The 72,089-nt window shown below is 36.0% G+C and overlaps 2 protein-coding genes and 1 pseudogene across 6 annotated transcripts; all 3 read right to left on the bottom strand.

Annotated features, from left to right (window-relative positions):
- Positions 1 to 11,559: 11,559 nt before the first annotated feature.
- On the bottom strand, positions 11,560 to 12,891 carry LOC110108232 (bidirectional sugar transporter SWEET6b-like). Its single transcript, XM_028700828.1, has 4 exons — positions 12,849 to 12,891; positions 12,494 to 12,747; positions 12,225 to 12,386; positions 11,560 to 11,857 (listed from the first exon to the last, which is right to left on the bottom strand). The coding sequence occupies exons 1-4, from the start codon at positions 12,889 to 12,891 to the stop codon at positions 11,711 to 11,713; spliced, it is 606 nt and encodes a 201-aa protein (XP_028556661.1). The 3' UTR covers positions 11,560 to 11,710.
- A 4,487-nt stretch (positions 12,892 to 17,378) lies between these two features.
- LOC110108233 lies at positions 17,379 to 18,729 on the bottom strand (annotated as a pseudogene).
- Positions 18,730 to 20,341: 1,612 nt separating this feature from the next.
- Positions 20,342 to 57,511, bottom strand: LOC110108226 (tRNA (guanine-N(7)-)-methyltransferase). Of its 5 annotated transcripts, none has more exons than XM_028700825.1 (8): positions 57,139 to 57,511; positions 50,766 to 50,819; positions 50,588 to 50,663; positions 49,938 to 50,026; positions 49,716 to 49,765; positions 49,551 to 49,635; positions 49,332 to 49,430; positions 20,342 to 20,759 (listed from the first exon to the last, which is right to left on the bottom strand). In XM_028700825.1, exons 1-8 carry the CDS (start codon positions 57,412 to 57,414, stop codon positions 20,538 to 20,540), a joined length of 951 nt encoding a protein of 316 aa, XP_028556658.1. In that variant the 5' UTR covers positions 57,415 to 57,511; the 3' UTR covers positions 20,342 to 20,537. The 5 variants fall into 5 exon arrangements, with proteins under 5 accessions (XP_028556658.1, XP_020694434.1, XP_028556660.1 ...); XM_020838775.2 differs by having other exon boundaries at positions 49,938 to 50,017; XM_028700827.1 differs by having other exon boundaries at positions 50,594 to 50,663.
- Positions 57,512 to 72,089: the final 14,578 nt, after the last annotated feature.

Raw genomic sequence — 72,089 nt, 5'->3', positions numbered from 1 at the left:
AGCCCCCTATGCCTCCCTTTGTGCTTAAAGCACCAGAATAAAATAGATATACGGAATTTTCAGAATAGAACTTATTTTCATATAACAGATATCAGATTTTCGAACCCTGACAGAATCTCAACGGATTCTGGCCCCTTATGCCTCCTTCCCTGACACTAACAGAATCTCAATAGATTCTAGCCCCTTATGTCTCCCTTTGTGCTTGAAGCACCAGAACATAACAGATATACATAATTTTCAAAATATAACTTACTTTCAGATAATTTTCAGAATAGAACTTGCTTTCAGATAATTTTTAGAACAGAACTTGCTTTCAGATAATTTTCAGAACAGAACTTGCTTTCAGATAATTTTCATAACAGAACTTATTTTCACATAACAGATATCAGATTCCCATACCCTGACAAAATCTCAATGGATTCTGACGCCTTATGCCTCCCTTCCCTGACACTGATAGAATCACAACGGATTCTGGCCCCTTATGCCTCCCTTCCCTGACATAGACAGAATTTCGACGGATTCTGACCCCTTATGTCTCCCTTTGTGCTTATAGCACCAGAACAGAACAAATATTCAGAATTTCCGGAACAGAACTTATTTTCAGATTTCAGAGCTCATTTCAGATTTCTCGGACCCAGACAACGGAATCATATAGGATTCTGGCCCCTTATAACTCCCTTTGATAGCATGCACACATCAAAGCATTCAAATCAGAAAATCGGATTTCGTCAGAAAATTCGTCTGCGGCATAACGGCAGTATACGGAATTTACACATAATTCACAAATTCAAAAAATTACCAAATTACCATAAATCGTGTAAAACAACGTTACAAAGCTTTTCTTGTACTGAAGCAACATTTTTTAACAGCCAGATAATTTTATATTCGATAAAAACACACATAACTCAAAATATCTGGTAAAAATGTTCCAGAAAATACTCAAATCGTACAAAAATATCAGTTACATAACATACCAAAAGTTACGCAGTAAAAGTTTCGTCAATACAAAGATATGCAAGAATTTTGGCAACATAAATACAAAACTAAGCAGAAAAATACCAAAACTCGAAATCTTCAAAATCAAAAATAGGATTCAGATTCCTTACTGTGAGACGAACAATTCTTTCAACAGCGGCGTCGGATGAAAAGAGTACTGCGAGCTCCAAAACCCAGCTTTTTCCTTTCTTTCCTTCTGTTTCTCTCTCCTGTTTTCTCTTTCTCTCTCTTCAAAAAATGATTCAAAATATCTCAAATCCGATACTTATCAAGCAGGATCGTCCCAAGACGAACTTCTCTGGACACGTATCGTACATACGAAAATTAATTCCAATTTGTTTCATCCGTGGACGATGCTCTCTGTTCGGTTCGTCCCGACCCTTACAGGATCGTCCAGACGAAATTGACAGATTCTTCACAATTTTCTTCAGTTCGTCCGGGACTAAAGTCAGTTCGTCCGGACTAACAGCACTCAAAAAAATAGCTTCGGAGGGGTTTTACAATCTACCCACCTTAAGAAAAATGTCGTCCTCGACATTTCCCTTAAGGGTTCGAATGCAAAATCAAAATAAAACAAATCCGTTCAATCAAAACATGAACCAAATCAAAAAATCGTACAAATCATATCGAAATCAATTAAAAAACTCGTCGAATACAATACGTTAAATAAACTCATACCAGTCATATTTTTAGGCACTTGAGAAACATTTTTCATAGTTTTCAACTGTATGTGGTCAGTCTGAACAGGCCCGGGTCCAAGTCCTGGACATTGTACCATTTTGTGTCCATAGGTACCACATCGAAAGCATTGTCCTATTTTCCGATAACATTGTCCCAAATGTCTCTTTCCACAACATACACAAACATTAACAATCCTTGTTCTGCTACTTTCACCACTTTTCTTAACACTACGGCCAGAACGTTTTGCTAATTTATCGCTCACCATTTGAGCGACCATATCAGCAAACTTTTTTATATTTTCAGATGTCATAGAAAAGTTAGTAACAGATTCAGCTTTCATTCCCTTCTGATCCATTGGCCTAATCAATACAAATTCATTCAAATAAAATCCGTAGGGATAAATAAAAAAAATCAAACACATAAAGCAAAACAAATCAAATAATGCAATCATCACTGTAACTCTGGATATAAGCAAATCCTTTCACTACACTCGCTCTGATACCAATTGTAACGTCCCAGACATCAATAGTGAAAGGGTTCGTCTGACATTCTTTTTCTTCTTCTCCCTTTTTTTTCTCACATCAATACAGACATCCAGAAATGATAATTGCTTTTCAGAAAATAAATACATTAAGATACTATAATTCACATTTCAATATTTCATATACACAGTCCAAAAGAACATGTACATCCAAAAGAACATGTACAATAGCCACTCGGGCTACAAAACAATGCGAGAACCAAAAACTACGAAAAGATTATACTAGCATCTAAAAGAAGCTTCACGCGGGAGGCTCTGCACCTGAAATCATTAACCACATATAATGAGCTTCAAAAAGCCCAGCAGGTTACCAAAGCCTACAACTGAAATCAAAGCACATTACGGAAACAATATGCATGTCAAACAATCAAATCAATAATAGTCACTTACACATGATCATTGAATTGATGCATGTACGAAAATCAGTACATAAATAGTAATCAATGTAGTAACAGAAATCAGTGTATAAACAATAGAATCCAAAATCATCAGTGATATAATCAGTGAACAGTAGAAAATCTATAATGTTCAATAAATCAGTACGTGCATCAAATCTCTACAGAAGTCGTCTAATCTATACCATCAGTTTATAACATCAGTCGAGTCAAGGAAGTATAATCGTATCACAGCATACCAACATGCACTTGCAAACTCCAGTTATTTATCACTTGCTTAATTAATCATATGCAACCCAGAAATCAATATCTCGTGCTCAGTGAATCACATGTCACTTGCTCAGTATATCACGTACATAAAGTTAGTACAGTGAATCAGTAGCAGCAGCGTAGGAATTTATATCAATAATAATTCAGTGACGACAAGAACGATTATATGATAACAGTGAAATCGCGTAGTAACAATAAATCCAGTCAGTAATAATAAATCCTCAGTAAATGAGTCAGTACTAGTAAATCCACCAAATCAAAAATGATTAACATCACTCAATCATATCAATAGAATCAATTAGATCAATAAAGAAATCACTTTCGGTCAATAATATCAAACGGTATGAAATCACATAAAATAATCAATTCAATACATCGTAAGAACAGTTGAATCAAATCAATAATAACAATTAAAATTAATTAATACAGTAAAATCATATTCTAGATTACATGCTCGATAAATCACATGAATTACATGAATCACATGTATAAGGGTATCATATGTATCGGTCAGTATTCGGTGTATCACATGCCATAAGATCAATGCAATGAATCAGTAGTATTAGTGAATCAGTAATATCGATGTCGGTATCGGTATCAGTATCTGTAGTATCAATGAATCAATGGTATCAATAAGTCTATAGTATCGATGAATCAATAATATCGGTATCCATAAGATCAATGAATCGATGCAATATCAATATCCATATCGGTATCCGTATACAGTGACATGTACAGTATGAAATATCAATGAAATCGAGCAATGACAGGAAACTCATAAATCCATACAAAATTCAGATAATCACAGAAATCGTATATAATCAAATGAAATACGATATTCAACTGCCAGCATAACTTACCGCTCACGATCACCTGCAGCAGCTCCGGCGACACGATCGCCTGCGACGCCTGGCACACACAATCTGCGGCTAATGACCGCCTGACATTGTAACCATCTATCTCATTAGGCTCTATAAAAATGAATGTATCAGCTTCTGTTAAGACAATGAAGGAAAAAGCTTTCATTCCCTGTATCGTCTTCTTCCTCCTTTTCCTCTATTTGTTCTTCGCACGGAACTCTTTATGGTAGCAGAGCGGTGACACTGAGCCTTCTTCTTAACCCAACCAGCAATGACTGTACCCAATTTCTCCACCCAATCCAGGACGACATCCACATTTTCGTCCTCCATGGCAACCACTGTCATTCCTCCCTCACTTAAATTTCTGATGTCAAATCTCAAGCTCATTGTACACACCCAGCTTACAACAGACAACTACGCCATATGGAGGCTTCAAATCCATCAGGCTTTTGCTGCGAATGGCTTCGAAGGATACATAGCTGGGACAACCTCTTGCCCGCCAGAGTCTTCCGAGGAAGATCACAAGCTCTGGAAGCTAGTAGACCAAAACCTCATTTCAGCTCTCTTTTCAACCATCTCACCATCTGTACTTCCTTACATACTGCACCTTAAAATGTCATGTGAGATCTGGACAGCGCTCGAGCTGAGACTACAGCCCACCAACCGATCACGCATCATACAATTAAAGAATGAACTTCATAATGTCCAAATGATTGATCAGACGATCTCACAATACCTGAGCAAGGTGAAGTCACTCGTCGACAATATAGCTGCAGCTGGTGGATATGTCGACACTGAAGACATAATCCTGTACACACTCAAAGGTCTACCGACCTCCTTCAACCCATTCAAGGCTGCGATCAGAATTTCCCCCTTACCAGTGACGCTCGAATCACTATACTCACTGCTCTGCAGTGAAGAAATAATTTTACAAATAGAAATTCAGCAGGATACCACAGTCACAGCCGAACAGCATGCTCTATATAATGCACGAGGACGAGGCCACACCTCAAACTACAGAGGAAGTCGTGGAAGAGGAACTTCATTTAGTCACTCTACAACACCACCCAAGAAGACAATCAACTCACAGCGAACCGTCGACAGACCCATATACCAGATCTATGGCAAACTCAGGCATCTTGCCTTAGCATGCTGGCATCATTACAACTCCAATTACACTCAATAGGGACCTCCAAATAGATCTCTTCTTACCCAGTCGCAACCCACAGCCACTACAGACTGGGTACTTGACACCGGAGCATCTACTCACCTCACATCTGACCTCACAAACATACAGCACTCTCTTCTGTATCAGGGAACAGACTCTATCTCTACAACAAGTGGATCATCTCTCCCCATCCATCACACTGGCGCCGGTTTACTCCCCCTCCCAGATTCATCCCGTAAGCTAAAATTACAGAACCTGCTCCAGTCCCTTCTCGTGCTCACAATCTCTTATCTATCTCTAAATTAATCAAAGATAATAACTGCTCCATATCATTTGATTCTCACGATTTTCTTCTCAAGGATCTACAGGACAATAAAGTTTTGCTCCATGGACACAACCGTAACGGCATCTACCCCATTCACCTTCCCCGTCCCGTCTCAATTCAAGCTCTTCACATCGCCAACGACTTCACCTCCCTTTGGCATGCTCGCCTGGGCCATCCGCACCACCGCTCAATGATCCATCTATCCAAGCTACTTTCGATCAACAATCTTAGGCTTTTAACTTTTACTTGAAATTCCTGTAAAGTGGCTAAGACCCACAAGCTGCCTTTTTCTCCTGCAGCTACTTATGTAAATACACCATTTGCTTTAATACATACCGACGTCTGGGGACCTTCTCCCCTTCCATCTCATTCTGGTTATCACTACTATATTGTTTTTATAGATGACTGCACACGATTTTGTTGGCTCTACCTAATGCACTCCAAAAATGAATCCATTAACAAATTTCAACACTTTTGTACACTAATCAAAACTCAATTCACAACATCAATCAAAACTTTACGGACGGCGGCGACGAATTCACCGGTCACACCTTCCAAAACTTTCTCTCCGAACATGGCATATGCCATGAGCTCAGCTGCCCCTATACCCTCGAGCAAAATGGTGTTTCTGAGAGAAAACATCGCCATCTCATCGAAACCGCTCGCACTCTACTTCACGCAGCCAACATTCCTTTCGCATTCTGGGCCGAAGCAGTTCAAATAGCGAATTACTTAATAAATTGCCTTCCCACCTCATCCCTCAACCACCAAATACCTTTTCAGCTCCTCCACAGACATCCCCAATCCCTCACTCATCTCAAAATCTTTGGCTGCTCTTGCTTTCCCTGGCTCAAACCTCAAGCTCCACATAAGCTTGCTCCGAGATCCTCTCTATATATCTTCCTCGGCTACTCCACTGCCAACAAAGGATACCGGTGCTTCAATCCAAGCACTAAGAAAATTCACATCTCTCGGCATGTAACTTTCAATGAACAAGAATTCCCTTACACACTCTCACCCATTCATCAACCGTCCTCTCCACCCGCATTCATTCCACCGTCACTGCTTGTCCCGGTCTCTACCTACACCACTACTCAAACCACTTCCACTCAGCCTTCATTCACTATTGAACCAACCATATCCAATCAACCTCAGTCACTTCCCATCCACACTAGCCCTGATCACTCTGTTTCTGTTCCCAAAATTTCAAATCTTCCCGCTCCCGCGCAAAAACATCATATGACAACTCGTCTCCAAACCGACACTCTCAAACCGAAGAAAATCTTCGATCTACTTGCTGTTATAGATAATCATCCCACTCCCTCAAGCTACACAGAAGCTGCGAAGTCCTCTCAGTGGCATCAAGCTATGTCATCAAAGTTCATGGCCTTACAAAGCCAAGGTACCTAACATCTCACTCCACTGCCAACTCATACACCTGTACTTGGCTGCCGCTGGACATTCAAGACCAAACTCAACACTGACGGCACAGTAAATCATTATAAGGCTAGGCTTGTTGCACAGGGCTTCCATCAAGAAAAAGGCGTCAACTACCAACAGACCTTTAGCCCGGTGGCTAAGATGCCGACCACACGAGTCCTCCTAATCATCTCCCTCCACCGAGGCTGGCCAATTCATCAATTCGATATCAACAATGCATTTCTCCATGGTGATCTTGAGGAGGATGTATACATGAAACAACCACAAGGTTTCGTCGATCCCATGCAACCGAACCATGTTTGTAAACTGCGAAAAGCACTCTACGGCCTCAAACAGACTCCCTGTCAGTGGTTTCACAAACTGATATCCTTTCTACATGCATTTGGCTTTTACTTCAGCAAGGCAGACCTCTCCTTGCTCATCTACGACTGCCAAGGCATTCAGCTTTACCTGCTTATCTACGTCGATGACCTCTTACTCTCTGGCAACGATCAGCACACTCTACAGAAACTCCTGGCCCAGCTCAAACAGACCTTCTCCCTCAAACAACTCGATAACGCCAATCTCTTCTTAGGCATTCAAATACAAACCACCCCCACATGTCTCATCCTGCATCAAGATCATTATGCCAGGGACATAATTCACTCAGCCGGCCTAGACTCCTCCAAACCAGTGACTACTCCCATATCTCCTAAGGAGACAAAGTCCTCTGCTTATCTCCTACCTCATGACAATCCCACGTTCTATCGAAAGATAGCGGGCTCCTTACAATATCTTACAGTGACACGGCCGGACATTGCCTTTGCCACAAACGTTATATGCCAACATATGCACAGTCCAACTGCTTCCGACTTCAAACATCTCAAGCATCTCATACGGTACATCAAAGGAACCCAAGACTATGGTATGCAAATCACCAAGGGAGCTCTCAACCTCACCGCATACGCAGACGCTGAATGGGCATCAAACTCCGACGATCGCAAATCAATCTCCGGCTTTTGCGCATACTTGGGATCCAATCTCATATCCTGGAGCGTCAAGAAGCAGTCCACAATGGCTAAGTCTTCGACAAAAGCCGAATATCGCGCTCTCGCTGCAGTGACATCCGATGTCATCTGGTTACGAAGACTCCTAAATGACTTCAAGGCAACACAGTCTCTTCCAACTCCGATCATGTGTGATAATGTCTCTGCCACAGCCCTCGCTAATAATCCCATCTTCCACGCATGAACTAAACACATTGAAATTGATCACCATTTCATCAGTGATCATATCAATAGCAAGTCAATTTACGGTGAACCATATCAGCTTTGTCGATCAACCGGCGGACATTCTAACCAAACCTCTCACCGGCAACAGGTTCACCGAACTACGTCGCAAACTGACCATCTGCAACCCAGATCGTCACTTTGAAGGGGGATGTTAGCACACCTTACATTACTCTTCCAGCTTAACTTATCGCTCACGATCACCTACAGCAGCTCCGGGGACACGATCGCCTGCGACGCCTGGCACACACAGTCTGCGGCTAACGACCGCCTGACATTGTAACCGTCTATCTCCTTAGGCTCTATAAAAATGAATGTATCAGCCTCTGTTAAGACAATGAAGGCAAAAGCTTTCATTCCCTGTATCGTCTTCTTCCTCCTTTTCCTCTGTTTGTTCTTCGCACGGAACTCTTTACTAGGTACATTATACGGTGCACAAGAGCGAGCACCCAAAACATAATAGAACCGCAAAAAACTTCATAAAGCTCTATGAATCTCCTCCCAGAAATAGTCTCACAATCACCTGCACTAAGAAACATCTGCACAAAGAGGTAATACAAGGAGCAATAACAACAACTATAATAGTGACAATAAATGAGAGAATAACAACTATAGAGGGAACCATTACCACCCAACAGATGACCACCCCACATGAGTAGAAAGCATCTCACAAGAGAGCAATACAAACCCAAAAGAACATGCAAAAACTTCAGCTCAACAATATAACCATCAGATTGGGAGTTCACCTCCATAATCTAATATGATATATATGTTCAAGTTTGTGAAAGAAAAAGATGATCACTCGATTAATTTAGTTCATAAAGTTATTAAAATTATTTTGGAGATTTAGGACTAAATCAAGTATATATTTTGAAACTCAGCATTTTAAAAAAGAAAAGTGCGGTCGACAAATTGGCAATTGAAGAAGTCTCTCTCTCCATATCTCCTGAAACTAATTTCTACTTGTTTGCCCCGAGGAGAACTATAAAAGCAAGATAAATTATAGCTGGATGAAGCAAATTTTAAATGATATATAATTTTTAAACTGACCTTAAGAGATAATCATAGTTAAGAACTAACCTGTGTATTTTTGAAGAAAAATATGTGTATGGGAGCTGATGATTGTGGGAAAAAATTTGTATGGATAGCCTCTCATATTTTTAATTTAGAACTATTTAAAATCATGATATATGCTTTTTAAAATAAATTTTTTATAATTGTTCAGAAGATAAAATATTAAATTGAAATAATATTTGTTTTACAATTTTACAAACATCATGAAACTTTTTTACAAAAATTTAATCTCAAATCTGTATTTAAAAAACATGGCTAAAATTTTCAAAAATTACTTTGAGGACTATATGAATTTTTATTTCAGTAATATTATAAACAAAACAACATTTAGCATGGCTAATTTAGTTAAATGTTTACCCTTTTGGAGTACATTGATTATCTTGTAATTTAATAAACAATATTCCATAACCAAAAATAGGATAAAAGTTTTTATGATTTATCTATAAGCTTGAAACGTCTTAGTTGTAGCGGTCAAATACAGTTGAGGTTGAGTGAGTTTTCTTCTATCTTAACCTCAAGTTGAGTCAATAATGATCAATTCTGAATTAAATTTTTAGCTAATTGGAATAAAATTGAGCCAAATTTAGTATTTTATTTCTAATTTTGTATTATCAAAAAAATTAACTATAAATATTGGTTTATGTATCCCCAACAAAATTCAACTTTGTTGGGAACATCTTATACTTGCACATAGTTAAAAATTCAGCATTTTGATTTTGTTATTTCTCATAGCTTTATTAAACATGGAGTTACTTAATTATTTCTCGCATCTCATTTTGCATCTGCTTCTCTTTTATTTAAATATCACATAGGTACTACAAAATAAATACATCTAACTAAAGCTTTTATGTGAGTGAAATCATTTGCTAAACATTCAATTCATAAATGATCAGCAAAATTCAAGCAACTTTTTTCTCTCCCATATCCATTTATTACATTTATATTCAACTTATGAAATATTATTTTTACCTTTTCAATGAAACGTGTGATTGAATTTTGGTAACTCTTATATATTAGGTCAACAAAAGAATAAAGTTCATCAGCATTTTCTAATCTTACGAAAAATTTTAGTGATGACTATTATACTTCAACAACACATCATACCGTTTTCTATTTGCCCACTATCATGTTAGCAACTTTATGGTTGCTTGAAGCATATTTTAGGAAAAATATATAAAATTTCATTAATATAATTAAGAATTAGTATTGCATATAGTGATAAAATTAATAATATTATATTTTTATAAAAATATAATTAAAAAATTATAATAAAATTTTTATTTTTAAAATTTTATTCACGTGCATTTGATGCACGGGCAATAAAACTAATATAATTAAATGCACAAATTGGATCTAATTACTTAAATGTAATTAATGTAAATAAAATGAAAAAAGTTATGCATTTAAATGAATAATGAAGATAAGTTAATTAAATATATAAATAAAATTAATGGTTAAGATTCATCTTTGATAAATTAAATAGAAGATTAGGATTGTATTTAGGTGGAAAATCAATTCATTTTTATATAATAGTATAGAAGTATATTGAAAACTGATGGGAAAAAATTTTAAAGTTTTTGTAACGTATCGGTAGCGAGAAGAGAACGCCCCCTCAATTTAATGAAAAATTTTTGTCAGTGAAGTAACGAAGGGAAAACGTGCAGTTATGAGAAAAATAACTGCAGTAAATTAACAGAGGGATTGTTTAATTTTTCCAGTAAACTCTGCACCTCTTAATAATCCCTTCCCACTATGAGACTTTCGTCAAACAAATTTAATTAATGTTTTATTTTTCTCATAGCAATTGTTTTAAATGAAATATGCTTAAAAAAAATGTAGTTTTAATAATTTCAGAGATGAATCGATGTAAGAGCCGGGATTAATTATTTTAAAACAGTTTTAAAAATCAGAATTATATGATTTTGTAGGCGTATGAGATAGTTTGAAGTATTTATTGGGTTATTAATTCAGCATTGTTATTCTATTATTAGTTGCTAAGTAATTATTATATTTTTTCAAATTTATTGTGATTGGCCTCGAGATTGGTATGGAACAAGCTGAATTGTTTATGCATCTTTTAAGTCATGAATAATGAAGTTAATCATATAATGGAAGTTGGGCTTAATTAGGACCTAATTTTCCAAAAAAAAGAAGTTTTTTAAATGAATGAATAGAAATAATAATTTTTGAATTAATATTATGAACTTTGAGGTCGATAAAAATTCCAAGGATTATCAAATTCCCAAAATGATTACCTACCCTACGACAACAACAGAGCTTAAAAGAAATCAAGATTTAAAGCAATGAATGAGCGGCTAATAGATAGAGCTATCCATTAGCAATCGCTTGATCCATCTTGAACGTGGATATTACACAAGCAAGAGAGAAGCTAGCTAGTGCACTATCCACTCCACCCAACATTAAAGAGAAAAAAAATCAGCTACTCTTGGATTTCCTTTTCCTTTGGGAGCTTGAAGCCATTAGTCTTCACTTCAGGCCATTTCAACCTCCTGCCTTTTCTTCTTCTCCTCATTCTGTTGCTCAAAGGTCGGGGTACTTCGGCAATAACATCCGTACAGCACCAGCTGGAGGAATCCGAGTAGCGCTCCGAGCCCGTTCGGTAGCTGCACGGGGTCACCAAATCAGCCTTCAACAAATTTTAACAGCAGATGTTTAAGAAAGAAAAAACGGTCTAGTTATCAGAAAAGAAATGCGTTACCGTAATAAAAATGTCGAACTTCAAAAGTGCATAGGCGGTCCAACATACGCCATTGAGAAAGCTAACTAAAGAAAGCCAGAACGGCATGTACTTCACGCTTTTTGTCACAACCACCATTTTCTATAAAAGGGTTACAGTGTGGCAAAGATTAGCACGTAAATAATAATAAGCCATTGAATGCTTGATCATTATCATGTACTTAAAGGTATTAATCCAATTATTGTTGAATCATGTAATCTCTTAAATTTAGAAAGCTAATAATCACAATTTTTTACTTTCTTAATTCGCCTATAATTATATATTTTTTTCTGACTTGTTTTTTTTAAACATGGATGGATGAAAGTTATATACACAATCTCCCAGTTCGAATTAAAAAATTGAAAGAGGTATCGGAATAAAATTAAACAAAGCTTTACATAAAAACTTGACAAAGAAACAAAGGATAATGAGAAAGAGCTTGGTCTTGTAGAAGAAAATAAGAACTTACCATAACGGTAAGGGGGGAGGCGTACATGCAAGTGCCAAAGATGACACAGAGGATGCCGACCATCATCGTCCTCTTCTCATGAGTATGACCCACCGTGAGCACAACGGACACCACCACCGCCATGAAAGCCAGTTCCCCTGCTAGGAACTTCAAAACCTTCAACTGCAAGAATGTATCCAAAAATCCCAAAATCATCAATCAAAAACATAGATCTTCCAATCAGCCAATAAATATTTGAATTCAATCAACCAAGAATCGATTCAACGCACCCTCAAATCCTTAGGGGCATAAAGAAAGAAGATTGTAAGATAAGCACCCTCAAGCACAATACCAGTGCCATTTATGGTAACAACGAGTATTGAATTTGGGTGGACGATGGGTAAGCCATAGAAGACCCAGAGCATGCAATTGAGCAGAGTCGCAACATATGGGATTGGTGAGAACTGTTCTACTGCCTTCTTTCTCCATATTTTTATGAAAGTTGGTAATGGCGAAAGAAATAGTCCGAATGATATCACGTTCCCTGCCCCAATCCCATTTTCCCAATAAAATTCGTAAGAAATCAGAAAGGAAAAAATAAGTGAAATTAATCAAAGGCAAATTGTTATGCCGCGCCGAAGTTACCTATGATCCCCACAACGTTACGGACAGCATCGGTGCTCACCATCTTTGACGAAATCTTGAGAAAGCAAATGGACGCTGAAAAAGAGGATCAGATGAAGTTATGGAACTTGGAATTGGAAGAGTGGAAGGAGGTGAGGCTTTATATGAAGGTAGACATGCTCTAAATATATACTTGTAACCAAGAGGATGAATAATTTCGGGGAATTTGTTATCCAGATTGCCTAAAAGTGCTCCCCTCCTTTCTTCTCTATCTATTTTTGGATAAATTTTTAAAATAATTGCCATTAATAATTTAATTAGCTAATTTTATTTTCTATTTTTGGAATTTGTTTTTGTTATCTATTTTTGGAATCTATTTTTGTTATCCAGGTCCTTTTTTTTTGTTTTTTAATTGCTAATTTTAATAGCTAATTAAATTATGAACGGTAATTAAATTAAAAATTTATCCATAAAAAGATAGAGAAGCTTTTTTTTTGTGCTCATCCACAAACTTACATAAGCACACTTGCCCTCATATACTTGGAGTCATTGAGGTCACCTAGAGGCATTTCGTCAAAGCCTTTTTATCTCATTGTCATTTAGCTAATCAAGAGGTAACATATCTCCAGGATAGTGTGAAACGTTATAAAAGTATTGTGATACTGTTTTATATTTTTTTATTTTTTTCTATGTAGTCTTTTATGTAGCCCTCAAAACCCTATAATAATTGGTGACGAAAATCAGTTTGGGGAGCTTATACTGGATTTATTTGAAATGATATAGTGGATACTCTACCAGTTTTGGTAATCATAATTTTTTTAGTATTCTTCAGATTTTATCTCTACTTGTTTTTTCTCTCCATCTCCATTACTTTCTAGGTTCTTAGGTCACTCACTCTCAATTTCAACTCGATAGTCGAGCATCTTTGATTGAAAATTCTGAATTCAAAATAAAAGCAAATTATTTTGTTAATTGATTGATAATTTCTATCATAGGAATATAATACCAAAGTCATCTCATATGAAATTAACTTTTTAAGAGATTCATGACAAGTTAACTAAATCCACTTTCAAAGGCAAAGCGACATTTATTGTGTGGCTCAGTAAACATATCATATAGTTAGACATTCTCATCAATAAATATTTATCTTATTTTAAAAAAAAAAATTTACCAAAAATTATGTTATATTTATTAAACTTACATTTATTATTTATTAGTATTAATTATGAAATTCATTCAAATTTATTAATGAAAAAAAATATAAATATTTATAAAATATTATTTTCCTTAAAATAAGATAAATTTAAAATAATAATAATACGCTATGAATAAAAATGATTTAAAATTTTTTATTTTTAAATTGATTATGATAAATTAAATTGTAAAATTTTTTGACAGAATAACTCATAAAAAAATTTCATTCTAAATTATTTATTAAAAAATAAGAAAAAATATTTGCATTTAACATGTTAATAAAAAAATTAAAAAATAAATTCTAATGTAAAATTTATTTTTATTTTTTATTTATCTGACTTACTTTATGTCTCTTTCTACTTCATTTGGTAATTTCTCTCTCCTACATTCTCTCTCTTGAAATATTTTTTTAATGTTTTTAGAAGCTAAGCAAGTCTCCTATTCAATGGGCGAGTTTGCCTAATTCTAAATATTTTTTTTGTTTAATAGCTAATTAAATTATTAAAGGTAATTATTTTAAAATTTATTCTAAAGAATGTATGCAGGACCACCCACCGTAATAGCACTAGACTCAGCTGAGGGAGACTACGAGAGCGGCTCTTTCCTTTGTTTTCAATAATTAAACTAATTTACACATACCACATAAAATTTATGAAATTCGATATAGCTGATATTAAAAATCAAAATAATTCAATAATTGATAATGAAAAAACGTTTTAAATCCTTCCACAGCTAAATAAATAAATAGTCCTACCAAAGAATAATTTACGAAAGAAATTAAAGTTTTTGATACAATGGACGGTAAATTTTTGCACCTTCCAAGTCTGCATTCTGCTTGTATCTCCCTCAGTACTTATTCCTATTGGATTACATTGCAGCCAACCATCTTCGTTACATGAAAAACTGTCATCAATATCATCAATATATATGCTTCAACATATCAATTCGTCACTTGAGTGAAAGTTTTCCCATTTCAATAAGAAGCAAGTCTCCTCCCTGGATTAAACATTAGATAGCTCATTCCTCCTTTAACAACATAAATAAAACATAAAAGGATTACCTATTAATCTTAAATTCAAAGAGAACTGGTTTAATTGATATGCATGCCCCGTAATTTTCGAAATATAGATCATAAGTTTAATGCCTTGTGACATTAATTTAGATTAAATATTTATTAACTTCCTAGATGAAATTTAAAAAATATCGACTCTATGCACTGTGGCATCATGTCTACTTGTTTGTAATGGCCTTATGATTGTGCTTTTTTGAATTTTCGGCCAAATATAGGCACTTAAAATCCCTACAAAAGTTGTAGTTTTTTTTTTTTTTTTAAGAGTTTACATGGTTTCCATGAATCTTCCCATATAGTGTATTTAACATTCTTTTGCGGGCTATAATTTACATTGACAAATAATAAAAAAGTTTAATACTTTAGCTTTAAATGGCAATCCACCACAAACAAATAAATGAAAAGAATATGGAAAATGTACGTACACCCATGTCTACATATACAGATATTTGTTCGCAAATGTCTGCATATTATACTCAGTTCAAGCTGAAAGAAAGCACTCCATTTGAGAGACTCGTTCGGGAGCTGGAAATAGGCTTAGAAATGGAGCACAATGTACCAACTTTGGCCGCATCCTCTAGGAAGTCGCCCTCTCCGACGATGTTGATCTTAGAAGTTCCTTCTCTCAGCAGATGAATCTTTATTTACGTAGGCTAGAGTCAACCTTCCATGTGAGACACATCAATAATCAAGCGAACAACACATATTGCTCCCGTAAGATATCTCTCACAACTGGATCAACATCAGGACCACATCAAGATGCTACTCGCCACTTATCGCCTCAACAGGATGACCTTAGATCAGCTCCATGCTCTATACCTGTCCAATATCCCTACTATTTTCAAGCGCAACTCACCCTCTCGCACCTAAATGGGGCGACCTCAGGCCCTCTCTCTGCACGTCGACTCAATCCATGAGTTTAACTACTCGCATTTGCTCTCTCTATGATCGCCACTTCACTCAACACTGACGATCGTGCTACATCAAGGCCTAATAAGATAGCTATTGTATGACATACATATTCACTGTAACTCTTCAAACCCTATATATAAAGGGAGGAGCTAGATAGCAAGACACGAAGAAACAACATGAAACAACACCACGCTACATGACACAAAATATGAGAGAATCCATGAAAAGAGAGATTGTGTCATCTTTCCCATTTTCTTAGCTTAAGTTCTATAGTACATAACACTCGCTTCCATTATATTGGTACATCTGGCTTATATAATAAAGATTGTCTAATAGATCTCCTCTCTCTCTCTCTCTCTCTCTCTCTCTCTCTCTCTCTCTCTCTCTCTCTCTTACCCCAACACTACTCCCGTATTTTGACTTCATCATCTTCACCTCCAACCTTCAATCCACAGATGGCCTAAAGTATGACCTAGCATCATTCACTAGCAAAAAAAAGGATTTAACATCCTCTCGGGTGTAGTAAGTGTGGATCTAATGTCAAAGGCAAGAAAATCTTTACATACTAGGCGACCTCATAAATCACGATAAATGATGGATGAGTGAGCAAATGCGTCATAACCATAACAATTTCAAAAGTTATACCACCATCCATAACAATTTCAAAAGTTATACCACCATCCAGGAGCAAATTAGAAAAGTTGTTCACTTAAAATTGATGAAATGGAAGGATGTAGAAGATTTTAGGCAATTGATTTATGAGCTGGATTTAATCTCTATTTTTCTCTGTGGCATAAAGTTATTGGGCTTTTTAGTTAGATCTTTCGGTGTTGCTTTGGTCCCAATCTCCTTTGTTTTCTATATTTTTTGGGTTTTCTATATGCTGTCTGGTTCTACCGTTCAGTTTCTTTATGTGAATTTGGTGATTGGCCTCCAGATTAGTATGGGGCAAGAATGATCATTACCTCCCCCATTCCCTGGATGGTGGTTCCTTGCAACATTAATATTTTTGAAGGCAGGTCTCGCAACTTGGGATTTTGGGGGTTGCAATTTCGTTTCATTGAGCACTGGTTGCTTCTCATTATTATTCTTGATTAATTGAATAGAAATAATAACTTTTGAATTAATATTATGAACTTTGAGGCCGATAAAAATTCCAGCGTTTATCAAATTCCCAAAATGATTACCTACCCTACGACAACAACAGAGCTTGAAAGAAAAAAATCAAGATTTAAAACAGTGAATGAGCGGCTAAGAGAAAGAGCTATCCATTAACAATCACTTGAGCCATCTTGAAAGTGGATATTACACAAACAAGGGAAAAGCTAGCTAGTGCACTATCCACTCCACCCAGCATCAAAGAGAAAAGAAAATCAGCAACTCTTAGACCTCCTTTTCCTTTGGGAGCTCGAAGCCATTAGTCTTCACTTCAGGCCATTTCAACCTCTTGCCTTTTATTCATCTCATCATTCTGTTGCTCAAAAGCTGGGGTACTTCGGCAATAACATCCATACAACACCAACTGGAGGAATCCGAGAAGCGCTCCGAGCCCGTTTGGTAACTGCACGAGGGTCAACACATCAGCCTTCAACAAATTTTAATCACAGATGATTAAGAAAGAAAAAATAGTATGGTTGTCAGGAAAGAAATGCGTTACCGTAATGAAAATGTCGAACTTCAAAAGTGCATAGGCGGTCCAACATACACCATTGAGAAAGCTAACTAAGGAAAGCCAGAACGGCATGTACTTCACGCTTTTTGTCACGACCACCATTTTCTATAAAAGGGTTACAGTGTGGCTAAGATTAGCACATAAATAATAATATTCAATCGAATGCTTGATCGTTATCATGTACTTAAACGTATTAATCCAACTATTGTTGAATCATATAATCTCTTAAATTTAGAAAGCTAATAATCATGATTTTTTACATTCTTAATTCGCCTATAATTACATAAATTTAGAAAAAAATTAAAGAATGCTTTACATAAAAACTTAATAAAGAAATAGAGGATAGTGAGAAAGAGCTTGGTCTTGTGGAAGAAAATAAAAATGTACCATAACGGTAAGTGGGAGGCGTACATGCAAGTGCCAAAGATGACACATAGGATGCCAACCATCATCGACCTCTTCTCATGACTGTGACCCACCGTGAGCACAACAGACACCACCACCGCCATGAAAACTAGTTCCCCTGCTAGGATCTTCAAAACCTTTAGCTGCAAGAACATATCCAAAAATCCCAAAACCATCAATCAAAAACACGGATCATCCAATCAGCCAATAAATATTCAAATTCAATCAATTGAGAGTCGATTCAATGCACCCTCAAATCCTTAGGGGCGTAAAGGAAGAAGATTGTAACATAAGCTCCCTCAAGCACAATACCAATGCTATTAATGGTAACCACGAGAATTGAATTTGGGTGGATGATGGGTAAGCCATAGAAGACCCAGAGCATGCAATTGAGCAGAGTTGCAACATATGGGATTGGTGAGAACTGCTCTACTGCCTTCTTTCTCCATATTTTTATGAAAGTCGGTAAAGGCGAAAGAAACAGTCCAAATGATATCACATTTCCTGTCCCAATCCCATTTTCCAAATACAATTCATAAGAAATCGGAAAGGAAAAGTAAGTGAAATTAATCAAAGGAAAATTGTTATGCCGCGCCGATGTTACCTATGATCCCCACGACGTTACGGACAGCGTCGGTGCTCACCATCATTGACGAAATCTTGAGAAAGCAAATGGACTTAGAAAAAGAGATGAGATGTGGGGAAGATGAGGATATGAGGTTATGGAACTTGGAATTGAAAGAGTGGATGGAGGTGAGGCTTTATATGAAGGTGGACATGCTCTAAATATGAACTTGTAATCAGGAGGATGAATAATTTCCGGGAATTTGTTATCCAGATTGCCTTAAAATGTTCCCCTCCTTTCTTCTTTATCTATGTTTGGATAAATTTTTAAAATAATTACTATTAGTAATTTAATTAGCTAATTTTATTTTCTATTTTAGGACTCTATTTTTGTTATCTATTTTTGCAATCTTTTTTTGTTATCCCGATCATTTTTTTTTTGTTGGTTTAATAGCTAATTTTAACAGCTAATTAAATTATTAACGGTAATTAAATTAAAATTTTACCCAAAAAAAGATAGAGAAGCGATCTTTTTTTTTGTGCTCAGCCACAAACTTACATAAGCACACTTGCCCTCATATACTTGAAGTCATTGAGGTCACCTAGAGGCATGTCATCAAAGCCTTTTGATCTCAGCATCATTTAGCTAATCTCACCCACAAACTTACATAAGCACACTTGCCCTCATATGCTTGGCGTCACTGAGGTCACCTAGAGGCATGTCATCAAAGCCAGTTGATCTCATCGTCATTTAGCTAATCAAGAGGTAACATATATCCAGGATAGTGTGAAACATTATACAATTATTATGGTACTCAATTTTAACTCGATAGTTATGCTGAGCATCTTCGATTAAAAATTTTGAATTCTTAATAAAGGCAAATTATTTTGTTAATTGATTCATAATTTCTATCATAGGAATATAATAAAAAGTCATCTCATATGAAATTAACTTTTTAAGAGATTCATGACAAGTAAACTAAATCCACTTACAAAGGCAAAGAGACATTTATTGCGTGCCTCAATAAATATGTCATGTTCTCAGCCATTCTCATCAATAAATATTTATCTTATTTATAAAAAAATACCAAAAATAATGTTATATTTATTAAGCTTAAATTAATTATTTATTAGTATTAATTATGGAATTCATTTTAATTTATTAATGAAAAAATAAGATAAATATTTATACAAAATATTATTTTCCTTAAAATAAGATAAATTTAAAATAATAATAATACACTATGAAAAAAAAAACACATTAAAAAACTTTATTTTTAAATTGATTATGATAAATTAAATTATGAAATTTTTTACACATAATAACTCATTAAAATTTTTTCATTTTAAATTTCTTATTAAAAATAAGAAAAAATATTTGCATTTAACATTTTAATAAAAAAATTTAAAAATAAATTCTATTGAACCTCCTAACATACATGAAAAAAAAATTGTTTTGAATTTTTTTATTTATCTCTCCTACTTTATTTCTCTATCTACTTTAGTTTATTTCTCTTTCCTACATTCTCTCTCTTGAAATCTTTTTATTTTTATTTTTTTAGAAGCTAAGCAAGACCCATTCAATGGGCAACGTTCCCTAGTTCCAAATTTATTTATTTTTTGATTGAATAGCTAATTAAATTATTAACGATAATTATTTTAAAAATTTATCGTAATAGCAGGGGAACTCAGCAGAGGGAGACAACGAGGGCGGCTCTTTTCTTTGTTTTCAATAATTAAACTAAATTACACATACCACATAAAATTTATGAATTTCGATACAACTGATATTAAAAATCAAAATAATTCAATAATTGATATTGAAAAAACGTTTTAAATCTTTCCACAGCTAAATAAATAAATAGTCCTATCAAAGAATAATTTACGAAAGAAATTAAATTTTCTGATAAAATCGACGGTAAATTTTTGCACCTTCCAATTCTGCATGTATCTCCCTGTCAGTACGTATTCCTATTGGATTATATTGCAGCCAACCATCTTCATCACATGAAAAACTGTCATCAATAGCATCAATATGCTTCAACACATCAATTCGCAGGTCAAACTGATCTCTCATATCCATCGCCACTTGGAGCACGTCCGATTGCAGTAAAACCTGAATGCAAGTGAAAGTTTTCCCATTTCAATAAGAAGCAAGTCTCCTCCCTTAGATAGCTCATTCCTTTAACAACATAAATAATACATAAAAGGATTACCAATTAATCATAAATTCAAAGAGAACTGGTTTAATTGATATGCATGCCCTGCAATTTTCAAAATATAGATCATAAGTTTAATGCTTTGTGACATTAATTTAGATTAAATATTTATTAACTTCCCAGATGAAATTTAAAAAATATCGACTCTATGCACTGTGGCATCATGTCTACTTGTTTGTAATGGTCTTATGATTGTGCTTTTTTGAATTTTCGGCCAAAAATAGGCGCTTGAAATATTTTGTTAGTTTACCCATTAGCACACATCCTTTCTATGTGATTAAGCTAATTTAAGGGTTTTTTCTCAGTATAATAATCCCTACAAAAGTTGTATATTTTTCTTTTCATTTTTGGAGTTTACATGATTGTCATAAATCTTCTCATATGGTGTATTTAACATTCTTTTGCAGGCTATAATTTGCATTGACAAATAATGACCTCAAAAGTTGTATATTTCTCCCCGGCAATGTTGACCTCAGAAGTTCCTCTCTCAGCAGACGAATCTTTATTCACCCAGGCTAGAGTCGACCTTCCATGCGAGACACATCAATAATCAAGCTAACAGCACATATCGCTCCCGTAAGACATCTCTCACAACTGGGTCAACCTCAGGACCACATCAAGATGCTGCCTCGCCACCTCTCTCCTCAACAGGGTGACAACAGATTGGCTCGCTGCTCTATGCTTGTCCAATCTCCCTACTATTTTTAGACGCTACTCACCCTCTCGCACCTTAATGGGGCAACCTCAAGCGCTCTCTCTACACGCCGACTCAATCCATGAGTTCAACTACTCGCATTCGCTCTCTCTGTGATTGCCACTTCACTCAACACAGACAACCGGGCTATATCAAAGCTTAATAAGATAGCTACTGTATCACATACATATTCACTATATCTCTTCAAGCCCTATACATAGGGGGAGGAGCTAGATAGCAAGACATGAAGAAACAACATGAAACAACACCATGCTACATGATGCAAAATATGAGAGAATGCACAAAAAGAGAGATTGTGCCGTCTTTCCCATTTTCTTAGCTTAAGCTCTGTGGCACATAGCACTCGCTTCCATTATTTTTGTACATCTGGCTTATATAATAAAGATTGTCTAATCGATCTGCTCTCTCTTACTCCCACACTCTTTCTCCCGTATTTCAGCTTCATCATCTTCACCTCCAGGCTTCAACCACATATGGCCTAAAGTATGGCCTAGCATCATCCACCAGACAAAAAAGGATTTGACATCCTCTCAGGTGTAGTAAGTGTGGATATCATTTCGAAGGCAAGAAATTGTTGCATACTAGGAGACCTGAGACCTCGCTGAACACAGTGAATCCGAAGTACAACACTCAGCTCGAACTACAAGAAATGGAAGGGTGCCTTTTGAAGTCCATTCAAAAAGCACTCACCGGATGAAGCATATTTCAAATCTAGCCAACCCTGCTTGCCCATAGGCGAGTGACGAGAATTCCAATCTACCAGCCAAATGGATCAAAGAAACATAACCAGGGTCGACTAACACCTTTTGAAGATCGATCTCCGATGTGAGAGCACCTCCAAGTTCAAGGTACCTCACTTTGAAGCTTACCGAGGAAAGACTGATCTTAAGGATCACATGACGACCTTCGAGTCCATAACTTTCCTCCTTAACATCGATGATAGCCTCTATTATCATCTCTTCTCACTCTTAAAGACTCAGCACTAAGGTGGTTCACTTGCCCACCCATTGGGGTGATCACCTCCTTCGCTGAATTGAAGCAGATGTTTTTCACACAGTTCGCCAGTGCCTAGAGACCCCTAAAAAGTTCACAAGTTCTATTAAAGATAAGACAAGAACTTGGCGAGTCACTAAGAAGCATCATATTGAGGTTCTAGAAGAAAATGCTACGTGAAAGACCTAGAACCAACATTTGCTCAAGCAGGTCTGACCCAAAGGCTAAGGGAAGATCCTTTCTGATACACATTTGGCTTGCACTAGCAGAAGATGCTAGCAGAACTGTTGGAACTTGCCAACAATCATGTCAACATTGAAGAATACAACTGGGTGATTGAATCCTCCACAATTGCTCTATGCTATGAGATCATCGCAAGGATGAACCTCCCCCCAAGGAGGGGCTAAGAAAGAACTCAGTCCAGATAAAGAAGGGACCAAGGAACAAGCTTTCATCGCAATCAGTGGCGCCCCAATTTGTACAGGATGCTCGCTCAAACAAGACTGTTGAGGACAGAAGCACAACTTTAAGGATCCAAGAAGTATGCAGAGTGGTCACACACCGACAGGAGACATCCGACCTATACTATGCTGAGGGTATCCATGGACGAGCTTATAGAGGCTATCTAGAACAACAAATTCTTTAGGCATCCACCACCTATGAAGATTTATAGTGCTCGAGATACCTCGAGGTACTACACATTACCACATCGCGTTCAAATTTCCAACTCAAGGAAAAGAAGTTATGGTGAAGGGTGACTAGCCCAATCGCAGACTTGCTATTTACAAGCCATAAGTCTATGGTTGCACCTTTGAAGGTTTCGAGGCAACCAAATCCATCAAAGAAGTGCCTATAACATAAAGCAAGCTAGGTAGATCTCTCAGAATCAACACCTCTTTTAGCAGAGAACATCAAGACGAGGTTGTCCAACTCTCCGCGACAACTCGAAGTGTTCACATGGATATGTCGGGCATTAGTGAAGAAATCATATGTCATCGGCTAAATGTAAGAAGAGACTTTCGCCCAATCAAACAGAAGATTAGGAAAATTACTACCTCACTTACTAAGCCTATCCAAGAAGTTGAAAAAGCCACTCGTCGCCAAATTCATCAAATTTCCACGTTGGATTTCCAATGCACTGATGGTTTAGATATCAACAGGCAAATGGAGAATGTGTGTGGATTTTACTAATCTAAACTTAGCATGCCCCAAGGACAGCTACCCACTTCCAAGGATCAACATCCTACTTGACTCTGTAGTGGGTTATACAGTCATAAATTTCCTAAACGCTTTTTCGGGCTCTCATTAGATCAAGATGCACCCTAAAAATCGAGAAAAAATTGCATTCATCACAATAGGTCTGTACTACTACAAAGTCAGGCCTTTCAGATAGAAAAATGCAAGAACAACTTATCAAAGGATGATGGACAATGTATTCAAGGAGTAGAATGGAATAAACATTGAAGTCTACGTTGATGACCTCTTAGTCAATAATTGATTTCTTGTTTATCATATTAAAGATTTACAAAAAAAAAACATTCCTTACTCTCGAAAAGTACAATATGAGATTGAATCATTTGAAATGCTAATTCAAAAGAGGTGCAGGAAAATTTTTAGGGTTTCATCTTTACACCCGATGGAATGAAAATCAATCCAAACAAAGTGCAAGTTATACTTGACATGAAGATGCCCAAAATTGCGAAGGAGTCTAGCGACTCTTCGGACGAATCAGCGGGCTCAACTGTTTCATCTCTCGACTAGGAGAGATGTGCCGTGTTTTTAAAAATCCTCAGAAATGCAAAGATATTTTCCTACAAAGAAGAATGTGAAATAGCCTTCCCACAGCTGAAGATTCTACTCATTCACTGCCTCTTCTTGCAAGCCTATGACCAAGAGAAAATTTGTTGCTATATCTCGACGTCGACAAAGACGTCGTCGTCAGCTCCGTACTCATTAAGGGGCTGTTTGGTATACAGAATTAGGAGGGTAAAGTAAAGTAATTACATGCATTTCTTAAATTAGGTTGTTTGGTTTATTTTGAGCGGAACAAATGAAAGTCTTTCGAGGTATTAGCGGTGTATTAGAGAAGCCCGATCGCGCGAATTCGAAAGCCGCTCAAATTGAGCAGGTTAGAAATTCTCCGCGCGAGAACCAGCCTCCCGCGATGGTTTCGCAGAAGCAGAGCTTACAAGTTCTCTCTTCTTCTCCGTTCTTCCCACTCTCTCTGGCTCTCTAGTCCGAAGTCCTCCGATCGTGGTCTCCGATCTGACGAGGTACAGCAGCGGCGCGAGGTATAAGAATGGAACGAGGTTGAAAAGCATTCCAGCCCATTGGTCTGGGTGGTGGTCCTCGAGCAGTTCAACGACACTCTCATCCGGGTCCTGCTTGTCGCCGTTGTTGTCTCCTTCGTCCTTGCTTGGTTTAATGGAGAAGAGAACGAGGTGACTGGTATGAATAACTTCTCTTCGAAGTTCGAACCGACTCAGGAGGCCGCAAGAGACTCCGACTCCGATAGAGTTGTGGAAGGAGGAATCGAGCAACGAAACTAAGAGGCAGGAAAAGTTTTCTTCGTTATTCTTTTCGGAGTCAGTGGATTGTTTGCAGCAATAATTCGAAGGTTTTCATTACGCCTTTGTAACTTTCCCTCTATCGATTTTCTTTGGGAACAACTTCATCTTTCTTCTTTCCTTTTCCTCGGCCATTTTATTTAAACCTGTTCTATGATTTTCTTTAAAGGTTTTCAGAGTTGGTGTATCTGGTAGCTTCGTTATCAAAAATTTTGGATTACGATCAGATATTTTAGACATGATTTGTATGTTTCCCATTTTTGTTTATCTTGAATTAAATTTCCTGCAGGTGCATTTGGAGGATTTCATCCAATCAAGCTCTTGGGAGGCGGCACAGAGCAGGCCTGGGGCAGGCATTTCTTTTTCCCTTATAGATTCATTCTTGCAGTATTTTCACAATGACCACCATTGTTTGTCTTATACGCAGATCATAAAGCTTGAGAGCTAACATAAACAAGCAACCAATTTTATGACTAAATAGTTATTTGCCTAGAATTAATGAATTACTATTGATTATCTTTGTTCTATTTTAGTGATCCTGGAATCAGCAAAAAAGATGATATTGTATGGCAATATGCAAAAATCATTGTGGATAAAAGGTTATATAAAGACATATATAATTCCACTTTTTTTATCTTTCTTGAGATGCTTCCATGGATTAGTTGGAGACAGTTTCTTATGCGAGGATTATTTCTTAGACTATTCAATGAAGAATAATTAATTCAATTATTTAAAAAAGCTATTTCTTTTATCATCTTTGAATTAATTTGGTTCTAAGTTAGGGAAAGCTACAAATTTGGAATTGGAATTTTCCTGGTGACTCATTATTTATAAAGCAATGCAAATGCGCTTATAACTGTTTCAAGACAAAAAAATTACAGGCCTAACAGCAAATTGAGTCCCTATAAAAGTGATATGAAATTAATTATTATTAACTTTTTTTTGAATGGAGGAATAAGCTTAATGGATTTTAAAGTTAGATTGTTAATTTGGATTTTTGAAATCTCTGAAATGAAAGTGTTGGGACATGCTCAATAACACTAAACTTATACGGGTAAATATTTAACACAAACAAAAAGAATACTACTTCTCATTCATTTTAGTTGAGGACTAACTGAATGATCAACAATTGCTTATTTTCCAGAGGGAAACTTTTAAAGTTAGCCATAGCATTTGATAGCTATCATACTTTGTCAAACAACTGACATCAACCCTTCTCAAATCCCCATTGGCAGGAAGCCCTATGCACTTCCCTGCATGTTTACAGGTTAGTAGTTGAAAACTACTGCTCTGTTTTAAATGCTTATCGTAATAAAAGAGCTGCACTTAGTGCGTGAGGTATATGATGACTGCAACAGGTTTTAGTAGACAAGCCATTTCTAGGAAACCTATGTCTTCCTCATCACTATAGGGCAACCTAACTGTTACACGTAGATGCTCCCTATCTAAATGTTTCTCCATGGACCTGTAAGAAGTTAGTCATTCATAATTCCTTCTTTTTACTGTTTATTCTTCTACTTGAGTCATATATAACCCAGAAGTTGCCTTGAAGCATTGATATTATTACAAAAACTAATAATTAGTTATCTGAGAAGAGATTGATATGCCAAATAAATTAGAAATACTATGCTCTCATGTATTTATAAAAGCCTATCGATAACTAATCAGTCTGCCTTCTTTCTAGGAGAAGAAAATGGAATGTCTTATTTCTTAATTATGTCAAGTATTCAAAATCCTATCTTAAATCCTGTTTTCTTGATTGTTGAACATATATCTATCATTCTTAATAAATTTACCTGCTTATATATATATTTAGAATAAAAATCTCAAACATGTTTTGCTCACCAATTTTCATAGTCCTTTTATCGGTTGATTACTTATCACAATATAAATCAACGTTTAGTAGAATCTATACATTGAGGTTAATGTTTCCCTAAACAATGATAATAAATTTCTAATTTTAACTATCTTTTAAAAGCTTCTGTAAGAGTTAGTTTTTCTATGGATTTAAGGTCATGCAAATTCATTCATTTCTTGGCCCACACATTGTGCAGCTTTTGTTAAAACATCTCAGCAATACTTTTTTTTTTTGTTCAAGGAAATCGGTCAGCTTATCACCATGGACATTTGGTGCTTTGTTTAGGGCAACTGATGCTAGAATTCCATACTTTTCTTGCAGATACTGATACGAAGGAGCATTCATCTTCCCCTAATAATCTTCTTGTGCATGCATACAAAAAATGACCAGTCTGTTGTTGCAACCTATTTTTTATTACATTGCTCGTTTACATCTACATCACAGAAACATGCTCTCAAAAACAGGGGAGCATGCCGAAAGAACAACAATTTCTATAGTTTTGGTTTAACGTTCAATTTAGAATAAGTACGGGAGAACCAGTTAAACTGTCCATATTTTTTTGTTCAGACATTAATAATAAAACTCTTTGAAGCCTTTACATGTTCAACTATCTTTGTGCATGTTTGATATCTAGTGATTTGCAATTCGATTTAAAACCAGTAGTTAAATTGACTGTTTGGTCATTTCTAGGATTTGGTTATGAATTCGTCACAAACAGAGATGAACGGTAATTAAAAGCCCAAGAGAAAAAAAATTTTATGGAGCTTAAAACCTGAGTGGATAACTGGAATTTTTTTGTAAAAACATTACTTGAAACATAAAAGAATTAAATTTTTAAAGAATTTTAGATTAAAATTTCTCTAACACAAGTATATTTTCGTCTATTGCAACACATTGTTAAATTAATACACAGAATAATTTTATATCTTATAATCTAAAAAAATTATAATAAGATCGTGCAATAAATGAATACACTGATTTATATTTTATAACATCAAATAATACTAATTATTATAAATACACTATTTTTATAAATACATTAGTTGTAAAACTAGAATAAATTATTATAAGAAAATCACTTTTACTTTACTCTGGATCTACCAAACCAAACAAGGGAAACAATTCTCATGCGTTTATTTTGCATATAACCAAATAGGTGCAAAATATTCAGAATGCACTACATTTACTTTACATTACATTTACTTTACAGTGCATTTCTTTTTCAGGCAACCAAACAGCCCCTAAATAAGAAGAGAAGCAATAGCTCATCTACTATGTGAGTCATACACTTCGTGGCACGAAGCAAAGATATCACATTAGAAAAAAGCTTGTATGGGCCCTTGTCAACTCAGCCAGAAGATTGTGAGCCTACTTCCAAGATCACCCAATCCAAGTAGTGATTAATCATCCTCCCAAGGCAATTCTTGCTAAGCCTAATCACTCGGGCTGACTACTTAAATGGTCTATAGAACTTAGTGAATTCTCTATCACCGACAAGCAGAGGATGGCTATCCAGGTTCAAGCACTCTCTAAGTTTCTCATAGACTACATTGACTAAGCCATGAACTCCAAAACGATAAAGAAACCTTGTTGGACGTTGTTCATAGATGACACCTCAAGCAAGCAAAGGGTTGGTGCAAGTATTGTTCTCAGAAGCCTTGCAAGAGTCATCATCACTCAAGCCACATCTTTCAAATTCAAAGTCACCAACAACCAGGTGGAGTACGAGGCTCTACTCATAAGTTTGCGATTTGCCTCTAAATTATATCTCTCTCGACTAGAAGTATATTAGACCTCACAACTCATCGTAAATCATATTAACGACGAATACGAAGTCCAGGATGAGCTACTCTCTAAATGTATGCTCAAAGATAACATAGACATCAACAAGCTCAAGTACTTTAAAATCACACTCAAATTTTCATAAATCAGAATCAATTCGCCTACTTCTTTCCAAGCAAAGAAGCATTGATGGTCAACCATTCATATGGGTCTTAACACCCGCAATTATAGAAGGGGAAGTGATACAAGTAGAAACAACTCTTCCTTTACATCATGTATTTGAAAAATGGGTCAATCAACAATGAGATCGGCGGCCCTCGACAATTCAGGATCAAAGTAGCGAACTACCTGCTACTCGGCGACCACCTATTCAAAAGATCCATGTCTCACTCAACTTCAAGTGCATGCGTGAAGATCAATAGATAGCAGTGCTGATTGAAATCCACTCGGGCGAATGTGGAAGTCACTCCGATCGATGCACACTTGCCCATAATATTCTTAGAGAATGATACTTTTGTTCAAATTTAAAAAATGGTGCTGATGAATTTTCAAGAAAATGCATACAAAGTTAAAAACTTGCTCCAATGCAGTTGCAACCTTCTCACAAGTTACATTCGATTAAAAGCCCCTAGACATTTGTCATATGGATAATAGATCTGCTATGTCCGTTTTCACTAATGATAGAGTAAAGAAGATTCATTTTAATCATTATTGACTATTTCGTCAAGTGGGATGAAGCCAAAGAACTTTCCCGCATACCTTCCATCATGGTTTGAAATTTCATATTGACATATACGACATAAAGTTCCTTTTACAATTATCATGGAAAACGAACCATAATTCGCTGATTGAAGCCTCAAAGAATTTTGCAACATTCAAGGCATTCACCTTAAGTTTGCTTCTCTTTACCATCCTCAAACCAACAGACAGGTCAAAGACGCTAACAAGATCATACTCAATCTTATAAAAGAGTCAAAGGCGGTAAGGAAAAATAGGCAGAATTACTTTCCTCGATACTATGGCACTTGGACAACCCCATCAATACCCACAAGGCAAACCCCCTTCTCACTCTCGTATGACACTAAGGCCATACTTCCAATAGAACTCGACTTGCCGAGCCAAATGATACTAGCCACAACTCATAACTTGGGCACAGATTCCGACAAGTGGGAATCATCCAATCAAGAAGTTTTGCAAGCAGCCGCTGACTTATTAGAAGAACTCAGAGCTCGAGTTACACTTTGACAAGAAGAAATAAAGTGAAGAATTGCAAGATACTACAACTGGCACGTGAAGGAGAAGACCTTCCAACTTGGACACCTAGTACTTAAAAAAGTAGACACAGCCGCTCATCACTCTGCACTCGAAAAACTAGCGAGTACTTGGGAAGGCTCCTGCATCATAAAAGACAGGCTGGCCTAAAAGCCTATCAACTGTAGACCCCCAACGAAGTAGAAATACTTGGTACTTGGAGTGCAGACGATCTCAAGTCATTTTATCCATAAAGGAAGCACCTTTCTTTACCCAGTTTATATTTTTATCTATCCTTTTATGAAGAACTACTTTTCTTTACTCATCAGAAAAAAAAACTTATATAAAACGTCTACTCGTGACAATGCCATCGTTCCAAAATTCTCGGGGGACTCAGGATGCCGAGACCGATCCCCTTGATGATGTAATGAGAACTCTTTAGGAAACCTTCTTAAGGAGAAACCCATCAAACCACAGTACCCCGACTACACAATAATTAAACACGATCACTTGAGTAGCATGAGATCGTCGAGTCCCCCCTCCGAGGCTGAGGTGAAATAAAATATTAAACTATTCCCTGCGACGAGCCGAGGCCCTCAGGAACTCAAGACCTACGCACATGCCAAAGGCCCCAGCGCAAAGGAAAGTCATCTTTCTAGCGAGATCCATTTCTTATTCACTGTTGGACGACTCATGGTAAACTCCACTCCAAATCCTAAGGGAGACAACCTCTAAACAAGTTTGCCCCACTGAAAAATCTTTTCTAAGGAGAAACTTACCAAACCATAGTCTTTAAACTATGCAATAATCAACCACGATCACCAAAGCAGGCTGGGACTATCAAGTCCACCTCCGGGTCTGAGCTAAGAGAAATAATTGGACTACTCTTTGAGGTGAGTCGAGGCCCACAGGCACTCAGGACCTACGTGAGCACCAGAGCTCCCAATGCAAACGAAAGTCATCCTTCTACTGAGATTCATTCTTTATTCATTGTCGAGCGACTAGTGATTAGGTACATTTCGAATCCTAAAAAAGATAACTTCTAGCAAGACCACCTATTCTTAACAATAGAAAGACACAAGTCACATATTTATTCGTGAAACTCTTCACCCTAAGCTTGGGAACTCGGGTGCTGAAGGGGGGAATCAAATTTTTTAAACGCATATGAACATCCTTGCGTCTTTTGTAAGAGCAGAGTTTTTATGACACTTTCCCTCGAGAAGGATTCACAAAATAAATTGTCAACATCAAAAGAATAGAGTCTTTCATCAATACACCATCAAATTATAAAGGAATAGGGTCCTTCAACGGACTTGCCCTCAAATTGCAAGGACAAACACAATAACTTGAGCAGTGTGGGACCGCTGAGTCCCCCTCCGGGTTTGAGTTGAAAGAAAAGATTTGTCTACTCCCTGAAGCGAGCTAAGGTCCCTACGCACTCAAGACCTATGCGAGCACTAGAGCCCTCAACGCGAGGAAAGTCATCTGTCTAGCGAGATCCATTTTTTATTATGAACCAAGCAACTAAGTGAATAGAGTTTCATCAAACACGCTCTCAATTCACAAAATCCACTACAGAGCATTAAGTGTGATCAGAGCATAAGATAAATTATAAAGTACCAATCAAGACCAAGTAAGTATCCAAACATATACATTTCTTGGATAACAATTTCAATATAATAGAACAAAGGTACTAAAATAACTTATTATTTCATGTCTCAAAGATATCACAAACAATTCAACTTTTATTTCATGTCTCAAAGATATCACAAATAACTTGTATTTCATGTCTCTCATTACAAACGTTTACACTTATTCGCATAAAGGACTCCATCTATTTTCTAGTGAAATACATGGAGACTGAACAAGCAATTTTAATGAGTAAAGTCAAAATGGGCAAGAAAGTTTCACCCCTATTTCATCCCACTTGATGAGACCTCCTTCGGGGCCAATATTTCCACCAAAAAATAGGTTTGGACACTCACATACAATAGGGTGTCCCAACCCGGCCGAGCGAGTTGGTTAAAACGAATGATCTTCCCGACTTTCCCAACGAGACGACTCAACTCCTAAACTCGATCACTAAAGAATCAGCCAAGAACTGATTTTGGTTGCCTTAAAAGAACAAAAGAAGAGAGACGAAAAAATGAAAGCAGTGTGCAGTCATTACGCCACAGCACCCCCTCCATCCTTTCCCTTTCTCGTTCCAAAACTCAGAGCCCTAAGTCCCCTATGTAAAAAGTTCATTTAAACCGAAAGGCTAACATTATGAAGGAAGGTACGTTTCCTTTCTCTTCTTCTTTCCTCCCTATGTCAAAGAAAGAAATGTCATGAAACTGAAGAAAGCTCATAGCCACATACACCATTGGAAAGTAAGCTCGCCCTTGAAAGCCAGACTCGAGGAATATCTCCATCTCCATAGATGTCATTAATATGTAAGCATTATGCACTCCAGAGAACCCACTCGTTCCATTTATAGGTGGACAATCGCGAAACATCACGTCAGAAGCTATAAATTGGAATAAGTGATTCATTAAATAAAAAGGACATAAAAAAGATGCATTAGCATAAATGCATCACCAACCGCTCGAGGTAACTCATTTCATTCTATGAAATATTTATTATTACGTACAAATAGGATGGACATCGCCCTACCGGGATAAGGATCGCGTCATCTGTAGCAAAACAAATGCAATAAAATGCCTCAGCTACTGTTGGCCAACTCCCCCCTTTACGACAAGCTCTAAAATTAGTAGTGCATGAGTCCTTGATAGGTGGCAATGCTTATGTCCCCCAGCACTATAAGCGACTACAGAACGATGTCATCATCAAAAGGAAAATGCCTTAGCCGCTGTTGGCCAATTCCCCTATTTGCGACGAGCCCCACAATGAGTAGCGCAAGAGTCCCCAATAGGAAATAAGCCTTACATACTCTAGCACTATAGGCAACTACATGCATCATGACTCTAGCACTATATGCAACTATAGGCATCATGCCACTACAGGGTATCCCCCTCTTTTGTAACAAGCTCCGCAAGTGCAGTGAGCTGCTCCCCTCTTAGTCAGTGAGGTTTCACACCTCAAACAATGGCAGCAAACAACCCTAACAGGTGACTACCTTTCCCTTTTAATGCCATGAGCTCTACAACAAGGGTAGAGTAAGACCTCTCAACCTGCAGGTCTTGAAGATTACCCCTGTGAAGACCAAGAGTAAGGCGTATGGCATGACCCATCACATGCAACTTTGCATGAAAACAACCTACCCACTCAACCATTGCGTCTAGATGGTCGGACTCACACCACAAAGAAAGAAAGATTGAAGCCTCAACTCTTCTCAAAGACTCAACAGGATTAAGGTAGGTATAACAAAAAACTAACTGACATCACCGCTCAAGTACGTGAAAGTAAAAAAGAACAACCAAATGGCAAAAGAATTTTTTTTATATCTTTCTATTAGGCATTACATAAATAGTATTGCAAAATTAAAGTCGCACTTGTTGGTGAAATTTTGTCATCCTCAATGGATTGCATATTTTGTGATCGAGCACGACATAAGAAAGATACATTATCCTGGAGAACAAAAATATTATTTCTTTATGGATTCAATAATAAAATTTACAATTTTAATAGAGATTCCCTCATTCAATGTTTTGTTGAATAGAGTTTATTTTATCCTGGAGTACGAATGCCCCATAGAGGCAATCCCCTATGGTTAATTACATCTCAAGCATTTGTCACTTGAGAATACTTTTCATTAAACTAGTGATTTTCGTTCTTTTGTAAATCATCAAGACATTGGCTAAAGTATTGATTTTAAAATCCATGAAATTCTTGTTTAAAGAATTTTAGCATTTAGGAGTTTCAAAAGAAGAGGGATCAACTTTGATTAGAATTCTTAAAATGAGAGCCAAGGGGAGGAATAGTATGAGTACTTGATTCTGAGGGGAAAACTTAGAGGTACTCAAAACTATCATATATTGAATTTTACATTTTAGAATCTAATTTTTGTTTAAGTTGACAAATTTCATTTATAAAGTTGGAGCTTACAATCCAAACACACATGTTAGAGGAAATGATTTGAAGTTGATGGCATATGAAGTGATTGCAATCAACTTCTGTCTCGGATCCTAGAACAAAGGTGAAGACTACTGGTGGTAGTACCTCGAACCATGGTTTAAAATTGCGCAATATGAGGCTCGCCTTGAGGTCCACCTTTGTGCAATTCCAGTAAAAAATGCCTCGATACTTACGCATCGAGTTTTTTTTTATGAGGCTTGCACCTCAACTTGGTTGAGGCCCACCTTGAGGCCCGCCTCACCTCACTGGCATGAGGCTTATGCCTCACGCTATATATATTAAAACTTATATAAATCTTGAAGTAAATGCCCGACATTGGACTCTATAGGAGAGGAGGAAGCGGAGAGAGCAGTTCATCGGAATGATGATTAAAATTAAGAACCCCTTAGTGATGATAGTGCTGATGACTTATGAGTTCTTATGTGATATGTCATTGCTATTTATTTTTGGAATTTTGAATTATATGTTAATAAAAAGAATACTGGGATTTGGGAAAGATAGAATTTTGAGTTGAACTATATTTCATGTTGTCTTATTATTGGGATATTTTGATTTCACTTCATATCTTATGTTTTTTTATGTTTTATATTATTCACTCATTAGCATATAAAAAATTTATCATTTTATGTTTACGCAATCTTTTGATTTTGAGGCTTACGCCTCAAAACGCCTTGAGGCTTACGCCTCGCCTCACGAATAAAAAACGCCTCAATACCCAAATACGCAATTTAAACATTGCCTCGAACCTAAATCTAACGAAATGCAAGGGACTTACAAACTGCACCTCATATGAGGCATAGAAAATTATAATTTTTTTTAAGATATGCAAATAGTATTAGAGCATAACAGAAAAATATACAAGATACTATGTGATAGTCAAACTATCACAATCCTTCCTAATCAACTTTACAAAACTTGTAGGAAGTTCAATAGCAAGAAAAGCATCCCAAAAAAATCACCTAAAAGGGCATGATGAGAACAGAAATCAGCCACACTATTGTAATCTCTAAAAACAAAATGAAAAATTTGTTGACCCGTAACTGTATCCAAAAAGAAAAAAAAATACGTACATGTCCGGCGCTGAATTCAGCACGTCGTCGCCCACGATCGGATGTCCCTCTACATCGTGTTAACTGCTCTCGATTTCGCTCCTCTCTGCTCATTCTCCCACGATCCCTCTCTCTCTCCCAATCTCTCTCATTTTCGCTCGCTCTCGCTCTCTCCCCCGACAAAATCCCTTCAAGCCGGATCGGAAGTTACGACAATTTGATCGGAAGCTACAAAGGGAGCTTACTCGTTGAGAAGGTAGCCACCTATCTTCCTTTAGTGCGCTTCTTCTACTCCTTCGGGGTTGTTCGACTGTGCACCTACGACGACTTTCCCTTCCTGCCAGATCGGAAGTTACGACAGTTCGATCGAAAGCAGCAAAGGAGCTTGCTCGCTGTAAAGGAGATTGCACACATCGCCTCTCCGGCTCCTCCCTGCTATTCGACTCGCCTCGACGACTTTGCCCTGCTGTCGGATCGGAAGTACAACATTTTGATCGGAAGCACACGGGTGCTCACTAACTCTGAAGATAGCTTTCTCCCCTTCGGCGCTGCGTCTTCAGCTCCTCCGTGGCTAGTCCGACTTTGCTCCCTCCTGCAGAACCGAAAGTTACGACATTTTGTTCGGAACCAACAAGGGGAGCTTATGGGCAGTGAACGTAACTTTCTTCTTTTCGCCGCTCTTCAACTCAGACGCGGCCGGCCGACTTTGCTCCATGAAGACTTTCCATTCCGGTCAGATCGGAAGCCCGACGAGAGCTTGCCTCCAGTGAAGGTAACTTGGTCCCTCTCGCACGCTTCCCGGCCAAATCCTGTGGATCCGTCGAACCCGAGAGAGAAAGAGAGGGATGGTTATTTTATTATTATTATTTTTATAATATATATTTAATTATAATTATATTAATTGAATATAATTAATTAAAATTGTTATTTTTAATTAATTATAATTATTATAATTAATTATATTTAATTCTAATTAAATTATTATAATTAATTTAATTAATTATAATTAATTTTAATTAGAGTTAATTTTAATTAATTATAATAAGATTAATTATCATAATTAAATTTTAATTTTACGATTTATTAAAATTAATTAGTTATAATTAATTTGTGAATTAATTCTAACTAATAATTTTAATTAAATTTAATAAACTTTAATTAATTAGTTTAATTGATTATGATTAATTAAAATAATTAATTAAAATAATTTATAATTAATTATAATTAGTTAATATTAATTTATAATTAATTAAAAAAAGGAAGAGCGAGAGAGAGAGGACCCTCTTACCTCGGTCCACGAGCCACTACTGGACTTCAAGGTATAATTTCTAACTCCAATCCCGTTCTCGACGTTTGCAGCGGACCAGGGAACCACCTATACGCGCTCTTATAGCACGGTAGGAGGGAGCCCGGTGCGAAGCATACGACGAGGCGGGTAAGCCCTATACACGCTCTGTAGCGTGGTGGGGACGGTCCTCGGCTCGACCTCGACACCGACACCGCCGACACTGCTACGAGAGGTATGATGTTCCAAAATCCCATTTCTCGAACGTTTGCAGCGGACCGGAGAACCACCTATACGCGCTCTTGTAGCACGGTAGGAGGGAGCACGGTGCGGAAGCATACGACGAGGTGGGAGAGCCCTATACACGCTCTTTGTGCGGGTGGGGAGTCACTGCTGTTCTGGTACGTCACTGTTGTTCTGGTAGGGGTACTGCTGAAGGCCCCATACACGCTCTTGTAGCGTGGTGGGATGAAATTTGTACGGCCGCGGTGTCTACGGACACCTACCATACACGCTCTAATAGCGTGGTGGGAAGGCCCAGCTCCCCTATTTTCCCCCAAACGGGGATATGCCGGGGTGCTGCCGAAATTTTCACTGAAATGTACAAAGACTTGAACAATTTGAAGATCTTCTTAGGCAACCATGTAGAGGACCTGTACTCGGACAATAATACTCAGAAATTAACTAATAAAGAGCAGAGGACTCGTACGAAGAACAGTGGACTTGTGGACTAAAATTCTAAATGATTTATAAGGATCAAAACTAAATGAGGTAAAATCAAACTGAAATCAAATCAAGTCAATACGAACATACAATTGAACTCAAAAGTTTCAGAGGACCCTGGACAATCAATTTGAACTTGTTCTTGAACTTGAACTCGCACTCAGAATCCGAGTTGAGCGTTGATGGCTTGAACAATTTGAACTCAAGCAAATACAAGACTTGGACTGCATGGGACAGGACTTGAACTTGTACTTTGAGTCTCAAACTATATAACATTAAGTGGGGGTTATGAACTCCTACTCAAACTCAGTATTGAACCCAAATTATCAAATCAATTTGAACTCAACGCAGACTTGAGTGTGGACTAAAGTCAAGAACCTGACATTGCATGCGTTTGGATGACTCCTTTTTCTTTGTGGCTTTTCTATTCACTGGGGGTTCTTGCTGCGTTGTTTCTCGTGGCATTGGGTTGTATCGATTGAATGTTTAAGATCGTTGAAGGCAAGCTTGAAGTAGTTTTACCACGGTCTTCTTAAAATGCAACACACAAAGGAGACCGGCCCTCTTAATGTTGATGCTAATCAAAGATAACAAGCCTATTTGCTTCATAAGATGCAACGACGATCTTCCGTTTGAAATGAGATTCAAATAGAGAGAGGTTCATCAGGAGCCTGAACATACTTCAATACAAACAACAACGGGGCCACTCGTGGCGAACAAGACCTCGATGCATGAATTCCTATAACATCCCTACACATGCCTATTGATTGAGATGGCAATACGGGGATAATATGGAGGATTTTCCCCAAAACAAGTGCAACATTACAGACCAATGCCACCCGAGATTGGATTTGAATTGAGGTGAGAAATTGATGCAGAAGCATAGATCTTCTAAATTGAGGTGACGAGATCGAATAGACTAGCTCCAAGTCTCGACCAAATGCAATACTTGTTGTAGTTGGATACAGCAACAGATATGAGCGCCTGTAATGATCTCTGTAGGACAACTGAACGAGCACAACTGTGGGCACAAGTACAAATATATCAATAATCTAATATAATCTGTACTAATCAAATGATCTGTCAAGAGTACGTCGAGATACAAGGGCAAACCCGATGTACGTAAAAGAGGACATCTACCTATACGGAACCGAGGATTGAACGAAATTTGATGAGAACCAGAACAACTTCATGGTATTCCCAAGCCTCTTCTTAGTCCTTAGATACTTAAGAAGAAAATAGTTCTGGTGCCCCACCACCGGAATATAAACAAGTCACCTGCACTGACGACCTCAAAGGACAGTTTCTCTTCAAAGCAAGAGCAACGGACTCCAAAGTCCAGAAAGTCCCGTCCGGTGACATGCGAAAGAGGGGGGAGTCTAATATTCAAGACGCACGCCACGGCATCTTGCAACACTATATGAAAGCAGACAGAAGGCGTGTATAAGCTTTTCAAGAAAATTGCTGTGCATTCAAATAACAAATACATGCACAACTACAAATTATTTCAAAATACTTCCTACACGTTGCACCGTAGTTGTGTGTATACACATAGGTACATCAAGGGGTAAATACAATCTCAACCCGCATGGGCCCTGGCGAGCGAGTGTTATTGATACACTACGATTACGCCTATGGATGCTACGGCGGTTGACAAGTGAATTTCAAGTTCGAATCCGATCCTTCTATACGGATCAATAGAATCGACAAATTCAAACTAACGTAACAAAATTACACGGTTGTAGCGACCGGTTGTATTGTTATAAATACATTCTTTTTGTAGGCCTCAAGACCTAAAATCAGAAAATTCATAAAAAAAAGGTATGAAGCCTACGAACCGCATCCTCCTAAATAGAGAAATAGGAGTAGACAGGGTTCAAGATATCGAATAAATATGCGGTTACGAGAGTTGACCGGAATATTATTTTATGCATTCATATTCGGCCTTCAAGACCTAAAATCAAAAGAATTCACTAACAAAAGGCACCAAGCCTGTGAGAACCCGATCCTCCTAAGCAATCAAATAGGAGTAGACAGGTTCAACCCATTGGATGAATAACGGTCACGAAGTCGACCGGAATATTTATCTTATACATTCATATTAAGCTTTCAAGGCCTACAATCAAGAAAATTCACAAACAAAAGACATGAAGCCTACGAAACCCGATCCTCCTAAAGTATATAAATATGAGTAGACAGGGTACGAGCTATCGGATAAATATGCGGTCAACGAAGTTGACCGGAATATTTATTTGTACCTTCATATTCGGCTTCAAGGCTTTCAACAAAGAAAATTTATAAACAAAGGCATGAAGCCTATGAAACCCGATCCTCAGTCAATAGCCCGACAGAGTTGACAAGGTTCAATCAATAAAAGGAAGTGACCCCAAACACCCCGATGCAATGGCCATGTTGAACGGAGATCTCAACCGGAGGGGTTCACAAATAATTTCAAATTCCACTCAAGTGTCTATCAGAATCCAAAACTCTACAAACTCCAAATTTCAAGATATTTAAAATTGAAATCAAAATCATCAAACACTTAAAGCAAAATTCATCCACCCTACGCAATAATTTGTCGAGTGGACAAATTAAAAACTACTTCTGCTCACAAAGAGCCAAATGCCTAGTCGAAATATCACTAGGATCCATTCTCAAATAATCTCTTGCCAGTAAGGACGTGGTACGTGTCCTCTAACCGAGTTTCGCCGCCAAATGGCACTGCAGGTAAACGGTTATGACCCGAGGCCTCTGAACCGAGTGGTTTTGCCGCCAAATGGCACCACAGATAGCCGGTTATGGCCAGAGCCAATACGCTCCTTATTGGCATCAAATCCTTGAGATATGAATCAATAGATATGATCGATAGGGCACAAAAGCCCTCTGTTAGCTAAGTGGATTCAAATTTGTCCCCTTAGACAAACATTCAACCCGCGGTCTACAAGGTCCCCTTGGACGAAGCAACCCATGGCTGCCGACAAGGATTCTTCTGTCAGGTTGGGTCGACTACCTCCTCTGACTAAGTAGACCAGGGACCACGATGGCCCGGGATGACGAAACCATGGATCTTGATCGGGTCTATCATTCCATCCCCACCATCCGCTTTAAGTTCAAGATGGTGAAATTTCTATTTTAAATATTAAACCTTCTAAAACCATCAAACATCCAAATCTCAAATTTCCAAAATTCCTAATGCCGCCAATGACTGCACTATAGTGCCATGATAAACCGTATGATCTAGCATATCTGATCGACGACTAGCCTTAATCGAAAGTTCTCTCTCGTGATCGGGAGGGGTAATTAACTATAGGGGCTTGCGCCTATAGGAAACCAGAACTCAGATCATAAAGTTCTCGCAAAATGAGGGCGAAATCTCTAGGTAGTGTCTTATCTACAAACCCATCTGCCTTCCAAAATTTACCTCGGAACTTAGTTCAGTAAAACTCCCTCGCCGAAGAATAAAAAGAAGGAATCCCGCGGCGGGGAGGCCGGGGCCGAATTTTCGGAGCCAACAAAATTACCGCCTTAAAAACAACTATATCTACAAACCCATCTGCCTTCCAAAATTTACCTCGGAACTTAGTTCAGTAAAACTCCCTCGCCGAAGAATAAAAAGAAGGAATCCCGCGGCGGGGAGGCCGGGGCCGAATTTTCGGAGCCAACAAAATTACAGCCTTAAAAACATCTAAAAAGAAAAATCCAAACTTTTAATTCCTTTCTTCAATCCTCGTCTTCAAAACATAATCCTTCAACAAATTGATTATATTAACATTATCACCTTCAATAACAATACATTTCTTGTCAACTATCCAATCTTAAATAATGTTTTTGAAATAAAAAACAGCAATCAATTCCAATAGAGATATATCCCAATGCAGTAGTTTCTTTTCATAAGCAAGTAAAAATCCTCCTATAGAAATTTATGCTTGGACAAAAGAAATGTGAAAGTAAATTATGTTATCACGAATATTAAGCCCTTAGTTCATATTTTATGAATGATTGATGCGAAGAAAAATTCAGCTATGTATTTCATTTATAATACAATAAATGAGGCAAAAGAGTTGGTGGCACAAACGCCTTGGGAGAGAAGAGTGCAGCAACAACAAAATTTAAAAAATTATAGATAATAAATGGAAGCTTTAGCTGCATCAGTATTTGTATGTCGCTGCCTATTATGTGAACCTCAATATCAATATGCTAAAAATAAGTCAACTAATCCATAGATTAAATTTGATTTTACCATTATATAAATATATTGATTGTTGTCCCAACTAAGAATGTGAAGGCTGATCTCCAACTTGTATCTTTGAAGAAAAAGATTTTTCGAGCTAAAACAAGCCAAAGGTATTATAATGAAACATTATCATGGAAACTTTTAATATTTAATAGTTTAGTTATTTTAAATTTATACTAATCATGTTTTTTTAAAAATTAGTTAAGTGATGAAATTAGTTTGGAGAAGACACTTGAATGATAAAGATTAGCAATCACAATATTGAGTCTTATATGCTTGGCATCAAGATTTGTTGGCAAAATTAAAGTACATATAAATATGTCTATACCAAGAGAAGAATACCTTCAGGATAAATCCATTGGTTTATATTATGTACGATAAGAGATGAAATAGAGACATTTATAAAAGACAATTTTGGTGGATGATGTAGATCCATTAGTTAGTAATGATGATTCACCGGCTGATGAGTGGTTTGTGGTTGAAGAAAATGAAATTATACCACTATCACAAGTATAAGAAGGGATCTCAATTTTGACTTCTTTGAAGTAAAAAAAAAAGACCAACACTAGTCAATAACAAGATAACTAAAAATGTTTGTATAAAATCTTATGTAAAAGCAATTAGAATCATGAATATAATAAATTATTTTAAATTTTTATTAATGTTCATATTGAATAATAAAGATTTGAAATCACAATATTGATTCTTACATGCTTTTCATCAAGATGTGAGCAAAATTGAAATATAAACATGTCTATAACAAGAAAAGAAATCACTAGAATAAATTAAGGATAAACCCATAGGTTTATATTATATATGTTAAGAGATGAAAAATAGACATTTGAAGAAGATAATTTTGGAGGATGATGAAGATCCATTAGTTTCAAATGATGTGTCATCGGATGATGAATAATTTGTGGATGAAGAAAATAAAATTATACCACTATCACAAGTACAAGAGGAAGATCTCAATTTTGACTTCTTTCATAGAGTAAACCAGCAAAAGTCAACTACAAATGGACACAAGATACATCAATTATTGAAAATAAAGGATACATATATGAGTTAGACACAATATTATAATTTTATATCTTAAAAATAGTGTATAGAAATTGAATAAACAAAATATTAAGAATAATTGAGAATTAATAAGTCATTTAACTAAAATTTATGCTTAAAATAATTAATATTAGGATGTTGATAGTCGGGTAACGATATCATGAAACAGGCATCGAGAGGAGTGACGATAATACTATCGAAAGCAGGGCATCGATGTTGCGCAATGGGCATTGGTGATGGTGTCGAGATGGTGTCAGGCATAGTATTGATGTCGAGATGGTGTCGATTGTCGATATTGAGACGACATTGGACAAATGTTGACCTCTGTAAAAAAAAAAAAAAAAGAAGCATGAATACCCATTGTGATCCGTTGAATCCCCCGCAAATCCCAGCTAAAATCCCGTATACCTCGTATTCGTCGAGGTTCAACTCAAAATCCTGGATATCCTGCTGAACGTTCTGCTCTGCTTCGCGATCTCTTCCTAGATATCTTGCGAACCCACCTCGATCATGACTCTTCAACGTCGTTAAAAAGAGAGGGCATATGAAGCCCTCATATCTTCTTCTGCTTTCTCTCCCGCAACCCTTCGCCATCGCAAGCCTTCTCCACACCCGATTCCTCCAAATCGTGCCCTGTCTTCCTCTAGCCGATACCACCAAGCCACCCCTCTGCCATTCGCAAGCCAAGCCGTCCACCTCCAGTGCCGACCTCTTCCAATCTCTATGCTTACCCGATGCTATAAGCACTCAATCGCGTCAGGTTCACCACTCGCCTATTATAGTCCGAGACCTTCACCCTGTGTTGAATCCCTCTGTTGACCTCTCAACAGAGAAGAGGTGATATATCTATTCCCTCTCCCTCTCTATATATGTGTATATTATATAACATATAGTATATATCTATTACAAAATATATGCATAATATATTATATCTATCTATTATATGTATCTGTCATGTGTGTGTGTTTGTGAGAGATGAGACAAAAAAGAGAGTTTTTTTTTAAAAAGAAGAGAAAAAAGATATTTCAAAAAAAACCAATGATAAAAAAAATGTTGATTTTTGTGCCCTCCACCGCATCGTCGCCGGTCCGGTTGCAAAGGTGTAATTTCCTAACTTAAAAATCACACTCTCGATGCTTACGACGAGCCAGTAAACCTCCCTATGCGCTCACGTAGCACGGGGGAGAGAAACTGGTGTGACACTTGCAACGAGTGGGTAATCCCCATAGCGCTCATGTAGCATGAGGGGGACGTAAATTAAGTACCCATACGTGGGGAAACGACTGTGCGTTTTTTAACAGGTGCTTGGAAACCCTTAAAAGCTCATGTAGCATAGCGGGGATAAAAGAAAATGCAACCGCGGAGTCTATGAGCATCTACCTGAAGTGTCCATGTGGCATGGGGGGGGAGGCTAGACTCTCAAAGTTTTCCCTAAATGGGGGAGACGCCGGGAGGCTGTTGAAATTTTGACTGAAGACACAGTGGACTTGAACAAAATTTGGACTTACAGGGGACCTAATTTGGACAACTTGGACATTGAATCTAAACATTGAATGAAATAAACTCAAAGTTGAATAAATGAACAAAAGTCTTAAATCAAATTCGAATTTGGACTTAAATGACAACAAAAAAAAGATTGTAAATTGAGCCATAAGAAAAACATATAACATCCAAAGTGAAGTTGTAATTTGTAAGCTAGCACAGTCCAGATTAAATACAAAAGAACTTGAACTTTCAAGGACCGCAGGAGATATGAATTTGGACAATTATACAAAGAACTCAAATTTGATATCAATTTCAAGTTGAACTTGATCCGAACGTTGCAAAGAACTTGAACAAGTGCAAAGGGACTTAAATCATTAAATCTAAATATAAAGAACTTTGACTCGAGTTAAAGGAGTTTGCGAGCATGGGTCAGAATGAAAGATTTAATTAAAAGCCAAAACTCATGATCATAGGGAATTGAACTCTATTGCAATTAAATGTTTTGATCATGCAAAGAACAATGAGCAATGAAGGATTTACATTAAAATCTCATTGAACATGAGTTGCTCATGAGCAAATGAGAGATTCATGAAGGATCATTATATAAACATCGATAAGAAAATCAACACTCAAGATACAATCAACTCTCAAAGACAATGAAAGACCTTCAGTATATGTATAAATAAAATGATGTCCATATTGCCCACATTAGTGGGTCCACGAGTTCGCAAAGAGGAGTTGGATGATACTAATGGAATAAATTCCTAGTGAGCATGAAGAAATGCAATAGCATACCTATCACCAGCAAGGATTCAACTCCAAAAAAAAAAACATTACTAAAGGGATCTCAAATGCACGCAGAGGAGGAATGATGATATTGAAATAACTCGTAGCATTCAGTCAAAGCAGTCTGCAAGTAAGAGAAAGGGATATTTACATCAATTATACAAATGAACATACTACTCCCATAAGCAAAGAAATGGCAATTGATATTAGTCTTAGCACGAGTTATGCAATAAGACATGGTAGCCCCTACTATATCCACTTGCAAACACATATATCAAATGACAATAGGGTCTGTAATACAAATGATGACCCATCCATGAAGAAACATTAAAGGATATGCATTGATTGCAAAGATGTCACTACAGTCAACGCCCAAATTATGAACAAACACACTCAAGTGGCATGTAGCGAAGGTTGTGATATCCCTACGGTCGAGGTCATTTCACTAGTAGACAAATACAACCATTCCTTGTGAGCTACGACGACCAGTGGAATTATTGGTGGATAACAACAGCGGATATGTGGTAAGTACGGCAAATTCTCCATGGACATAAGTACATATGTTCCTCACAAGCAAGGATATAAGACTACAGCGAATGCAAATGTATACTGTCAACGACGATAGAGTTGTTACTGACACAACGGCATGTTCACGGACCACTGTAGAGGACCCTTAATGCATACAATACATTATCTGCAAGAAAGGGTAAAAGATATGCAATACATACAATCTCTCTACGAATATAGTTATATGTACAACATGCCACCTATAGGTAGATGCAGAAAGGCTTCAGTAAATGCAGTATCATGTAGTCATTTCCTATTTGCGAATGAATACATATACCTGCAGCAGTAGTGAATGTATTGTAAGGACCAAAACCATAACAAAATACATCAAGAATGAAGCATATGCAAATTCCTACGAGCAGCTGTAGAAGACCCATTAAATATTCCAAAAATGCCTCTCGCACATGCACCGTAATATATATGCACATAGGTACACTAAAAGGGGCAAATCCAATCACACAACCAGCATGGGCCCCAGCGAGCGTGGTGTAGGAATATACGTAACGTCTAGGGATGCTACGTGGGTAAATAAATTTGAACCCGATCCTCCTAAGCGGGTAAATAGAAGTCGACAAGGTTCAGTAAATAATTATAAAATGCCCTCAAACACCCGCATGGGCCCCGACGAGCGTGTTATGGATACGCACGTGACATATAGGGATGTTGCGCGGGTCAATAAATAAACCCATGTTTGAGCCCGATCCTTCTATGTGGATAGATAAAAGTCGACATGGCTCGAACCATTAAATAAATATGCAGTTGTGAGGTCGTCCTGGATATTTATTTTATATATTCATATTAGGCCTTCAAGTCCTTTAATAAAAAAAAGTTCACCAATAAAGGTCCAAAGTTTACAAAATTCAATCCTCTGTTGGAAAGTGGACAAAGTCGACAGGGTTTGACCAATAAAATGGAAGTAACCCCAGCCACCCCGATGATGGCCGTGTTGAATGCAAATCTCAACCATATGGGTTAATTTCAAATATTTCAAAATGTCATCCCAAGTACGTGAAACTCTAAAACTCCAAAAAAAAATAAAAAATCCCAAGATTAAAATATTTAAAATTGAAATAATCCAATCATCAATGCTTAAAGCAAAATCCATCCACCCTCCGCAACAGTTTGCCGAGGTGGACAAATTTGAAAATAACTTCAGCTCACATAGAGCAAATGCATAGTCGAGAATATTACTAGGATCCATTCTCAAATAATCTCCTGCCAGTAAGGACGTGGTACGTGTCCTCTTATCGGCGATTTTGCTACCAAATGGCACCGCTGGATAAACGGTTATGACCCGGGGCCATCTGAATCGAGTAGTTTTGCCGCCAAATGGCACCATGAAATACCGGTTATGGTCAGAGCCAATACGTTCCTTCATGGCATCAAATTCTTAATATATGAATCAATATGATATGATTGATAGAGCACAAAGCCCTTTGTTAACTAAGATGGATTCAAATTTGTCCAATTACACAAACATTCATCACAGGCCTCCCTTTGAACGAAGCAACCCATGGCTGCCGACAAGAATCCTTCTGTCATGTTGGGTCGACTACCTCCCCCACCATCCGTTTTAAGTGCAATATGGTGAAATTTTTGTTTTAAATATTAATCCTTCCAATTATATACCAATGCTAAATATACGCGTGATACTACATATCTATGGATACAACGTACCTGATCGACGACTAGCCTTAATCAAAAGTTATCTCTCATTATCGAGAGGGGTAATAAACTATGGGGGCTTGCACCTATAGGAAACCAGAACTCAGATCATAAAGTCCTCGCAGAATGAGGACAACATCTATAGGAAGTGTCTTATCTACAAACTCATCTGCCTTCCCAAAATTCACCCTAGAACTTAATTCCGTTGAAACTCCTCCCGAAGAAAGCATAGTAGATGGAGGCCGGGGCCGAATTTTCGAAGCCCACAACAAATATGAGATGTCAAGATGGCGTGGGGGCATGATTGTGGGTGTAGAAATTTTTGACGTCAAATGTCGATGTCAAGACATCGTTAGATTTCGATATTGAGATAGTTTTGAAAAGTAGATGTTGTGATAGCATCGCACAACAATGTTGAGATGACATCGAGCGTTATTGTTAAATCCTAGCCGCGACACGACAAAGAGTAATGAAAATAAGAATAATCAGAGAATGGGGTATTGAGTGCAGGTAATTGATTTGGCGCTATAAATAAATAAAATTGATTATTTTTTTAATGAATAAAAATTTAAAATACAAAAAATTATACCTAGAAAAAAATTAATAAAATATTTAAGACATGATTGTCAGACATGCATGTCCAATTTATTTTTAACATTTTTTTTATCGAACAAATCTTCGACGTGTTCAATGTGTGTTGAAGGCATGTTGAATGCATGTTGGACACTGTGTATGAAGAAGTGTCTGTGCATTATAGTATGTTCATAACAATAGAAGACATCACTTAAATACCTTACGGATAAACCCATTGGTTTATCTTATGCACTTTTTACTCGGTATTAATTATAGCCTTGTATGACATTTAATCGTTTGTCTTTAATTTTTTATGATATTCAACATCTTACTTTGTTGCTAGTATGTTATTTATCGTATTATATGTTTTATTGACTTAATGGTTAATTTTGGCTTTTATACCTCGAGTCCTATATCTTATCTCACATAAAGAAATACGTCAATACCCAATTGCGCAATTCAAATCTTAGTTGAATCATGCCTAATTTTCTTCAGCCTAATTCTCAATTATTCTTTACAATCATGGATATATTCTGCCTTCGCGGTGCAAATTTTTTGTTCATTACCATTTTATATGTATTTTGAGAAACAATGAAAGGGAACTATTCATGTTATATAAGGATAACTTTCCCAATAGAAAAATTATAACTAGCATTTGTTCATAGACAATTTTCAAAAGACAAGAGAAAAACACCCTAGTTTAAGGGTCTGTTTGAAGCAATGTTTAAAATTGCGTATTCGGGTGTTGAGGCGTTTTTCATTCGTGAGGCAAGGCGTAAGCCTCAAGGGGTTTTGAGGCGTAAGCCTCAAAATCAAAAGATTGCGTAAATATAAAATGATAAATTTTTTATATATTAATGACTGAATAATATAAAACATAAAAAAATATAAGATATGAAGTGAAATCAAAATATCTCAATAATAAGACAACATAAAATATAGTTCAACTCAAAATTCTATCTTTCCCAAATCCCAGTATTCTTTTCATTAACATATAATTCCAATTTCCAAAAATAAATAGCAATGACATATCACATAAGAACTCATAAGTCATCAGCACTGTCATCACTAAGGGGTTCTTCATTTGAATCATCATTATGGTGAACTGCTCTCTCCCCTTCCTCCTCTCCTATAGAGTCCAATGTCAGGCATTTACTTTAAGATTTATGTAAGTTTTAATATATATAGCATGAGGCGTAAGCCTCATGCCAGTGAGGTGAGGCGGTCCTCAAGGCGGGCCTCAACCAAGTTGAGGCGCAAGCCTCATAAAAAAAACTCGAGGCGTAAGCATCGAGGCGTTTTTTACTGGAATTGCGCAAAGGCGGGCCTCAAGGAGAGTCTCATATTGCGCAATTTTAAACCATGGTTTGAAGTTAGCTTCATTTGACGTAAAAGTAACTATAAAAAGTTGTAAAAAATATGGATTTTTTTTTTTAATTATTGCGCATATTGTAAGCTTTTTTCCTTACAAAAAATATCAGTTAATAGCTTTTTTAACATAACTAATTGTTAAAAGCTACTTTCTCCCTAAAAAGTACTTACAAAGCAAGTAAGCAACAAAGAAATTGCGGCCAAATAGAACAGTGGCAAATTTTTAGTTAGAAGAACCATGAAAAAACTATTCCAAATAAACCCTAAAACTCTTTTTCCATGGTGAACCTAAGTATTGGATGACAAATTAAATTGATTGCAAAATGACGCTTAAAAGTGTGGCTGGTAGCAGGCCCTCAAACCCAACTGACTGACTGCGAGTTAGAAATCTCATAATGATGATACAATGGACAACTAGCAACGACATACCTGTCCTCCTGTGATCAGATTATTCAAAATTGAATCAACCAAAGGCTTCTGCAGTACTCTTCTCTTATGATGCCTCTTCTTAAAATGAGGATCAGGACACTGGAAAAACAAATAAATTGATTAGGTTACAACAATACCTTCAAACCAACAAAAGGTAAGAACAGGAAATCTTCAAAAAATATAAAATGCGAATCAGGGAAGTTATATTGATATGCTCACCAATATTGTAACAAATACTAGAGGACCAGGATATGAAGACACTAATCTTTCAAAAGATATTGTAGCATTGCAAGATAAGAAATGGCTATCCAGGGAAAACTGAATAAGTGACCAACAATCATCATCAACACTGTGTACAAAAGAAAATGGATATAGTGATCTCACATATTCCTGAGAGAAATTTCTTTCGACCAGAACTGACAGCGTTGGATCAGCTGCACAGACAGTGTATATATATATATCAGAAACCAGGAAAGGCAAGCATCAGCACAAAGGTTTACATGGAATAATGAGATTGCAGAAAACAAAACTCAGAAAAAAATCGAGCAAAACTCAACAGATTCAACTAAAACGTCTTCCAACAAAATGCAGAGTTATCAATCAAACCTTGTGTCGAATTTCCAGTCCTAAGTAATTTCTTGACTCAGGAAATCTTTTAGCAAGCCAAATCAGGAGTCTGCCACTACCTAGAAAAGCTGCCACTCTTAGGATATGGGTTAATTATTGAACCAATCAATAAAAGAGAAATTGAGCACTCTCAAAAACTAAAAAAGATCACCCAAAGTTGTCATTATTATTATTAAAGCAAGATTAATAAAAACCAGAACCAGATAGATTTATAGGGGACAAAATAAGCACAAGAACATGACGAGCAAGAGCTTTGACCTTCTCAGGGTAACGAAACGAATAAAAAACAGTTTAAAAGAACAAATATCCATCAAAATCTTTGGAAAATAACAGAAGGTTCTGTAAAGAAATACCCTCTCAACACTTGATTATTTCTAAAGCGTACGAAATTCTAAGCATCCAACAAATCATAAGAGAGAAAATTGCATTCTCTTCTGCTACAACTAAAAGATGAAAAACTGAATAGCAAGTAAAATATGCACAAGTAGTCATTTCCAAGCATTACACAATCACAGAGAAGTAGAGATGGTGCCAACTTTCCCATACCAAAAACAACTTCAGCAACATTTATAATATTCATTCATAAAAATAAGCAATCGTGGAACTGAAAGACGTCCACATGTCAATACCACTACCGATATCCACCATAAGAGGCAGTTTGGAGTTGTTGAAAACATCATCCCAGTCAGGCACCTCCACAGGTACCTGTACGTACCAGAAACAAAAAGGATATGAAGAAAGGCTTTGAAAGCAAAAAATCTAATTCACTGATTGAATGAATTTGCGCCTCATATCACAGCCACTCACACTGAAAGAAGAGCCAAGAGGATTCACATGCTGCCGAATCCGCACATGACCAATCTGCAACTCAACCAGCCATTGTTTGATCAAAACTCAGCCATTGGCTTTCCTTTTCATTCCATTTCAGGGTTGCATACAAGTCAAAATTCACAGTAAATAACAAATCACAATTTTTTACACATTGCAAGGGCTCATTTGGTTGGTTGTAGCTAAAAAATATGTTTTAGAAATTGATGATTTTATTTTCACATATTTTGAGTTTGAAATCAAAATCATTTAATTTGATAGAAATTTAGGGGGATTTGCAGAGTTTGAAATCAATACAAATTTCTAATTGGGTTCAACAAAATGCTGATCAACAAAATTAAACCAGTTTTCCAAACATGTTCTCTAACTTTAAGCAATCAAATGAACCATAACTCTAAAAGCAACTAAAAATGTTTGACTACTGATAATGTTATTTTGAATTTCAAGCTCAATACTTGATTGAAGGCAATTTCAATAAGCTTGATAGAGTGAGAGAATGAAATGCTTAAATTAGGTCAATTTGAGGAGCTTTAACATTATGGTGCGAGAGAGAGTCGCAGTTTTTAGTGAGAGAGAATCCCGGTTTTTAGTGAGTGAAACTTTCGTTTTTTCAAATTTCCATTTCCTGATTTCCCGTATTGTTCTGATATGGTGGCGGAGCGTCGCCGGTCACCGTCTGCTGACCGGAATACCACCAATCCCCTAGCTGCTAGGCATCCTAATGGTTTTCATTGTCGATCCAAAGGCAGTTTTTTCACAAATCAGGATGTTTCCTATAAGACATTATTTAATCAAAAACCTTTGGTCATCAACGAAGGATACATTCCCCCTGTCCGTAATTCGAATCCGGTGGTCGGAAAAGGCAAAGATGTACTGCAAGATGAAGTCCTGTGAGAGAAGAAGAAAGTATCTACTCCAAAGGTATTGTCATCACCTCTGAAGGATAACGATTCTGGAAAGGAGCCACTAGCCAATGATGTGGAAGCTTCAACATCTTCAGGACTTAGGTTAAAGGTGAATCGTTTTTTGAATCCTTCTATTTTTGCTGAAAATCCAGAAGCTTTTGAAATCAGATTTTGTTTGTGGTATGAGTCAGTAACCAGATACCATAACAACTTCTGAGAAAAGTAAGAGTATTTTATCAAATTCTGGTAATGCTGCTATCAATAAGGAAGCCTTAATTAATGTTTGGAAAAAGCCTCACCATATTAAAATTAATCTTCCTGAATCGGTTTCTGAATCAGAGGATAATGATGTTATTAAACTTAATATGGACAAGGAGTGTGAAAATGTTCAATTACTACAAAAGTCTCTTGTAGTGGAAGTCTTTGAGAAATTTGTTCCTTTTTTCTCTTTGTAGCATTGAATTGAGACGACAATGGAACAAGTTTGGGAACTTTCATCTTTCTTCATTAGGATTAGATTGGATATTGTGTTCTTTCCAATCTTCTAATGCTATGGAAGAAGTGCTAAGTGAAGAACCATGGTATGTGGGAGGAAATATAATAGGTATGGATAAATGGACACCTCATTTTTCTCCTTTGTCACTTAAAGGGTGGTTATCCTCACGTATTTGGATTCGATTGCCACATTTGCCTTTGCATTGTTGGGATGAAATTAACATTACTAAAATTATTTCAAAGATTAGAGTTCCTATGTTTTTAGATGGAAACATGTTCAAATGGGGAAGGAGAGAATTTGCTAGAGCTTGTGTTCGCATTAATCTAAATTCTAAAGTATCTCATGGAGTTTGGATTGAAGGATCATATGGAAAATTCTTTCAAAAAGTAGAGTATGAAAAAATTTACTCGTTTTGTTTCAAATGTGGTAAAATAGGCCATAAAGATGACATGTGTCCTGATATTCAAGCTAAGGTTCATTTGAGGACAAGTATAAATGATATTGATAAAGTCTTAGAGGGGAAAATTTCTAATGCAGAATGAAGGCTTTGTATGGTCCTTGGATGCATGTGAAATTCAAAAGAAATAGGAGGAACTCAAGACATTTGAATAAGAGCCAGAATGCTGAAATAAAGAACCAAAATCCGGTTTCTGAATTTCAGCCTACGGTTGGGATTCCTGAGAATAATTCTTCTCAAGTGCATATGCCATCTGCGGAATTACCTTCATCTAATAAGTTTAAGTTGTTATCTCATGTTTTTGCTGAGGAATTGACGAGATTGGATGCGGAAGTCATAAGTAAACCGGAGCCAGTTAAGCAAATCAAATTTCATGATAAAGCTACAGATATTGAAGCTAAGGTTGTGGAAGGAAGAATTCATGTTTCAGATTTATCCAAAGAATTAATTGTTGCTGATGCTTGTCCAGTTCATTTAGAAGATGGTGAGTTTGTTCCAAAAGCTGATAACTTTTATGTTATTGAAAAAGGACTTGATGCAAATTCTACTCATCAAATAGAGCTCTATGGAAACAAGGTATCCATTGAAAATCCGTTAAAATCTTCTGCGGTTTCTTTCTCTCCCGAAGAAGGTATTATTGTTAGTAATTGTAATAAGGATTTATCAAAGCCAGATGAAAATATAGTAGAAGTTGAGAAAGAAAATAATGCTGTAAATGATTTCGGTGGGACAATTGTTGAAGGTTTTGTTAAAAGTATTCCAGCTTCTGAAAATGGAAAATTTGTTGCGGTTCCTAGTTTGGCATGTAAGGAAAATGCAAAAGATAATGAAGGCTTCATTGAAGGTGAAAAGAAGATACATTTGTCTTCTAAACATGTACAAAATAAGAAGAAGTTGAATAAGGATTTGAATTTGCTTGGGCCTATCAAAGGCAGCCTTAGAGGAAGGAAATTGGGAGTTCTTGGTGAAAGTGATGGTGGCACTTCACCATTTATCTCAAAATAAAGTTTATGATTGATGAAAGACGGTAGGTATAAAAAGGATTGGGCTAAGGAATCTGATGGTTTTTCTTTATGGGGTTATGGAGCTATTGATTGTCTTTTGAAAATCAAGGCTTGTCTTGTGTGAAGATGATGGAGTTTGTGAAATTCAGACTGTTTGGAGCTGTAGATATCCGGTCTTCTTCTCTGGCTGTAGGAAATTGCTTACATTTCATGCATTTCCTTTGTTTAGTTGTTTTATCTATTTTTATGTTAGGTTTAAATTAAGCATTAGTTAGTATTTGAAGTATAGAGATAGAATGATGAATTTTAAGAATCTTTCTATTCCTTATTTTTTACTTAATCGGGAAATCTGGAATACTAATCAACTTTTTTGGTTGTTTTATTTTTGGTATCCCCTCCACCCCACAACAACAACAACAACAACATCAAGCCTTTATCTAGACCTGTCAAAAACGGGTCACGGGTCGGGTTCGGGTCCAACCCGAAATTGACCCGACACTGTTCAACGGCTACATGAATCCTTTTTCTCCATTGTGTTCTATTAAAAGTCAAATTCTCATTTAAACCTAATAAAGAAAGGTCATTCCTAATATTTTCTAACCAAGTCTTTTTGGTATCCCCTCCACCCCAATTGGTTTAAAATGAGTAAAAGATCTTATTTTATTATGATATTTTTTATTATTCAAATATTTCTCTTTTGCTTAATTTTCTTTTTAATAAGGCTTCCTTTCACAATGTTTTGAAAGGATTGCCATTAGTTTCTTTCAAGTTCTAGTTCGTAATGTTTTTTTTTTTTTTTTTTTTTTGTAATGCAATTTGCATCTTCTCAAAAAAAAAAACATCATGGTGTTTACCCACCAGGGTCCATTCAAGTGTTTCTATTAGATAAAAAACCTGTTTTAGGAATTAGGAATTCATTTTCACTCACTGGTGGGTGGAATCAAAAGCTTTATATTTAAGGCAATCGTTGTATACTACATGTCTTTTAAAAAAGTTAACAGGTAGTTGCCAGGTTATAGCTTGTTAACTCGTACCTTGTGGACCACACAAAGAAAACTCACCAGGACCTAACTTAATAAAACTGTCAGAGAAGAGTCGCCTCCTACCAAGAAAGCCAAGAGTTCTCATGGACCACTCAACCCATCACTTGCCCCTTGGCATGAACCAAACATCTAAGCCACTAGTCGCTATCTATGGTGGAAATTTATCAACCATACACATCATCTCAACTACAAGAAATGATCTTTTCAAGATGGATCTAGCTCTCCTTTCTAGAGTCTACTACCCCCAAGATTTGAATATACTCACCTCAACTCCAAAGCCTTTCGGGGCTTAAAGAATGGTCGCCAAAGACTTCAGAACACTTGACAATCATAGCTCACTAATCAAGAATGAAGGGTCAATAATGAAAAAGTGTTTATATAAGAAACTCAAGGGAACAACTAAGAGTTTATTATGGAGAGTTGTCGTCTTCGTGTACAAGACAAGCGCCAACTATGTCAATGCTAATATCTCTAAGTCACTTGGCGGATGTCCAGGTAACTCATTCGAGGAGAGGCACAAAATGGGCTTACTAGTGGAGGATGCTCGAACATCAGACAAGATCCATTCTAAACATTAAAAATTCTTTTACCATCCTCTTGGGGAGGAATCAACTTGACTCTTATAGAAGCTGGCACGATTTTCATGGAGGCCATCTCCTCTATGGGCCCTTCCTTTGTTGGACCCACTAAAGGGACTCACCTCATCAACCTTATAATCAAGGTTTCATCCTTAGAACTAGAGGAGAGCGTCACTTTCTCTAGGCTTGTTGTATTTCCATCCCTAACTACACTTACAGGGGGATCTAAAATTTTAGACGACAGGGGTATGGTCATCTTCTCCACACTCGGCTCCACCTTCAACTCTGCACAAGGGGAGGGGCAACTGACCCAGTGGGCCCCTATATGGTTTGAGGGATAACATCAGCGCCTTTCTCTTTAATCACTGAGGGGTTGGTAGGGTTGGTAGCCTTTTTATTAGTTCTCTCACCCTTTGAGAGGCGAATAGTGGTTTTCCTCATTATTTTTGTGTTGGACATTGCTAGCTCGGCATGATCCATTTTATTACAATTGCAGGTACTAAAGTTCAACTAAAGCATCTAAAAAGGTAAAGAGCTCCAGCACAAGATTGCTTCTTATAGGAGTCGATTATAATTGGCATCACATCACTGTCATCATTAAAAAACTACATGAAAATCAAGGCTACAATAAAAAAAGGATGGTAATTTTTTTATTTACTTTCTAGTAACTATTTGGTAGCCCTATTAAATGTTCGCAATGAACTCACTAGTCATTTTCGTCACTCACTCTACATAGGGCCAAGTAAATAGGAGAACTAAATATGTACTCACATATGCCTTTTCAAGCATTTAACAGGTTGTCTGTAGGTTATAGATGGTGAACTCGTACCTCGTGGAGCCCACAAAGAGAACTTGCCTAAAGGTCACCAAGCCCAACTCAACAAAATAGTTAGAGAAGAGTTACCTCCCATAAGGAAAGCCAAGGGTTTACATGTACAACTCAACTAATCACTCATCCTCTGGCACAAACCAACCATCTAAGCCTGGACAACTCAACTTATCACTCATGCTCTGGCACAAACCAACCATCTCGTCAAAATCTATGGTGGAATGCTACCAATCATATATATCATCTGAGTTATAGGAAATGATCTTTTCAAGGGGTTGCCCTATCATAATCAGCCGATTGTAGAGCCTACTACCTCCGCAACTTGAACATACTCTCCACCCACTCGAAAGCCATCTAGGACTCCAATAAATATAGCCAAAGATTTCAAAGCACTCGCCAATCATAACTCACTCAGCTCAACCCTGACTAGTGGAATCACCTTCCCCTATTTTCCCCTACCTACTCGACATTAGGGAACTCGCATCGAGATAGGAAAAAAAAGTGAGAGACGTAATCATCCATCAAATAAGCTAGAGCATGACATATGTGCAAGGTAGTCTGTACCTAAGGTCATTAATTGTTGTATTTTATATTTATTTATTGATGTAATCTTTCCTGTAGACATTAGACCACTATAAATATCGTATGAAGATGAATATTTTGAATCTTTTTGCACTTTCTATAGAGACTTGAGCAAGTAAATCATTTTCCACAAAATTCTTTCCTCTCTCTCTCCCCATTTTCACATAGGTTCTCAGGTCATATCCTAAAAGCTCACATGCTAGTAAAGTTTGGTGTCACCATGGACAAACTTGAATCCAACATTAATAGAGTTTTAAGGGGGAAAAAAACCACATGAGAAGATTAGGACGTTCTTACACATTTTTTTTTTCCAAGTTTAAATTGCATGTTTCTGATTACATCCAACCAAACAATAAAATGTAACAAATTTTCTATCAGCAAGCAACCAAAGGGGTCCGAAGTAAAGAAAAGAAGTGACTTGAACTCTTATTGATGAGAAAAGACAAGGAAACACAGGCCTTGACCTGTCCGGCACCATAGAGGTCCTTGAGGTTGAGATCGGCGTATTCCCTTTCCACTATGTCAGAACTTGTGATTCCGCCATTTCTACTGCTGTTGGAATCGAAAGCGCTGGAGCAAGGCTTGTAACACCGATGGACCTTTCTGGGTATGACGAAGCGTCTCTTCATCCTCCGGCTAAAGTTCCTCAGAACCTGGCTTGAAAATTTCGCATCCATGGTCGCTGCAGAAAGCGGTGTCCTTCCTGCAGCGCTGCTCCATCCACGGGCAAGCATGCTCTGCTCCCTCGGCGTGGGATGTCCTGTTCTAACTTTTCTGCAATCCACCTCTTCCAGAGGGAAAATTATTAGGTCCGTCGACGTAGAATCCAATAAAATGATGTGTGGAATATATAGGTGTTGAAAGCTAAGACACACACACAGCTCACCTTGTCTTGTTGGTTGAGAGCTTAGGCTTTCAACTAAGAGGTCTTGGATTCGAGTCTTTGTGTATGCGTTGTGTGTGTGAGTTTGCCTTAAATGGCCTAAATGTTCCAAAAAAAAAAAACGTAGACAGTGTAGATAAAATTCAGATAAAGAGTTGTTAAAGTGCAGTAAAAAAACATAATTAAAATGCAGCCCACATGTCAATTTTTAATTTGATATTCGGACTATATCTAGGTCCGATTTTCGGACCTAATAATTTGCCCTTTCAGTGATGTGGGATGTGCTGTTCTAACTTTCCTAGACTTTACCTCAGCATTCAACTTGACTTGTTGACTAGTCAAAAAGCCAACAAGTAGCTCAAATAGTCTCTAAATGATCAAATATTCGTATGCATGGCATTTCCCTCAAAAGCCACTCACTCCAACAGCTCAAACCTCTTCTAAAACATGCCTAAACACCTCCTAAACCTAGCCTAATTCTTGGTTTAGCTTAAGGCAAACCAAATGCCCTCATATGCTCACAACAGGCAAAAATCCCTTTACGCATCAATGTCCTTGGCTTGGTCCTTTATTCTGCTTCTCTAACTAACCAAGGACACTTGTCACACATCCAGCATCCCTCCAAACTAATCCTAGCTGTCCACAACTATCCTAGGGTTTGAATTAAGCCAAAACCTAAAATAAAAAACTCATATTCACAGAATACTCATACCCTTAGCCTCCGAACTCCAGCTCTCAATTTGTTTGAGATTCTAAAGACCTCTATTACACATCCTAAGTTCAATCTATAGTTTTTATGTCGTCGATGATGAGATATAAAATAAGGAAAGTGTTGACCTATGCATAGAGCCAAAAATTTCACTCAAATATTATAATTTTTTTACCTGTTCGACGCCAAAGATGCTCTTCGTGCGATTCCTGCTCAAATCCCACTCGAGGAGGCCTTGATCTCGTTATTAAAAATGAGTGGAAAGACCAACTCTTATTCTTCTTCCTCCACACGCAAGCCTCCTCACAATCCGACCTCTCTTCCACGTTCAAACTCCCTAAGTAGATATCTACTTAACCTTCTACCTTTATATCATATCCCATATATTGCATCCTCTATTCGACTCAATTAGTCGCAAGCTAACCTCCTCATATCCCTCTGAACTTCAGCTTGATCCTGACTACTATGTCGATCTGTTCACTGTACCTGACCATGCCTCCTTCCACACTCAACTCCAGCAGTCAATCCTTCTATCGTAGTCAACCTCACAACCGCAATCAAAACTCACAACTCCTGTGTCGAGCCCTTCCACCGATTCATCCCTCTAACTCCACAGTTGATGTTGACCCCAACTACCCTTTTTCTTCCTCCCATCTCTTATGTACACCTACTATCAAACATAACCGGATCATTACTACTTCCTGAACTCCTCATTTCCTACCTCCTACCCTCCACTGTGCTGAATCCCTACACCTACATAACCCATCTGAATTTTAAAATGAAATCCTCCATTGATCTCCATGATGCAAACCAGTTGAATAACCCTTCATAATTAATTGAGTTTCCTTTGTTGTCAAACCTTATCTAAACTCCAATAAGCTGATCGAACTGCCTGACTACGATCCGACTTCCCAATATGTGCCAATCAATCCTCGCCATACCAACCACCTACCCGACCAGATTGATCAATTTGCTAACCCTATTTCAAAGTCTAGGCCATCCTAGTTGTTGTTACTCAACATATATGACTTCCTCCTCCTTCATAGTAATATGCTTTCTTATCATCTTTGATTATTACTATTAATTACTAGTAGTATTATTAATTAATTTTCTTATTAATCTTTAATATTAACATAATTATTATTATCATTATTATTATTATTATTATTGTTATTATTATTATTAGTTTTGCTTTCGCATAAATTGTTTATTTTAAAATATTCAAAAAAAAATCAAAAAGATTTTCCTTTTCATTAAGAAAAATTTTAAATAATAATTTCACCCCCCCCCCCTCTTGGTTAGCCTCGGGAATAGTTCTTTATGGTTTAACACATCTCACGAACTTTCAAGTGGTATCAGAGTAGGATTCATAAGATCAAGTTTTAAAAAACTTTTGAATTAAGATCCATGGCTAACTTTGGAAATAAAAACATTGTACAAAAATATTCAATAACTATACCACCTCTATTTGATAATATTTCTTTTGATTTTTGTAAAGATTTCATGTCCACCTTTTTACAATCTATTGATTATCGTATATTGATGCTAATTCATGATGGTTATTCTGCACCTCTTAGATTAGTAAATGGTGTTAAAACTGAAATCCCTTTTTTTGAATGGACTGCTAAAAGTAGAGATTTAGCACAACTAAATGCAAAATATCTAAACTATTTTCTATGTGCGTTAAAAATGAAGATTATATACGTGTTTTCACTTGTATAACTGGTAAAGAGATTTGGGACAAATTATGCATTGCTTATGAAGGAACAAAGGAACTTAAATAATCTAGGCTGAACATTCTTCTTCATACTTATGAACTTTTCCACATGAAACCTAACAAATCTATTTATGAAATGTGTATTAGGCTTACACAGATTGTTACATCCCTATATACATTAGTAAGAGAACTTATAAATTATAAAAAAAGTTAACAAGATTCTGAGATGTTTACCTTATTCTTTTGATGCAAAAATTACTTCTATTACTGAATCTAAGGATTTGAATATTTAATCAATTGATAAATTACTTGAATCACTCATTGCTTATGAGCAAAGACTAAACCAAAGATAGCTTGATGTAGGTGAGAAAAAAAATGATAAAACTGTAGCCTTAAAGGCTAATGACTCTAACACTGATTCTTCTGGTTCTAAAAATGATTACATTGCTTTAATAACTAGGTAATTTAAGAGCTTCTTAAGGAAAAAGCTAAAGCATCATCAGAAAAGGAACAAATGTAAGAATAATAAAAATTTTAAAAGTTTCCTTTCATGTTATTTATTTTGAATGCAAGAAGTTAGTGCATCTGAAGTCTTATTGCCCAACTCTTAAATCTCACCAAAGTAAGGAGAAGGGTGATAAAAAATCTAAGTTTAGGAAGGGCAAGCAAAGAACCCAAAAGATTTTCTGGGTGGACTCAGCATCAGACTCCTCTAAAACTAAAGCAGAATAGGAGATAATAAATCATTGCTTAATGGTTGATGATCATCTTGATCACTCTGATCAAGAAGAAGTATGTGAGCTTACATAAAACCACTTACTTGAAGTTTTTGAAAAATTGTATTATTCATATAGGAAGCTCAGGAAATTATATGCTAGCCTCAATATTAATTTTTTTAAATATGCAGAAAGAGCATGAAATCCTAAGGAAAGATCATTCCACTCTGGATAGCAATCACATAGCTTTGTTAGATAAATTTGACTATTTTAATAAAAAACATCTTGAGTTATTTAAAGAGTATGGTTCCTTGAAAATATTACCTGCTAATTTAAAAAATGCATACAAAAACTTATGTACTCCTACATTTGATTTAAATATTAGGGAGCATGCATTGAAAGTTGAAAATTCAATTCTTCAAAGTGTAAATCAATTTTTACAAATAAAAATAAATACTTTCAAGGAAAATAAAAAATTACTTTCACTTGAAGATTTTTATAATCCATCACCTCAACATGCATCATTCAATCCTAGGAAGAGGTACCATAACCCAAATAGATTAGTAAATTCTTTTTTGGTTTTAGATATTTTTCTTATGGCATGCTAGGATATATCTCCCACATTTGCATGATTCACCGTAGAACACATTTAGTGTGGAGACCAAAAGTTCAAAATTCATAGTATAACAAACAGGCATTTCATTCTTCTTTCTGTAAGATGGGACCCAAATCTAATATCTAATAATTTTGTAAGTGTGCTCTCACAAAAGGCCTCATAAGAGCATGTGGTACTTGGACAGTGGATGTTCAAGGCATATAACTTGAGATGCAAATTAATTCATTTCACTTGAGGCCAGGGCAGGAGACAAGGTAATACTTGGAGACAACACCGCTAGGAGAGTGGTTGGATTAGGTATAATTGACAACTCTAAAAATTTCATTATTGGAAATGTTTTAATAGTAGATAGCTTGAAACATAACCTCCTCAGCAATAGTCAGCTGTATGATAAAGGACTTAACATAAAATTTTTATCTACCATATGCTTAATAAGTTTAAATAATAACATTATTTTATAGGGAAAAAGGATTAATAATGTCTACATGTTTGATTCAAATTTCATTAAATCTAACACTGCTCTTTGCTTAAAAATAATTGCTGATTAATCCTGGTTATGATATAGGAGATTGTGTTATGCAAACATAAAAAGCCTTAGAAAGATCACCCTGAAAGACTTAGTGAGAGGAATACCCAAACTAGAGTTCAGTAAGGATCACCTGTGTGATGCTTGTTATTGCAACTTAGTTTTTATAATTTTTTTTTCATATAATGTGTGTTTTTTATGATTCCAAAATATCATTGTATTGATTTATATTTCTCCTAACATATATTGAAAATATTATTTTAGTTGTTTATTTGTACTAACATTTCAAGGAAATCATACTCTAGACAGTTGAATACTTCAAGTCAGATTATATTAGGGTTTAATATTTTTGAAGTATGTACTTTTTATATTTTTCTTGAGTCTAAGCGAGTATGATTGTAATTGGATAACTGTGAACACACACAATATGGGGGGTATAAAATTTGTAATTTTTTTAAATTAATTGTACTATATGATTTTAGATTGTACGGGACAATTTGATCCGAGTGTTCTTCTAGAAAATAGTTAATCAAATCATGCCATGAAAAATTTTTAAGCCTTGTTTGTACTGTATGAAGTTACATTTGTATAGATGACGACTAGAGGACGAAATATATAGCTACAAGTTTGTCCCAATGAACTCCTAATTTTTTTTTGAATTGTTCATCCTGTACGATCTTGGGTTCATACAGACGATGTCCCGAGTATGAAATGGTTACATATTGTTTTGTCCATACGAATAGGTAAATTTTTTGAACAGTTCATAATATATGATCCAGTGATCGTACAAATGACTTCCAGAGTATGAAATGGACTTATCCATTTTTCATGCCAAATGAAACATGGTTTGATTAAAATATATCATACTATATGATATGGGATTCGTATAGCTAGTTATCCAATGTATGAAATTGGTTCATATTGAATCGTACCCACGAAATTGTTCAATTTTGGACTGATCATACTATATGATGTCAGTTCGTACACACATTAATCATAATACAAATTTAGTTCATACTGGATCATATACAAGCAAAGTTTGAACTATTCATACATATGATCTTCAATCATATTGTACGATCATGGACTTTCAAATTGAAATTTTTAGTTTTCTGGATAGTTTTTATGTCGTTCATATATAAGGTCCTACAAGCTGAGTGTAGATGAATGCTTCTTCATTTTTTCTTTGAGAGAAAGTGTGAGAGTGCTTTAGGAGAGTGTTTGAGAGTGTGGAAAGAGATCTTGCAAGTAGAATTTGAGAAGGATTCACAAGGTTGCCAAAAGGTGAGGATCTCTTTATAAGTTTTATCTAAATCTTCCTTACTTCTTTGAAGTTGCTCAAGATAAGATTTTTGGAGAATATATAGTTCTCTGCCGACACTAGGAGGGTGTGAAAGGATGAAAGTTCTCTACTGAGACCATGAGGGTGTGAAAGGATGACAGTTCTTTGTTGATACTAGGAGGTTGTAAAAGGATGACGGTTCTCTACCAACACTTGGAAAATATGAAAGGATGACAGTACTCTGCCATACCACGGATTAATGGAAGAGAAGTGATTTGTAAAGGCTTCTCCTCCTTGCTTTGGGAGCAAAACACTTTTGTCATAGTGCAATATATGAATAGGGAGTCTTCAAGGAGTGGACGTAGGTCTAGTTGGACCAAACCACTATAAACTTTTGTATTCTTATTTTACCATAATTTTATTTTTTTGTACATTTATTTTTGTGGTTGAAAAGTTTTTAGTTTGATAAAATTTTAATTGGGAAAAAATTATAAGATAGTTTTCTATAAAATTTCCAAGAGGTATTTTTTTAAAATTATGAATTCACCCCCCTCTTGGTTAACATTGGAACAATTACTTTAGGTCTAATAACCTATATAGACTTTTAAGTTGTATCAGAGCTTACTTTCAAAATTTATGATTTAGACAAATTTTTTAAAATGATTATAACTACTTTTGGAAACTGTAACACACTTGAAGGGTATTTGATCACTAGACCTCACTTGTTTGATAATATCTCTTTTGATTTTAAAAAAATACATATGCCTACTTTTCTTCAGTCACTTAACTATCACATATGAATTTTAGTACATGAAGGATATGCTAGGCCAACTAGACTTGTAGATGACATTATAAAACACCATTTACTGACTGCACTGTAGAAGAAAAAGACTTAGCTCAGTTAAATGATAAATTTTTCAACAGTTTTATCTATACACTTAAATCTGAAGATTATATGTGTGTCTCTATATATAAAAGTGGAAAAGAAATTTGGGATATATATTATATCACATATGAAGGGACAAATGAAGTGAAACAATCTATATTGAATATTTTGCTACATGATTATGAACTATTTTGCATGAAACCAAATGAATCAATCACTGACATGTATACACATTTCACACAAATAGTCATCTCATTGCATGATTTAGGTAGGGAGCTAACTAATGCTAAGAAAATAAATAAGATTCTTCATTATTTTACTAATATTTATGATGCAAAGATCACTAAATATAATAGAATCAAAAGATTTAATTTCTATTCTATTGACAATCTTCTTAGATCACTAATTACTTACGAGCAAGAAGTGACTCAAAGATAGATTGATACAGGTGAGAAGTGAAAGGAGAAGAACATAGTGTTGAAAGTGGATAACTCAGAAAGTGATTAGTCTCTGCTTGAGGATGAAGATGACATTGCCTTGATGAAAAGGTAATTTAGGAGTTCTCTAAAAAGGAAGTAAATGAGATGTTAGCAGTGAAATAAAGGTAAGTTCCACAAAAATACTAAGGCTTCTAAAGATGTTATTTGTTATGAATGTATGAAGTCTAGACACATCAAATCTGAATGCCCGAATCTTAAAGTCAATCCTAGTAAGGAGAAGGTCGAAGAGAAAATAAATGTGAGAAATGGCAAGAGGAGATTATAGAGAGCATTATGGACAGACTTAGCTTCGGATTCCTTAGAAATAGAAGTAGAGGAAAAAGTCACAAATTTTTGTTTAATGGCTGACAAGCTTAATCAGTCAGATCAAAGAGTATGTGACTTAACCTATGAAGAGTTATTTGATGTTTATGAGAAAATTCATACTACATATAGAAAAGTCAAAAAGATGAATGTTTGGTTGAACTTAGACTTTTTAGAATTATAAAAAGAGTATGAAATCCTTAGGAAAGAATACACATTGATTGATATTAACCACATAAAATTATTAGATGAGTTTGATGAATTGAACAAACAGCATGAACTATTGAAATCATCCCACAGTGAATTTGAAAATGATTTTAAAATATTTATAAATGAATCTAATAGTAGAGAGCATTATTTGAAAGTTGACAATGCTATTTTATAAAGTGCTAACTCATTTTTTTAAGCTGAAATGAAAGAACTTGAGGAAAATAGGATTCCACCCACATCTGAATAATTTTTCAATCTTGATAAGAAGCCAAAAATTTTAAAATCTAGGAAAAGATAGTTTTCCTCACGTAGATTAATAAATCTTTTTCCTGGAGTCAAATGTTTTTCTTATGGAATGATTGACTATATATCTCACACTTGCACTATTTATAGTAAATCATACCTATTATGGAGATCAAAGATGCATAAAATAAAATATATCAAATATGTATATAGATTAATTTTGCCAAGAGGAGAACACAAACTTTTTTTGGTTCCCAAGACTAACGTTTTATTATTTTATAGAATCACTCTCATATAAGACCTCCTGAGAGTATTTGGTACATGGACAGCAGATGTTTGAAGCATATAACTAAAGACACTACACAATTCATATCATTAGAAGCCATTAATGGATACAAGATTATACTAGGAGACAATACCACTAGACAAGTGCTAGGCACATATATGATTGGAAACTTGAACAATTTTTTCATTGAGAATGTTTTACTTGTAAAAAGGCTTAAAGCATAATCTGTTGAGTATTAGTCAGCTATGTGATAAGGGTTATATTAAAAAATTTTTCCCACTAACGACATAATAAGCCAAAATGGAATTGATGATTTGAATGGAATTAAGATAAATAATGTGTACATGCTTGATTTGAATTGTATTAAATCTCATAATACTTTTTGTTAAAAAATAATTTCTGATGAATCATGGTTATGACATAGGAAACTTTGTCACATTAGCATGAAAAATCTTAGGAAAATTACCCAAAAAGAACTTATTAGAGGAAAACCAAAACTAGACTTTACTAAGAATCACCTGTGCAATGCATGTCAACTAGGAAAACATATAAAGTCCTCCTTTCACTCCATTAAGGATCTTAAAACTAGCAAATCATCAGAAATCATTCACATGGATCTTTTTAAACTGATTAATACTATAAGTCTAGGAGGTAAAGTCTATGGATTTATGATTGTTGATGATTTTTCTATATTCACTTGGGTTAAATTTTTATTTTATAAGAGTGAATTTTTTGAGAAATTTAGAAGTTTTTCAACATGGATTCAAATAAAACTAGGCTGCGAGATTTTATAAATTCAAAGTAATCATTGAGGAGAGTTTAAAAATAAAAAATTTGAATATTTTTATAAAGAGAAATAAACTGAGCATAATTTTTCAGCATCTAAAACCCCTCAACACAATGAGGTAGTAGAAAAAAAGAATATAACATTAATTGAAGCCGCTAGAGTCATATTGGTAGAATGTTCACTTTTAAAATATATTTGGGCTGAAGTAGTTAGTACAGCTTGCTATGTTCTGAATATGGTGAACATTAGATCAAAATTGAATAAAATACTCTATGAACTTCTTAAGAGAAGAACACAAAAGTTGTCACATTTACATGTTTTTGGACGTAAGGTGTTCATTCATAATAATGGAAAAACTCCTTTAGGAAAATTTGATCCAAAATTTGATAAATAAATTTTTCTTGGATACTCTAGTGTTGGAAAATCTTATAGAGTTTTTACCAATTAGACATTGGTAGTTGAGGAGACTACACATTGTGTTTGATGAATATGGCATTTTGGAAGAGTCGAGATTGGAAGACGATCATATTGAAAATAACTCCCATGGAATTTAAAAGATAAATTTGGAAGAGAATGTGAAAAAAGAAAATTATTTTCCTAGAGAATGGAAATTTTCTAAAAAACCACCTTAAGGAATTGATTTTAGGTGAACCTAGTGAGGTTGGTAGGAGTAGGCATAGATTTAGCAAATAGGTGAACCATTCTGCCTTTATATTAATGGTTGAACTGACAAATATAAAATAAGCATTTTCAAATGAATTTTGAATTTTAGCCATGGAAGAAGAGTTGAATCAATTTTTTTGAAATGATGTTTGAGAATTAACTAAAAGGCCTATGGATCAAAGTATTGTTGGAACTAAGTAGGTGTTCAAAAATAAAATTTATGACTCATGATTTGTGATTAGAAATAAGGCAAGATTGGTGGCCAAGGGGTATAATAAAAAATAACTGATTGATTTTGAAGAGACTTTTACCCCTGTGCTAGACTTGAAGTAATTAGGGTTTTATTAGCCTTTGCGTATTTTAAAGATTTTAAATTATATCAAATGGATGTCAAGAGTGGCTTTTTGAATGGGGTGATATGAAATGATATTTATGTTGAGCAACATCTAGGTTTTAAAATTTCTAAATTTCCTAATCATGTGTTTAAATTGAAAAAGACATTGTATGGATCAAAATAGACAGTTAGGGCTTGGTATGAGAGGTTAAGAACTTTCTTATTAGAGTGATCTTTTGTGAAAGAAAGTGTGAACACCACTCTCTTTTTAAAGAAGATAAAAGATGATATACTCATTATTCAAATAAAAATCTTTGTGATCATTTTTCAAAAATAATGAGTAGTGAATTTGAGATGAGTTTAATAGGAGATTTGAGTTATTTTCTTAGTTTTAGCATAAAGTAAAATGAGGAAGGAACTTTTCTTAGTCAATCAAAGTATATTAAGGATATCCTCAAGAAATATGAAATGGATAATGCTAAACTAGTGACTACACTAATGAGTTCCTCGGTTCAATTAGATAAGACCTTAAGGGAAAATCTGTTGATCAAAAGAAATTTAGAGGTATAATTAGATCATTACTTTACTTGACTGCTAACAGACTATATATAATGTTTAGTATTTATTTGTATGCTAGATTTCATTATGATATAAAAGAATCACATTTGATAGCAGTAAAAATAATTCTGAGATATCTTTTGGGAACTCAAAACTTAGGAATTTGGTATCCTAAGCACAACTCATCATTTGAAATTATTGAATATTCTGATTTAGAATTTGTAGGATCTAGGGTTGATCAGAAGAGTATATCTAGAACTTATCAATTCATAGAAAACTCTTTAGTTTCTTGGTCCAATAGAAAATAGATTTCAATAGCTCTATCTACTACTTAAGCAACATACATTGGCTTAGGTAGTTGTGTGGTACAAGTTCTTTGGTTGAAATAACAATGAATTAATTTAAGATTTTCAATTGGCATAATTCCAATTTTTTGTCAGAATAATAGTGACATATGCATTTCAAAGAATCCTATTCAATTTTCTAGAACTAAGCATATAGGCATAAAACATCACTTCATTAGAGATCGTGTAGCTAAGGGAGATATTGAATTGAATCACGTTACTACGAAAAATCAACTTGCGGATATTTTCATAAAACTATTAGCCTTTGATACATTTAGCACCTTAAGAACCAGGTTAGGTGTTATTGATCTTAATGCTTCAATTGAAAATTCTGCAAACTTGGTGTGTTGTAAATATGTGTCTATATAGTTTGTCTCTATTTAATTTGTTTTGTTCATTTTTATGTGTTTAGTTTTATATTTTTCAATTTTGTATTTGTTTTTACTGTGAAGCATGTCACTTGATATAAAATGATTAGTTTTTAGAAGATTTTTTTATTATAATGTATTATTTTTTAAGTGTTATATTCATATTATATGAAACCTTTTTCATCCAGTACAAATTTTGTAGCATGTACATGATAGGTTTCCGAGTTGAGCATGCGAAACTTAGTTTTTCATAGGATTTGTACTATATGATGATGTCATCATACAATATGATATGTGTAATTTTGTCTATACACGTGGTGACAGTTTGTCAGTTGAAGCCAATTATTAATTGTTTATCGTATGTACGGAATCTTATTTCATCTATACGATCCAATTGTCAGTTTCTGTGGGGGATGAACCTAACCATCTTTAAAATGATCTTTAATATTCTGATTATCTTGGATGAACACCTGTTTGTCTATACGATGGTATGGTCAAAAAGCCTGTGCGAAAGGATGCCTTAGAAATGGCATTTTACAAAAAGATGTTTTATTTTTTGTCATTTGCATTCATACGTACAAAAGTATTTTTGTCCTGTACGATTTGAAAATTGTACATACGATCCAAGTTTCGTACTGTATTATATGTTTTTATTCTTTAAATAGATGGGTCTTTGAAATCATTTTCATTCACTTTCATATCCATTTCAAAACCCTCTAGAGCCCTCATCTTAGGAATGATAAGTTCTAGCAAACATCCACATCTCTCTAAGGGAAATTTTTCTAGAAGTGGTAGGGATGATAACTTTCTATCTAAGGAGAATGAGGATGCCAAATTTAAGTATTCAACTGCTAAAATTACCCCTTCTCGACTTCGCATTCAGGGTGATCTTCACTTTATTGTCATGCCCTTATTTGCTTCAACTCAACTTTCTTTCATCCTAACACTCATATATTCCTACCATAATGAGACTTTCCAATTCTTTTTATCCAACATGAGAGGTAATCAGGACCACTCTAGGATTACTTCATATGTTTAAAAATAACGTGTAGAAATTACAAAGGAAGATTAAGGCAACTTTCTCCATTTGAGAACCTAAGGGATTCGAGCCCACACTTTGACCTCAAGAGCTGATTTTGATTAGTCTAAAATTAATCAAACTCTTAGAGGTGTGTCCCAAGTGAGTCATTTGTTTAGGGTTTACACTCTAAATCAAAATGCCCAGGTTATCCAGTATGTTTTGAGAACATTAATTATTCCTAAAGCTGGTGATTGCATAAATATGACTCCACTTTTATCCACAGTCACCTATCTAATTATGACTGAAAAACCCTTTGATGAAGCCCAATTCATCATGGAGTATATTTACAATCTTCCTAAAATTAGACTTCCACATCATAAGAGAAAGAAAAATGTGACTTTAGGACATCTAATTGCCTATATCCTAAAAAAGAAGTACAATCTGATTGATCCCGATCCTCCCACAGAACTTCCTATTTACTTCACTGATGCCTCTTTTTAGCCACTTTTTGGGCGAGATCAGAGTTATGAGAGTGATGATTTAGAGGAATAAGGGGAGCTCCTGCTCCTGCATCTGTACCTAGACCCGATCAAAATTTCTACCAGGAAATGGTTCACCATTTTGATAGATTGGAGACTCATTTTAATAAACGCTTTCATCAAATTGAGAATCACTTAAATCAACAGGATGAGAGATATCAGGAAGACATGGGTTGGATTCGTGGCCAATTTGACATGATCAACATGAATATAGCTATGATGAATAGTTTGAAATTGCTCTGATACCAATTGAAATTACTAGATGCGCCAAGAGAGGGGTGAATTGGATGATTAAAAACTTCTTTAATGAAAAGAAATATCTTTTTATGACTTTATGTGGAAGCAAATTTCATTCACAATAAAAAGATAGATAATCAATTTCATTCACGTAATAAATCGCAATAAAAAATATATGCGGAAATAAAGTGCAGAAAAAATAAAGGAAAGAACACACCAATTTATAGTGGTTCGGGGCACCATAACGTACGTCACTCCCCGGAGGCCACCTCCGTAGTATTACACTAAACTTTAGTGATTCTCCTTTTAGCATCCCCAAGCCTAGGCGAGAGGAGCACTACACAATCACTTCCACTTCCCCGTCGGCGGAGGAGCCGGTCTTTGACACACAATGAGATCTTCTCTTCCCAAAAACTTCCTCAAGCGAACCTTGGAATCTCGATGGTACCGAGGTGCAAGCTCGCCGGACGCAACGAGTGATCTCCTTCAAACCCCTTGAAACCCCTCCAAGGATCTTCTCCCTCTCTCAAACATTCACCCTTTCCTCTCTCCTTTCAAGGTCCTCTCTTAAGTTTCTCCAAAAGAATGAAAACAAAATTGCTGCTAAAAGACTCCTTCAAGTCTTATGAGAGTGCTAAATAGAGGCTCAAAAACCCTAAAATACCATTCAGTCGCCAAATATCGTACCGTACGATCTCAAGATCGTCCGTACAATGTGCAAAGAATTGACCTGTTAGTACTGTACGATCCAGTTCGTACAGTACGATACAAATGACAAATTTCAGCCGTTTTGACTGCATAATCTCAGGATTAAGTTAGGCATATTCAAACATCGTACCGTACGATTATGATCGTTTACAGTACGACTATACAACTGTTCAAATTCAAATTTTTGCCTAACTTACATGGACGCAGGCTTGTCTAATTATAACCAGATTGTATAGTACGATGTGGTGATCGTACAGTACGTTAGTTATTATTTCGAAATTAATTTTTTCAAGAAAATTAGATATTTATTTATTTTGTTAACACCAGAATCGTACAGTACAATGAACAGAAAAGTTAAATATTCATAATCATTTTTTGCTCCTCTGTGTGTGTGCATGATCAAAACTAACATACATTATTATAAGACTTGACTCAATAAATGAAAATTACAGACTCATTTAATACGATCATTTCTATGCAATCTTGAGCCTTGAATCTTCAAAGAACGGTGCATGATGTACCTGAAATATTAGTTAACATAGAAAGAAATATGCACTGCAAATACCAGGAGAAATAAAAGATTAATAAATATTATTTGTTATCATCAAAATCATATACTCGGAAGCCCGAGTTGCAACATAGTTACATTTAATTGTTCAACTAGCCTCCTCCTCCACATTATGGCCTCTCAGATTTCTAAATGTACTTCTATGTTATTCTTGCTTCTATGTAGTTGTGTCTACTATTGAGATGTATTTCTTTTAATTTTAGTATTTTCATATATTAGTGTTGTCTTGTGTTGATCTTGCTTTTGTATGTGCTTGGAAAATCTATAAAATGTGATATGTTTTGTTGACATATTTTAATTCTTAATTCTTAAAATATTTGTGTTTTTAATGAAAAAACCTTTTGTAGTTGATCATTGAAATGAGTTATCAATTACTTTGCTCTACAAATTAATTTTATTATAAAA

Source organism: Dendrobium catenatum, unplaced genomic scaffold (assembly GCF_001605985.2).
Source record: "Dendrobium catenatum unplaced genomic scaffold, ASM160598v2 fragScaff_scaffold_1595, whole genome shotgun sequence".
Lineage (NCBI taxonomy): Eukaryota > Viridiplantae > Streptophyta > Magnoliopsida > Asparagales > Orchidaceae > Dendrobium > Dendrobium catenatum.
The sequence above is the reverse complement of the archived record's forward strand: the minus strand, read 5'-3'. Positions and strand labels throughout refer to the sequence as shown.

What these genes read in the sequence shown, in the direction of transcription:
- LOC110108232 (XM_028700828.1), bottom strand. Translation starts at nt 12,891, where the DNA reads ATGGTGAGCACCGATGCTGTCCGTAACGTTGTGGGGATCATAG. An exon ending in ATGCCCCTAAGGATTTGAGG is followed by an intron (nt 12,387 to 12,493) that starts GTGCGTTGAATC and finishes ACATTCTTGCAG; the next exon opens with TTGAAGGTTTTGAAGTTCCT. An exon ending in CCTCCCCCCTTACCGTTATG is followed by an intron (nt 11,858 to 12,224) that starts GTAAGTTCTTAT and finishes ACCCTTTTATAG; the next exon opens with AAAATGGTGGTTGTGACAAA.
- LOC110108226 (XM_028700825.1), bottom strand. Translation starts at nt 57,414, where the DNA reads ATGCTTGCCCGTGGATGGAGCAGCGCTGCAGGAAGGACACCGCTTTCT. An exon ending in ATGGTGCCGGACAGGTCAAG is followed by an intron (nt 50,820 to 57,138) that starts GCCTGTGTTTCC and finishes GTTGAGTTGCAG; the next exon opens with ATTGGTCATGTGCGGATTCG. An exon ending in GACTGGAAATTCGACACAAG is followed by an intron (nt 49,766 to 49,937) that starts GTTTGATTGATA and finishes CTGTCTGTGCAG; the next exon opens with CTGATCCAACGCTGTCAGTT.